Source organism: Aegilops tauschii, chromosome 1 (genome assembly GCF_002575655.3).
Source record: "Aegilops tauschii subsp. strangulata cultivar AL8/78 chromosome 1, Aet v6.0, whole genome shotgun sequence".
Lineage (NCBI taxonomy): Eukaryota > Viridiplantae > Streptophyta > Magnoliopsida > Poales > Poaceae > Aegilops > Aegilops tauschii.
The window spans coordinates 404,558,937-404,626,632 of record NC_053035.3 but is presented as its reverse complement, the minus strand read 5'-3'; the positions used below and the strand labels follow the sequence as shown (position 1 = coordinate 404,626,632).

At 46.5% G+C, this 67,696-nt stretch overlaps 1 long non-coding RNA gene, 1 other non-coding gene and 4 pseudogenes across 10 annotated transcripts; all 6 read left to right on the top strand.

Moving 5' to 3' along the window:
• The first annotated feature begins 7,125 nt into the window (after window positions 1-7,125).
• Window positions 7,126-8,738, top strand: LOC109766723 (uncharacterized). Its single transcript, XR_005755329.3, has one exon. It is a non-coding gene; the product is annotated as an uncharacterized protein (transcript).
• Window positions 8,739-24,761: 16,023 nt separating this feature from the next.
• LOC141022977 (uncharacterized) lies at window positions 24,762-25,844 on the top strand (annotated as a pseudogene).
• A 5,212-nt stretch (window positions 25,845-31,056) lies between these two features.
• On the top strand, window positions 31,057-32,140 carry LOC120963437 (uncharacterized; annotated as a pseudogene).
• Window positions 32,141-37,232: 5,092 nt separating this feature from the next.
• LOC141022972 (uncharacterized) lies at window positions 37,233-38,316 on the top strand (annotated as a pseudogene).
• A 2,047-nt stretch (window positions 38,317-40,363) lies between these two features.
• Window positions 40,364-41,447, top strand: LOC141022966 (uncharacterized; annotated as a pseudogene).
• Window positions 41,448-44,292: 2,845 nt separating this feature from the next.
• LOC109745632 (uncharacterized) lies at window positions 44,293-66,442 on the top strand. 9 transcript variants are annotated; one of them, XR_012183845.1, is made up of 16 exons: window positions 44,821-45,350; window positions 45,442-45,708; window positions 45,814-45,902; window positions 47,149-47,256; window positions 48,204-48,319; window positions 48,876-49,087; window positions 53,660-53,905; window positions 54,815-54,933; window positions 55,642-55,761; window positions 56,821-56,958; window positions 58,872-59,074; window positions 59,926-60,065; window positions 61,273-61,398; window positions 61,669-61,773; window positions 64,034-64,358; window positions 66,080-66,442. It is a non-coding gene; the product is annotated as an uncharacterized lncRNA (long non-coding RNA). The 9 variants fall into 9 exon arrangements; XR_012183844.1 differs by having other exon boundaries at window positions 44,293-45,350; window positions 54,815-55,761; window positions 61,634-61,773; XR_012183843.1 differs by having other exon boundaries at window positions 44,294-45,350; window positions 54,815-55,761.
• Window positions 66,443-67,696: the final 1,254 nt, after the last annotated feature.

Sequence of the window (67,696 nt, the reverse complement as noted above, 5' to 3'; positions counted from 1 at the left end):
ACTATCAATCTTATTTTTGTGATATTGCCTCTTGTATTCAACTATTTTTGCTCAGTTTGATTGCTAAATTGACTCATTTATTTATGAATTCGACAGACTATGTTTGTACCCCTAGGGATATTACAGTCATCGAATCAATCAAGTCTGCCCCAAGAATACCCAGTTCATGGACATTTGAGATGCCTTGTTATCAACCGACGATTTGGAATGCCTTATGAAAGATGATATGTTCTTACATGACGGTGTAAGACCAATTGCACAAACTTTGTAATTAATAATATGAACAATATTTAATATTATAAAATGTACACAAAATCTAAATGTTGATTACAGGTGATAAATGCTTACGTATATTGCATGCTTGGTCACGACCATCTACAAGACAGAGCGGGTGAAAAGGTACACGTTGTTAGCACGTTTGTATCTGGCCAGATAAAAGAAGACGGGGAAAGAGACATAGACCCATCAAAATATCACCGCATCGTGCATCATGTTAATACTTATCTACAACAAGACATGGTTAGTTTTTGTCTCGTTATTCATGCATATAATTATGTATTGTTTTTATTAATTCATATGTATAATGATTTATTAATATTTATATCTAATTGCGACCGTGACTTGTATGATAGTTACACCAGTTATTCATTCCGATTAACATGCCGAGCTACCATTGGTATCTAGCAGTCGTCAACGCCAAAAAACGTGAGATTCAAGTATTGGACTCACTTGGTTCTCGGGTCAAACGCAATGACCTTGCTACTACGGTAACTATCTATTATTTTTATTCATCTTAACATATGTTTCTGTTTGCCTTGATCCCTACTATTTCTTATATATAAAATAGTTACTAGGACTCGAGAAGTGTCTGAAACTTGTAGAGCGTAGACCGGATTTTATCAGAGGTCATAAGTGGCCCGATCTGAATGTTACAAAATGGACGGTTGTAGAGCAGTTTCATGAGGCAATACAAACCGATGGGTAAGCACTTGTTACAATGGTTTGTTTATTTGATTCATCTGTGTGGTATTCTAAAGCATTATTTTATAATATTATAGCGTATCATGTGGACTGTTTATGCTAAATTATATGGAATACTGGACATCACATGCACTGTCAGACCAATTCACCCAGGTATTTTGTTTTTATACATTATCTCGTTATTTTATCTCAAAATAATATATAAATTGTTTTTATATATATCTTGTAGGAGGATATGAAACATTTTCGACAAAAATTAGCTGTCATTTTGCTCGATTCGGAGCTGAATAAGCTAAAAGGAGGTCCCATATACCATCAACCTGACGATCAAGAAAATTTAGCTAATTCTGATCTCGAGATACTGGACAATCCATCTGACGTAGTCAAAGACAAACGTCCTGCACCAATCACTATCATACCCACGGACCAACGTGAATTACTTGCCGGCCTCTGCAACTACATCATGTCGATCGATGATGCCGGTTGTTTGGAGTAAGTATCAAGTATCAATATTTAATGTGAGGTTGTATATTATTGTTCTTCTTACCATCCAATTTATAGGAAGGTATGGGTCCGGAGCTCGACACCCGATCCAATGGGCTTAAGTCTTAAGAAACTTCAGTGCATACTTAACATAGAGCAGCCCATGGACAATGATTGCTTCAACACAGCCGTGCGTATGCTGGCATGTGACGAGGGAGTATTGTTCACAGACCCTCCTGTGCACTACATGGATCTACGATTTTGTGTAAGTTATCGTAACTCTTCATTCTATGTGTCATTAGCATCAACATGTTGAAGCAATATTTCTTTTCTTTTTACTTAGTCCATGATGCTAGAGTCAACACGAGCTCAGATGTTTTGCGAGAAGAAAAGTATCCAGACGTTGGCAACATTATTTGATAGCTGGCCTGGGATGGACAATGACATCTCATTGTGCAACAAGGTAAGTAAAGTATTTTGTCCATTGTTATCATGGTTTATTGTTGTTTCTAATAGCTCCACTTGTAGATTTATCTTCCCTATGCATCCATCGGCCGATACATCTTGTACGTCATCGAGAAAGAGGCACGTCGTCTATATATTCTGGATCCTATTCAAACATCACAATCGTTAGAGGAAAAAAATTGAGGCATGCACTGAAATTAAAAAGTTTTGCAAGGGATTTCAAAGAAGCACTCGAAATAAAGCTGCCTGGTTGGAATTATGATATATCTAAATGGCAACGTTTATTTCCGTTCGGTGTTCCAACGAGTATAGACGGGTAATGGATTCAAAACAAAAACATTTACTTTTGTTATCACTATATTCTATATATTATTAATCTAAAGTTTTGCAGGAATGTGTCTGGCTATTTTGTTTTTCATTTTATGCTCTGGTGGAACGGTAAAGAATTGGTCAAGCCGATTTGCACGGTGAGTATTGTCAGTTACATGTTTTAAGACCTTCGGCGTGAAATTTTCATAATAACTACATGTATTGTTTGTGCAGGATGGGTATGAATTGAGGAAGCAGTTTTTATTACACTTGCTAAAACATCGTGGGAATGAAGCTAAAGGAAACTTTCCTGATATTGTGAAAGAATTACTTAAGCGCATCATCTAGATATTAATAGTTTTGTAATAGATGTTTAGTTGGAACATCGCTGGTTTGTTACATGGACATGTCGTTAATTTTTCTTCATGTTATCAATTTACGTTGCAAAAATGAACTTCAGTTATTAAATAATTGTATTTGTGTTTTATTGTTTGTACATGTGGAATTTAACATGTAACTCTTGTAAACTATTTCAAGAGCCCGTGGCAACGCACGGGCACGCTACTAGTGCATACAAGTTTTGTCCGAAGTTGAAGTATCTCTGCTTTGACCAAACTTCTAGAAAAAGATTCAATATTCACAATGCCAAATCAATATTGGAAATGTACCTTTATATTATATATATATATATATATTTTTCGTATTGTAGATGCTGATATTTTTTAACATAAATTTGGTCAAACTTTGCAATGTTTGACTCAACACAAATCTAATACGCGTAGCGAAAAGGACCGGAGGGAGTACCAGTGACACACGCACATGCGTCACTAGCTAGCTACGCACATGCGAATCAACTTATTATATCCCCAGCTCACATAGTTCAACTCCTAGACTTAGCATTCACTAGTACAAAACAGGGCTTTCGTCACAAGGCAATATTCACATTAGTCCCGGTTCAGTCACGAACCGGGACTAATGTGAGCATTGGTCCCGGTTCGTGCGGCTAAGGCATTAGTCCCGGTTCACCTGGGCCCTTTAGTCCCGGATGGCGCCACGAACCGGGACTAAAGGGTGCGATACCCATTAGTACCGGTTGGTGGCACCAACCGGGACTAAAGGTTAGTCCTTTAGTCCTGGTTGGTGCCACCAACCGGTACTAATGGGCTTTGAGGCATTAGTACCGGTTCATGGCACGGACCGGTACTAAAGGGCCCATCAAACTCTACCCCCCCCCCTGCACCGCCTGTTCAGTTTTAGAAAAAACAAAAGAAAATGATGGAAATGTCAAAAAAATAAAATAAAATAAGTTTCCCATGTGATATGTGGTCTAGTTGTTGGGAAAATTAACAAATATGAATTTCGACTTTATTTGCAAAATCTCTCTGGAATTTCTTGAAATGGGCATAACTTTTGCATACGAACTCGGATGAAAAAGTTTTTTATATGAAAAATCATCTACTCGAAAAGTTACATACGAATTTAACCCACGATAGAAGGCGTTAGGGTAGGAATCGCACCGGATCTACTCCCTCTTCAGTCTTCCTTGCGCCGCCACCAGTATAAAACAGCGCTCCTCCCCAAGCATACCCAATTCTTCGCCAACAAAATATAGATCTTGTTCTTGGCTGCGTGGTTGAGAGTTGATAGTCTCCATTCAAGAAATTGTCGGGTTCAATTGGATCCCAACCCCACTCCTCAGGTACTCCGCGAATCTCTGACGATAATCTCCGTGTCTGTACTGTACATGGTTCTTTGATATTACCAAGAAAAGAAACGAGAATCATCATCACAAACATTCAACGAGTTCCCTGTTCTTTCTTATGATTATCAGGAGGTCCGCCCGCCATCGCCATGGGCAGCCGGTTTGTGAATCGGTTGGCCATGAGCTGCAACGGCGGCCCCAGACACTTCAGCCTTCACTGCTTGAACCCAGCAAACTTATTTCGCCTAGCCCGGTCACGGCCAGCGGTTCGAGCAGTTCATCGACGGCCAGCGGACGCCCGGCTATCTCCGCCGTCCCTGTCATTCGACTGGCCCTGCAGGAAGGGCGAACAGGCGTGGATGAATTTCATGGCTTTCGGCCCCGGCCGGGAAAACCTCCTCGCCGTGGACCAAATCGGCAGGAGCTTCTTGTACAACCACGGCTCGCGCTTGCTCCGCACTGGGATGCCCAAGATGCGCAAGCCCATTAACGACCCCATCTCCATTGCCGTGGGCGACAGCCTATACATCATGAGCGGCAACCCTGGCCGGCTGCCCGATCGGGACTGCTTCCAGGCTCTCCTCCACACCCGCCTGCCTGCTAGCTACGCCCAAGACTGGTGCTGGTATTCCCTCCAGCCACCGCCTTTCTTTGCCGACGACGACGACGGGGTGGATCGATCCAGCTGCCGCGATGCCCCAATGCCCTTTGAAATCAGTGCCTACGCCGTGGTTGACAATTCACAGATCTGGATATCCACATCTAGCGCCGGCACATACTCGTATGACATCGCGAGTGGCGCGTGGAGCAAACTACGCAACTGGGCACTGCCGTTCAAAGGTCGCGTCGAGTACATCCCTGAGCACAACCTCTGGTTTGGCTTCACACCCGACGATTTGCAGCTCTGCACATCGGACCTCACTGCCTCGTGTGAGTTGAGGCTGCCCGTGCTGCAGGATGTGTGGACAGACGTGAACAGGCCAGAAGATTGGACCCAGACAGACGCCAGCATTGTGCCGCTCGCCTCCGGTCAAGTCTGCGTTGCCAGGTTCTTTCTTACCTGCCCAGAGGAGAGCATTGAGGATGTGTATGGCTATGCCCTTGAGAAAACAGAGAATTTTGCTGTTCTCGAGGGTGTCAAATTGTTAAAGGCTGAGTGGGCTCAGCTCCGGATGGTTAAGCACAAGTTGGAGCGTTACGTCTTCGGCCGTGACCTTGTCATACCGCTTTGATATTTTGTAGTACTTCATCTATGCCAAGTGAGCTCTCTTAGATCAACCGGTGTAGTTTAGTCCCGCGCGGTTGGCTTTATGGCGTCGATGGAATCAATGCATGGAAAACGAAACAACGAAACGAGGGCAGTCTGCACGTACTACCAGCGCCTCAAATCCAATCCAACCGAAACAATCAAAAGAAGCGATCGAAAGAAACCCTCTCCAACTACGGGCGTGTCCAAGCCAGGCGAATCAAAACAAGTCCGGCCGGGTCTTCCCTCTTCCGCCCAGCCGCAGGTGCACCTTTTTCTTTTTCATCAATTGATTTGATTTGAGGGAGTGCACGTACACCTCATACGTACGTACGTGCGTGCTTACCCTCTTTTATTATTCCTGTTTTTTTATAACGCATCGTAGCTGCTTCAAACCTTCAACCGCATCACATCGAAAAAAACCTTCAACTGCATCACGTCAAAAAAAACCTTCAACCGCATGCACATGCATGCATGCATGCCGGACTAGGCACGTACACGCACACACAACTTTTACACGTGCACATTCGCAAAAATAAAAGACAAGACTTTTACACGTACACGTATGTACGTGCTTTTTTCTTTTGCAATTCACCTAGCTAGACGCGACTGCGCGCACAACACTTTTGCACATCGTTCCTGTTAAAAAAACTGTTGCACGTCCTTCCAGTTAAAAGAAAAGAACTTTTGCATGTCGTTCGTGCTCCTATCCGTCTATCTCCCTCGTACTACCTCCGGTCCTTTTTAGTATGCATACAAGTTTTGTCCGAAGTTGAAGTATCTCTGCTTTGACCAAACTTATAGAAAAAAAATTCAATATTCAAAATGCCAAATCAATATTGGAAATGTACCTTTATATTATATTTTTTTTTGTATTGTAGATGCTGATATTTTTTAACATAAATTTGGTCAAACCTTGCAATGTTTGACTCAACACAAATCTAATACGCGTAGCAAAAAGGACCAGAGGGAATACCAGTGACACACGCACATGCGTCGCTAGCTAGCTACGCACATGCGAATCAACTTATTGTATCCCCAGCTCACATAGTTCAACTCTTGGACTTAACATTCACTAGTACAAAACAGGGCTTTCGTCACAGGGCAATATTCACATTAGTCCCGGTTCTGTCACGAACCGGGACTAATGTGAGCATTGGTCCCGGTACGTGCGGCTAAGGCATTAGTCCCGGTTCACCTGGGCCCTTTAGTCCCGGTTGGTGCCACCAACCGGTACTAATGGGCTTTGAGGCATTAGTACCGGTTCATGGCACGAACCGGTACTAAATGGCCCATGAAACTCTACCCCCCCCCCCCCCCCGTGGACCACCTTTTCAGTTTTAGAAAAAAACAAAAGAAAAATGACGGAAATGTCAAAAACATAAAATAAAATAAGTTTCCCATGTGATATGTGGTCTAGTTGTTGGGAAATTAACAAATATGAATTTCGACATTATTTGCAAAATCTCTCTGGAATTTCTTAAAATGGGCATAACTTTTGCATACGAACTCGGATGAAAAAGTTTTTTATATGAAAAATCATCTACTCGAAAAGTTACATACGAATTTAACCCACGGTAGAAGGCGTTAGGGTAGGAATCGCACCGGATCTCCTCCCTCTTCAGTCTTCCTTGCGCCGCCACCAGTATAAAACAGCGCTCCTCCCCAAGCATCCCCAATTCTTCGCCAACAAAATATCGATCTTGTTCTTGGCTGCGTGGTTGAGAGCTGATAGTCTCCATTCCAGAAATTGTCGGGTTCAATTGGATCCCAACCCCACTCCTCAGGTACTCGGCGAATCTCTAATTTTAATCTCCGTGTCTGTACTGTACATGGTTCTTTGATATTACCAAGAGAAGAAACGAGAATCATCATCACAAACATTCAACGAGTTCCTTGTTCTTTCTTATGATTATCAGGAGGTCCGCCCGCCATCGCCATGGGCAGCCGGTTTGTGAATCTGTTGGCCATGAGCTGCAACGGCGGCCCCAGACACTTCAGCCTTCACTGCTTGAACCCGGCAAACTTATTTCGCCCAGCCCGGTCACGGCCAGCCGTTCGAGCAGTTCATCGACGGCCAGCGGACGCCCCGCTGCCTCCGCCGTCCCTGTCATTCGACTGGCCCTGCAGGAAGGGCGAACAGGCGTGGATGAATTTCATGGCTTTCGGCCCCGGCCGGGAAAACCTCCTCGCCGTGGACCAAATCGGCAGGAGCTTCTTGTACAACCACGACTCGCGCTTGCTCCGCACTGGGATGCCCAAGATGCGCAAGCCCATTATCGACCCCATCTCCGTTGTCGTGGGCGACAGCCTATACGTCATGAGCGGCAACCCTGGCCGGCTGCCCGATCGGGACTGCTTCCAGGCTCTCCTCCACACCCGCCTGTCTGCTAGCTACGCCCAAGACTGGTGCTGGTATTCCCTCCAGCCACCGCCTTTCTTTGCCGCCGACGACGACGGGGTGGATCGATCCAGCTGCCGCGATGCCCCAATGCCCTTTGAAATCAGTGCCTATGCCGTGGTTGACGATTCACAGATCTGGATATCCACATCTGGTGCCGGCACATACTCGTATGACGTCGCGAGTGGCGCGTGGAGAAAACTAGGCAACTGGGCACTGCCGTTCAGAGGTCGCGCCGAGTACATCCCTGAGCACAACCTCTGGTTTGGCTTCACACCCGACGATTTGCAGCTCTGCACATCAGACCTCACTGCCTCGTGTGAGTTGAGGCCGCCCGTGCTGCAGGATGTGTGGTCAGACGTGAACAGGCCAGAAGATTGGACCCTGACAGACGCCAGCATTGTGCCGCTCGGCTCCGGTCAAGTCTGCGTTGCCAGGTTCTTTCTTACCTGCCCAGAGGAGAGCATTGAGGATGTGTATGGCTATGCCCTTGAGAAAACAGAGAATTTTGCTGTTCTCGAGGGTGTCAAATTGTTAAAGGCTGGGTGGGCTCAGCTCTGGATGGTTAAGCACAAGTCGGACCGTTACGTCTTCGGCCGTGACCTTGTCATACCGCTTTGATATTTTGTAGTACTTCATCTATGCCAAGTGAGCTCTCTTAGATCAACCGGTGTAGTCTAGTCCCGTGCGGCTGGCTTTATGGCGTCGATGGAATCAATGCATGGAAAACGAAACAACGAAACGAGGGCAGTCTGGACGTACTACCAGCGCCTCAAATCCAATCCAACCGAAACAATCAGAAGAAGCGATCGAAAGAAACCCTCTCCAACTACAGGCGCGTCCAAGCCAAGCGAATCAAAATAAGTCCGGCCGGGTCTTCCCTCTTCCGCCCAGCCGCACGTGCACCTTTTTCTTTTTCTTTGATTGATTTCATTTGAGGAAGTGCACGTACACCTCATACGTACGTACGTTCGTGCTTACCCTCTTTTATTCTTCCTGTTTTTCTTTTTTATAACGCATCGTAGCTGCTTCAAACCTTCAACCGCATCACGTCAAAAAAAACCTTGAACCGCATCATGTCAAAAAAAAACCTTCAACCGCATGCACATGCATGCATGCATGCCCGACTAAGCACGTACACGCACACACAACTTTTACACGTGCACATTCGCAAAAATAAAAGACAGGACTTTTACACGTACACGTATGTACGTGCTTTTTTCTTTTGCAATTCACCTAGCTAGACGCGACTGCGCGCACAACACTTTTGCACATCGTTCCTGTTAAAAAAAACTTTTGCACGTCCTTCCAGTTAAAAAAAAAGAAATTTTGCACGTCGTTCGTGCTCCTATCCGTCTATCTCCCTCGTACTACCTCCGGTCCTTTTTAGTATGCATACAAGTTTTGTCCGTAGTTGAAGTATCTCTGCTTTGACCAAACTTATAGAAAAAAATTCAATATTCACAATGCCAAATCAATTTTGGAAATGTACCTTTATATTATATGTATATATTTTTTGTATTGTAGATGCTGATATTTTTTAACATAAATTTGGTCAAACTTTGCAATGTTTGACTCAACACAAATCTAATACGCGTAGAAAAAAGGACCGGAGGGAGTACCAGTGACACACGCACATGCGTCACTAGCTAGCTACGCACATGCGAATCAACTTATTGTATCCCCAGCTCACATAGTTCAACTCCTAGACTTAACATTCACTAGTACAAAACAGGGCCTTCGTCACAGGGCAATATTCACATTAGTCCCGGTTCAGTCACAAACCGGGACTAATGTGAGCATTGGTCCCGGTTCGTGCGGCTAAGGCATTAGTCCCGGTTCACCTGGGCCCTTTAGTCCCGGTTGGTGCCACGAACCGGGACTAAAGGGTGCGATGCCCATTAGTACTGGTTGGTGGCACCAATCGGGACTAAAGGTTAGTCCTTTAGTCCCGGTTGGTGCCACCAACCGGTACTAATGGGCTTTGAGGCATTAGTACCGGTTCATGGCACGAACCGGTACTAAAGGCCCAATCAAACTCTACCCCCCTCCCCCCCGCCCCGTGGACCGCGTTTTCAGTTTTAGAAAAAACAAAAGAAAATGATGGAAATGTCAAAAAAATAAAATAAAATAAGTTTCCCATGTGATATGTGGTCTAGTTGTTGGGAAAATTAACAAATATGAATTTCGCCTTTATTTGCAAAATCTCTCTGGAATTTCTTAAAATGGGCATAACTTTTGCATACGAACTCGGGTGAAAAACTTTTTTATATGAAAAATCATCTACTCAAAAATTTACATACGAATTTAACCCACGGTAGAAGGCGTTAGGGTAGGAATCGCACCGGATCTCCTCCCTCTTCAGTCTTCCTTGCGCCGCCACCAGTATAAAACAGCGCTCCTCCCCAAGCATCCCCAATTCTTCGCCAACAAAATATCGATCTTGTTCTTGGCTGCGTGGTTGAGAGCTGATAGTCTCCATTCCAGAAATTGTCAGGTTCAATTGGATCCCAACCCCACTCCTCAGGTACTCGGCGAATCTCTGATGATAATCTCCGTGTCTGTACTGTACATGGTTCTTTGATGTTACCAAGAGAAGAAACGAGAATCATCATCACAAACATTCAACGAGTTCCTTGTTCTTTCTTCTGATTATAAGGAGGTCCGCCCGCCATCGCCATGGGCAGCCGGTTTGTGAATCTGTTGGCCATGAGCTGCAACGGCGGCCCTGGACACTTCAGCCTTCACTGCTTGAACCCGGCAAACTTATTTCGCCCAGCCTGGTCACGGCCAGCGGTTCGAGCAGTTCATCGACGGCCAGCGGATGCCCCGCTGCCTCCGCCGTCCCGGTCATTCGACTGGCCCTGCAGGAAGGGCGAACAGGTGTGGATGAATTTCATGGCTTTCGGCCCCGGGCGGGAAAACCTCCTCGCCGTGGACCAAATCGGCAGGAGCTTCTTGTACAACCACGACTCGCGCTTGCTCTGCACTGGGATGCCCAAGATGCGCAAGCCCATTATCGACCCCATCTCCGTTGCCCTGGGCGACAGCCTATACGTCATGAGCGGCAACCCTGGCCGGCTGCCCGATCGGGGCTGCTTCCAGGCTCTCCTCCACACCCGCCTGCCTGCTAGCTACGCCCAAGACTGGTGCTGGTATTCCCTCCAGCCACCGCCTTTCTTTGCCGCCGACGACGACGGGGTGGATCGATCTAGCTGCCGCAATGCCCCAATGCCCTTTGAAATCAGTGCCTACGCCGTGGTTGACGATTCACAGATCTGGATATCCACATCTGGCGCCGGCACATACTCGTATGACATCGCGAGTGGCACATCCCTAGCCTTACCTTGCACTAGGCTAGCACATGTCCGTTGCAGCATGTTTAAATTTTATTTAAAACTGAATTGGGGATTGATAAACCCTAGCACCAAATGAATTCAAATAGGCTCCAATAAAATCACTTCCAATAAACCCAAAGTGACTTCAGGAAAAGTCCATCATTTTTTAAATTGGTGAAAACCCCTGACAAAAATTGGTGCTTATTTTCCCTAGGTCATTTCAGGTTTTTGGATTAAATCATAAGTATTTGAATTGGAGCATTTAATGGCTATAAATATTTTAAATGCTTCAATAATTCTGAAAACATTTGAGGGCTGTTAGTAAACATTTTAAAAGTGCCCACAAATTTTCTCAGGAGTTTTAAAAATGGTTTAGTACTATTACTAAATCAAAAACAGAAAAACAAAATAGAAAACATAAAGTAAAGAGAGAGAGAGAGAGAGTTACCTGGCCTTTCAGGCGGCCCAGCTGGCGGCCCAGCAGGCTGGCCCAGCCCAACTTCCCGCCTGTCGTCTTCCTCCTCGTGCCAGTGGGCACGAGGGCGTGTGGCCGCCGCGCGCGCCCACGCGCTTGGCCACTCCTGCTTGGTTGGCCTCCCCGACCCCTCTGGACGATGCCACGCGCCACCCCGGGCCCTCTCACTCCTCCCTCCATGCTCATCCCCTCCCTTGTCTCTCTCCCGCGACAACCGAGCAGAGCTCGTCAACGCCGCTCGCCGTTGCCATGGCCACCGAGCCCCCCCTCGCCTAGCTAGGATGCCCAGCAGCTCCGCCACCTCGCGCTACGCCTCTCCACCGAAAGAAGCCACTCCGGACGCCCTGCAACGACTGCATCGTCATCGTCTTCGAGCTTCGGCCGCCGGCAACCCCACCGTCGATTCGACGCCGTCCGTGCCTCCCCGAGCTCGCCGAGAAGCTCTTCGTGACCGCGGTGAGCCCCCGGTCATTTCCCCCTAACCCTGCCCCCGTTTGGTTGCCGTAGCACCGTTCCCCACGAGCACCGAAGCCGCCGTCCGCCATTGCCGCTGCACGCATAGCCTCCGTACTCCCCTGGCCTCACCGTGCTGCTCTTAGTGCTCCCCGTGCCTAGCAGGTGCTGCCCATCCCCTCCATTTGCTCACTGATACACCGTAGCGACGCGCCCGTGCACCACCGAACACCGCCGCCGCCAAAGCTCGTCGCCGGCATGAATTCCGGTGACCCCGCGACCTCTCACTTGGTCCCTTGGATGCGCAAGAGCAAGGGCTATGCCCTGGTGCCCTCAGCGCGCTGACCCGACTCCTCTAGCGCAAATCCGGCGCGCCCCGCCGTGTTCTGTGGTCGCCGCCGGCTGAACTCCGGCGAGGTCGACGTGGTCCCATCATTAGCAGCTATTGACATCGCTAATTAACCCTAGAGCCACTTACAGACAGGCCCCACTTCCTAATTAACCACGGCTTAGTTTTGTTTAGACTAAACTAACCCCGCAGGGCCCACAGGTCAGTTTGACCTGGCCACGTCACCTGTTGACCTGACCCCACCTGTCAGTGACCCAGACAACACTGTGTGACTGACCAGTGGACCCCACTGGTCAGGTTTGACCTGGTCAGCCGCAGTTGACCTGCTGACGTCACAGTGATGCAATGATGACGCAGTTAATAATTTTCTGTATTTAAAACAATTCAGAAAATCTAGAAAAAGGCTTAAACTTCTAAAAATCATATAAATTCAACCGTAGCTCAGAATGAAATAATTTATATATGAAAAATTATCAGAAAAATGCAATCTATCCATTTGTATCATTTTCATGCATGTCAAACTAAGTTATACCTTCTGTATAGGTGAAAACATGATAATGCACTATTTGAATTCATAGTTTGAATTTGAATTTGAATCTTTGGTTCAAATCAACTCAAACCATTCTGTTCTAGATGGCATTAGCCCAAAACACATTCATATTGCCATGTCATAGCATGCATCATATTGTGCATTGCATTGATTGTGTTCTTCCTTGTTGCCGGTATTTGTCCCCTCTCGGTAGACGATGTTCCGGCGTTGTGATCGTTGACACTAATGAAGACTCAATGCTATCTTCAGAAGTGCCAGGCAAGCAAAACCCCCTTGTTCATTCTGATACAATCCCACTCTCTCGCTCCTGCTCTCTTTTACTGCATTAGGACAACAACGATTCATCTGTTACTTGCTGCGGTAATTGAACCCCTTATCCTCTGCATGACCTGTCATTGCCACAGTAAATAGATGAAACCCACTAGCATGAGTAGGAGTTGTTTGAGCCCTGATGTGCCTACTCATTCATGCTTGTTTGTCATGCCTGCTATTGCTTAGAGTTGTGTCAGGTCTGATTCATCGGGGATGAATTGGAAAGTGGTGAACATGTCCTACTGTGTGAGAGCTAAGGGTGTGAACACGATTTGGTAAAGGTAGCGGTGAGAGGCCATGTAGGAGTACATGGTGGGTTGTCTCATTGAAACCGTCCTCAGGAACTGAGTTCTGTGTTTGTGATCCATGAACAGTTACTACCACACATTGGGTTCCGGTAACTCGACCCCTCTCGGCTTATTAACCGCCTCGATCTCTGTCCAGGAGTTGCGACTAGTCTTTGGTGTTTGTAGGTTGTGTTAGTAGTCTACCAAGTGGTACCCGGTACAGGTGGGCTTGGGACAGACTAGGCACCATGGCACGGTGTACCAAGCGTAGATCCATCCGTCGAGGTGGGCTTGGGAACCCTGTTCACATCGTTTGGGGCCGTGAGCGACACCCCGGCCGGATCTCCTTGCGGATGGAACCCGAATAGGCGATAAACCTGGACTAGAGACTTGTGTGGTTAGTCAGGTCGTGGCCGACTCCCTCGCCAGGCTTCCGCTTGAAGGTTGCCGAGGTACACGACGTGTACATGGTGGTAAGTGGCGAGAGCGTGTGTGACGAAGTACACCCCTGCAGGGTTAATATGATCTATTCGAATAGCCGTGTCCGCGGTAAAGGACTTCTGGGTTGCCTATAACAGTTCATAGACAAGTGAAAGTGGATACTCTAAAATGCGCAAGATAAGCGTGAGTGCTATGGATGGTGTTCTCGTAGGGAGACGGGAGCAGATCCATAGTGGTGTATTGATATGGTGAATATGTGGACTCGTGTGCGCCACCTCAAAAGAGTTACTTGCAGTCATAGTTTAGGATAGCCACCGAGTCAAAGCTGGCTTGCTGCAGTTAAACTCCACCACCCCTTTTGTTGATACCGATGCATATGTAGATAGTTCTGATGTAAGTCTTGCTGGGTACATTTGTACTCACGTTTGCCTATTCTATGTTTTGCAGAGAGACGTCAGTCTCACTAGTAGTTCCGTGTGGACTTCGACGTTTAGCTTGTTACCTCAGCTACGATCTTGTGCCCTCGGCAGGATCTGGTAGATAGTCAGGCTTCGCAGCCTTTTTCTTTTGTAGATGTCTGTACTCAGACATGTTAAGCTTCCGCATGTGCTTTGACTTGTATGCTCTGAATGTTGGGTCATGAGACCCATGTTTGTAATATCTGGCTCTTCGGAGCCTAATGAATAAATACTCTGAGTCGTAGAGTCTTGTTGTGATGCCTTGTTGTATTTGCACATATCGAGCATATTGTGTGTATGATTGAAATGCTTGGTATGTGTGGGATCCGACAATCTAGTTGTCTATCCTTAGCAGCCTCTCTTATGGGGAAATGTAGTCTAGTGCCTCCTTGAGCCATAGTAGTCCGCTACAGCCCGGTTCATCGGAGTCCTGCTAGCCCAGCACTACTGCTCTGGACACTTGACTGGCCGGCATGTGTTTCATATCGTTCCTGTGTCTGTCCCTTCGGGGAAATGTCACACGGTGACATCCGGAGTCCTGCCTAGCCTGCTACAGCCCGGGTTCCCGGAGTCCTGTTAGCCTAGTGCTACAGCCCGGATTCGCACGCTGCTGACCGACACGTTCGATGTTGATTCATGTATGCCTGTCCCCATACGTTAGTGCCGCTTTGGGTTCACGACTAGCCATGTCGGCCCGGGTTCTCTGTCATATGGATGCTAGCGACATTGTCATATACGTGAGCCAAAAGGCGCAAACGGTCCCGGGCCATGGTAAGGCGACACCCGTGGGAGTACCGTGCGTGAGGCCGCAAAGTGATATGAGGTGTTACAGGCTAGATCGGTGTGACTCGGAATCGGGGTCCCGACAGCTTTGGTATCAGAGCCTGACTGCCTGTAGGTTTACGAAGCCAAACTGGTCGAAGTTGAGTCTAGAAATGCTTTAGTTATATAAGGGAATTGATTGTGGAAGGGAACGTAAGGCTCTTTTTACTCCCTTACCTTATGTCCTCTGATCTGAGTCACCCTCTTCTCTTCTACGGGGATTAAGAACTAGGCTTCTCATCTTTCTATCAGGATCACGTGTTACTAATCCGTAGACTCGTAGGATTGTTGGTTTCAAGCCTCAGTTCAGTTTCTACTACTTCCGTGTGTTGATAGCTGATCTCGGAACCTTGATATTATGATGTTGAGTGGTTATGCCACCTTTTTGCAGGATATCTCAAATCCTTTTGAGCCTTTACAGCCGTTATGTTGCCCGAGTCATCCCAGGTTTCTAAACAATCTGATGCATTTGCAAAATCCTTTCCCTCTGTTTTTGCGTCCCTTTGGGCCAGATTAAGCACACTACCGGTGCGTTGAGGCACTCTATTGCCTCGGTATATGTGTTGGAGCTATTATGATGACCCTAGGTGTCTTAGAGGATCACCTAGTAATCTAGCCATGTTTTGTGTTTCCAGTGTGATGATTCTGGCCATCATTCCCGAAAGCATCCCGTGATGCAATTTAGTTAGTAGGCATTCTATTTCTTGGGTTCTTGAACCCAAGATTCACTCTACTTAACTCGTGTAGCTAGTGTTTGCTAGTTCCCTTAGGATATTAGTAACCTTTGCGATAGTCCTCGAGGTCCGTGGTATATCCTTCTTCCAAATACCATGAACTGCTTACGGCAGAAGTTCTTGAACCAAAAGATCACAATAAGAGTGCTCTTGATGAGTACTCCATTCATATTATGACTCTGCCAGTCCTTCCTCCTCTGCATGGATTATCCGGAAGAAATATGGTGAACTTGTTCGACATACTAATCCATGCATCCGCAACTCAGAAAATCATATGTTCTTTTGGGTTGTCCCTCTTTAGCTGTATTCCGACCTTCATCTATCAATTGATAGTCAAGGGTATGTGTGCGATCGTGTTCATCGATGCGTACTATCCTTGTGGCCTGTCAAGCCGTTCTATTTCAGAATGACTAGGAGAAACAAACTCCAAAACCTCGTCCATATCTAGGATTGGGTCAAAGCAATTGTATTCCGCAGACCAAAATGCCAATCCAGCTTTTGCTCTGCTCTACCTTGGAGTGTTACCATCTTTATGCCAAGAGTGTCATGAGAATTGCACCATATCTTACGAATTCTTGACGCAGTGATACTTCTCGCCATCATTATTCATTCCTCGGTTCCGTGTTGTCACAACCGGAATACCGACAAGTGAACTGTGATGTGTGAAATCAATACTCCTAGCAACCCCGTTGTTTGGTAGTTAATGGACAACAATCTCATTCTTAGCGTGTTGGATATTCAATCATCATCCTGAGATTGATCGTGTTACCTAGTCCATTTTTCCTGGTGCACTCTTTGGTCAACGAGTTAGGGTTGTATCAATTCCTCACTCTTTTTGATCACATCGTCTTGCCCTGAAAAGCAAGTTTGTCCTCGAGCTTAGTAACATATCGGTGGTTCGTGATTTTCCGAATATCTTCTCGGAAGTGTTACCAGGTTGACACCTGACCGCTATGTTGAGTTCGTGATCAAATGGTTTTCCAATAAACCACTCTTTCTCCAAGAATATGTGTTGGATACCTTGAGCTAGTTGGTTAAGCTAAACAACAACTTGGAGAGTTGGAAGATAAAAGCTTGCCTGACTTAGTTCTTTCCAAAGGATATCTCTTGTGTGTGTGTTTGTTGTAGAAAGATGATTTCTTCAACGATTGGTCCTCGTGATCAATTAATGGACCTATCCTCTTAACCAAACTTTGATTTGAGTATGGGCTATTACCAAATCAAACCAGAACCAACGATGTTCGTAATGTTGTCTTACTCGTGGTTGATTCCTCGAGCATACACCATTACATCTTTGGTCTGACCAATGCTATCACCGTGTTCACATGATGGTGGAAGTCCAGTGATATGGAAACTCTGATGAGTGGCTATTGAGCTCATCAACAACATCTTGTCCCCTCCTTAATTCATGTTGAACATCAACCTAGTGTTGAAAACTTTGTAACCATTGCCTTCATGTTGTTCATGAGGTATATGTTTGGTGCAAGAAGTGGCTTTCTCCAAGTTCATGTGCATTAGGTGCAAGTTGCCGTCGTGAATTCGAGAAAGTTAGTTTTGCTTCCTCAGGAATCATCCCAAGTCAGTCATGCACATGCGAAGTATACCATGGCTTGAGAGATTAGCTACCTCCATCCCATCGGTATTTCCTAGCACACCAAGCCACTGATTGATTTGTTCAAAGAAAAGAAGTTCTTAAGTGCTATTCCTTAAGGACCCAAAGGTACATGCGCATGACTTCGCTCTCCGCAATGATGGTTCCTAATCAGTACTCGGTAGTGTTTTATTCTAAGACTACTATGTGGTCATGCTTGTCTGGGACAGCGTGTTCACATGTTGTAGCAGAACCAGCTCATGTTTTGGAGCTTGCTATCGTAGTTCATCCCCTGAGAATCTCGCAACGTCATCTCGTCAGTTGGTGTTGCAAACCTTCATTTTTCTTCCTAGACTCGATGAGTCTGGAATATCCTACCACCAACCAGATCTGAATCTCGGGCAGATGTGATGGTTGGAACGTTTCCCAAGAGCTATAATATTGGTCTCTCTGTTACCGGTAAGTGGATGTCGTGGCCAACACACCCAGCCGGAAGACCTATTATTGTAGTATCTTGATTGAGAAAGTTGGCCACCCCCCCATAAGGATTTCGTAGGATTTGCTCCCTAGTTATTCCTTATGGATTTTTATATTTCCGAAGTCCGACCTTTTACCTGATGTTCTAGATATCAAACCATATCTATGAATGGGATATGCTAGTGCATCAAGGAGAACATTAGAAGCTGAGTGCTAGATGTCTCTCGGTTGATCATCCAGATTTGCTTCTTTGGCATTGCCAAGGAAAATTCTGAGAAAGTGATGTCCTCCTTTGCACCTGCAACCTCCATCACCGTTCATCATGGTAGTATGATGTGTTGCCCGGATCCTCGGCATGGATGTTGGTAAAACCTTGATGAATATGGAAATGCTCAAGTTCTTGAAAGCACGCTCAGTCACTAGGTTATGTCCTTGGTATCAACTGGAATGTGCCTTCCATTTGCCGAGTTGTTCTATAACCATAGTTTCCTTTCCAAATTGAGTGTGCCATTCTTTTGAATTCTTCAAACGATCATTTGTAAATTGCCTTACGCTGGTATAAAGAGTTTCAATGATCTTTGTATCAAAAGTAATTCTTTTTGCCACTTAAGGGAAGAATTCTACGAGTCACCTTTCCTAAGGTGCCCCGTTATGGAATCGTGGCAATTATTTCATCGCTATCTTGAAACCATTCACCATCTCCTCAAGCGTGGAATTGTTGCCCACCCAATCAAACCTCATCATTTGTTCTTCCATCCCTCTCGGTGTGTTTTGTGTCTCAACTCAAGATGTTTCAATATCTCATTCCGCGAGTTGATCTTGTATAGCTCGATCTTCGAGAAGATCAATCCTGTAGAGTTTCCCTCTCTTCCGTCATCATAGTTGGACGAAGCTCTCGAAAGAAAAGATGTCAAGATCAAAATGATGCAATGAATCAACATCTTCGAGAAGAACAATTGGATCGTGAAGATGATGTTAGTTTGCGTTCCCCTTTCACCTTACCCTACGCTTGAATCTCAGGACGAGATTCTTGTTTTAGTGGGGGTGAGTTGTCACATCCCTAGCCTTACCTTGCACTAGGCTAGCACATGTCCGTTGCAGCATGTTTAAATTTTATTTAAAACTGAATTGGGGATTGATAAACCCTAGCACCAAATGAATTCAAATAGGCTCCAATAAAATCACTTCCAATAAACCCAAAGTGACTTTAGGAAAAGTCCATCATTTTTGAAATTGGTGAAAACCCCTGACAAAAATTGGTGCTTATTTTCCCTAGGTCATTTCAGGTTTTTGGATTAAATCATAAGTATTTGAATTGGAGCATTTAATGGCTATAAATATTTTAAATGCTTCAATAATTTTGAAAACATTTGAGGGCTGTTAGTAAACATTTTAAAAGTGCCCACAAATTTTCTCAGGAGTTTTAAAAATGGTTTAGTACTATTACTAAATCAAAAACAGAAAAACAAAATAGAAAACATAAAGTAAAGAGAGAGAGAGAGAGAGTTACCTGGCCTTTCAGGCGGCCTAGCTGGCGGCCCAGCAGGCTGGCCCAGCCCAACTTCCCGCCTGTCGTCTTCCTCCTCGTGCCAGTGGGCACGAGGGCGTGTGGCCGCCGCGCGCGCCCACGCGCTTGGCCACCTCCTGCTTGGTTGGCCTCCCCGACCCCTCTGGACGATGCCACGCGCCACCCCGGGCCCTCTCACTCCTCCTCCATGCTCATCCCCTCCCTTGTCTCTCTCCCGCGACAACCGAGCAGAGCTCGTCGACGCCACTCGCCGTTGCCATGGCCACCGAGCCCCCCCCCTCGCCTAGCTAGGATGCCCAGCAGCTCCGCCACCTCGCGCTACGCCTCTCCACCGAAAGAAGCCACTCTGGACGCCCTGCAACGACTGCATCATCATCGTCTTCGAGCTTCGGCTGCCGGCAACCTCACCGTCGATTCGACGCCGTCCGTGCCTCCCCGAGCTCGCCGAGAAGCTCTTCGTGACCGCGGTGAGCCCCCGGTCATTTCCCCCTAACCCTGCCCCCGTTTGGTTGCCGTAGCACCGTTCCCCACGAGCACCGACGCCGCCGTCCGCCATTGCCGCTGCACGCATAGCCTCCGTACTCCCCTGGCCTCACCGTGCTGCTCTTAGTGCTCCCCGTGCCTAGCAGGTGCTGCCCATCCCCTCCATTTGCTCACTGATACACCATAGCGACGCGCCCGTGCACCACCGAACACCGCCGCCGCCAAAGCTCGTCGCCGGCATGAATTCCGGTGACCCCGCGACCTCTCACTTGGTCCCTTGGATGCGCAAGAGCAAGGGCTATGCCCTGGTGCCCTCAGCGCGCTGACCCGACGCCTCTAGCGCAAATCCGGCGCGCCCCGCCGTGTTCTGTGGTCGCCGCCGGCTAAACTCCGGTGAGGTCGACGTGGTCCCATCATTAGCAGCTAATGACATCGCTAATTAACCCTAGAGCCACTTACAGACGGGCCCCACTTCCTAATTAACCACGGCTTAGTTTTGTTTAGACTAAACTAACCCCGCAGGGCCCACAGGTCAGTTTGACCTGGCCACGTCACCTGTTGACCTGACCCCACCTGTCAGTGACCCAGACAACACTGTGTGACTGACCAGTGGACCCCACTGGTCAGGTTTGACCTGGTCAGCCGCAGTTGACCTGCTGACGTCACAGTGATGCAATGATGACGCAGTTAATAATTTTCTGTATTTAAAACAATTCAGAAAATCTAGAAAAAGGCTTAAACTTCTAAAAATCATATAAATTCAACCGTAGCTCAGAATGAAATAATTTATATATGAAAAATTATCAGAAAAATGCAATCTATCCATTTGTATCATTTTCAAGAATGTCAAACTAAGTTATACCTTCTGTATAGGTGAAAACATGATAATGCACTATTTGAATTCATAGTTTGAATTTGAATTTGAATCTTTGGTTCAAATCAACTCAAACCATTCTGTTCTAGATGGCATTAGCCCAAAACACATTCATATTGCCATGTCATAGCATGCATCATATTGTGCATTGCATTGATTGTGTTCTTCCTTGTTGTCGGTATTTGTCCCCTCTCGGTAGACGATGTTCCGGCGTTGTGATCGTTGACACTAATGAAGACTCAATGCTATCTTCAGAAGTGCCAGGCAAGCAAAACCCCCTTGTTCATTCTGATACAATCCCACTCTCTCGCTCCTGCTCTCTTTTACTGCATTAGGACAACAACGATTCATCTGTTACTTGCTGCGGTAATTGAACCCCTTATCCTCTGCATGACCTGTCATTGCCACAGTAAATAGATGAAACCCACTAGCATGAGTAGGAGTTGTTTGAGCCCTGATGTGCCTACTCATTCATGCTTGTTTGTCATGCCTGCTATTGCTTAGAGTTGTGTCAGGTCTGATTCATCGGGGATGAATTGGAAAGTGGTGAACATGTCCTACTGTGTGAGAGCTAAGGGTGTGAACACGATTTGGTAAAGGTAGCGGTGAGAGGCCATGTAGGAGTACATGGTGGGTTGTCTCATTGAAACCGTCCTCAGGAACTGAGTTCTGTGTTTGTGATCCATGAACAGTTACTACCACACATTGGGTTCCGGTAACTCGACCCCTCTCGGCTTATTAACCGCCTCGATCTCTGTCCAGGAGTTGCGACTAGTCTTTGGTGTTTGTAGGTTGTGTTAGTAGTCTACCAAGTGGTACCCGGTACAGGTGGGCTTGGGACAGACTAGGCACCGTGGCACGGTGTACCAAGCGTAGATCCATCCGTCGAGGTGGGCTTGGGAACCCTGTTCACATCGTTTGGGGCCGTGAGCGACACCCCGGCCGGATCTCCTTGCGGATGGAACCCGAATAGGCGATAAACCTGGACTAGAGACTTGTGTGGTTAGTCAGGTCGTGGCCGACTCCCTCGCCAGGCTTCCGCTTGAAGGTTGCCGAGGTACACGACGTGTACATGGTGGTAAGTGGCGAGAGCGTGTGTGACGAAGTACACCCCTGCAGGGTTAATATGATCTATTCGAATAGCCGTGTCCGCGGTAAAGGACTTCTGGGTTGCCTATAACAGTTCATAGACAAGTGAAAGTGGATACTCTAAAATGCGCAAGATAAGCGTGAGTGCTATGGATGGTGTTCTCGTAGGGAGACGGGAGCAGATCCATAGTGGTGTATTGATATGGTGAATATGTGGACTCGTGTGCGCCACCTCAAAAGAGTTACTTGCAGTCATAGTTTAGGATAGCCACCGAGTCAAAGCTGGCTTGCTGCAGTTAAACTCCACCACCCCTTTTGTTGATACCGATGCATATGTAGATAGTTCTTATGTAAGTCTTGCTGGGTACATTTGTACTCACGTTTGCCTATTCTATGTTTTGCAGAGAGACGTCAGTCTCACTAGTAGTTCCGTGTGGACTTCGACGTTTAGCTTGTTACCTCAGCTACGATCTTGTGCCCTCGGCAGGATCTGGTAGATAGTCAGGCTTCGCAGCCTTTTTCTTTTGTAGATGTCTGTACTCAGACATGTTAAGCTTCCGCATGTGCTTTGACTTGTATGCTCTGAATGTTGGGTCATGAGACCCATGTTTGTAATATCTGGCTCTTCGGAGCCTAATGAATAAATACTCTGAGTCGTAGAGTCTTGTTGTGATGCCTTGTTGTATTTGCACATATCGAGCATATTGTGTGTATGATTGAAATGCTTGGTATGTGTGTGATCCGACAATCTAGTTGTCTATCCTTAGCAGCCTCTCTTATGGGGAAATGTAGTCTAGTGCCTCCTTGAGCCATAGTAGTCCGCTACAGCCCGGTTCACCGGAGTCCTGCTAGCCCAGCACTACTGCTCTGGACACTTGACTGGCCGGCATGTGTTTCATATCGTTCCTGTGTCTGTCCCTTCGGGGAAATGTCACACGGTGACATCCGGAGTCCTGCCTAGCCTGCTACAGCCCGGGTTCCCGGAGTCCTGTTAGCCTAGTGCTACAGCCCGGATTCGCACGCTGCTGACCGACACGTTCGATGTTGATTCATGTATGCCTGTCCCCATACGTTAGTGCCGCTTTGGGTTCACGACTAGCCATGTCGGCCCGGGTTCTCTGTCATATGGATGCCAGCGACATTGTCATATACGTGAGCCAAAAGGCGCAAACGGTCCCGGGCCATGGTAAGGCGACACCCGTGGGAGTACCGTGCGTGAGGCCGCAAAGTGATATGAGGTGTTACAGGCTAGATCGGTGTGACTCGGAATCGGGGTCCCGACAGCATCGTAGCTGCTTCAAACCTTCAACCGCATCAAGTCAAAAAAAAACCTTCAACCGCTTGCACATGCATGCATGCATGCCGGACTAGGCACGTACACGCACACACAACTTTTACGCGTGCACATTCGCAAAAATAAAAGACAGGACTTTTACACGTACACGTATGTACGTGCTTTTTTCTTTTGCAATTCACCTAGCTAGACGCGACTGCGCGCACAACACTTTTGCACATCGTTCCGGTTAAAAAAAAACTTTTGCACGTCCTTCCTGTTAAAAAAAAGAACTTTTGCATGTCGTTCCTGCTCCTATCCGTCTATCTCCCTCGTAATACCTCCGGTCCTTTTTAGTATGCATACAAGTTTTGTCCGAAGTTGAAGTATCTCTGCTTTGACCAAACTTATAGAAAAAAATTCAATATTCACAATGCCAAATCAATATTGGAAATGTACCTTTATATTATATATATATATATTCCGTATTGTAGATGCTGATATTTTTTAACATGAATTTGGTCAAACTTTGCAATGTTTGACTCAACACAAATCTAATACGCGTAGCAAAAAGGACCGGAGGGAGTACCAGTGACACACGCACATGTGTCACTAGCTAGCTACGCACATGCGAATCAACTTATTGTATCCCCGGCTCACATAGTTCAACTCCTAGACTTAACATTCACTAGTACAAAACAGGGCTTTCGTCACAGGGCAATATTCACATTAGTCCCGGTTCAGTCACGAACCGGGACTAATTTGAGCATTGGTCCCGGTTCGTGCGGCTAAGGCATTAGTCCCGGTTCACCTGGGCCCTTTAGTCCCGGTTGGTGCCACGAACCGGGACTAAAGGGTGCGCTGCCCATTAGTACCGGTTGGTGGCACCAACCGGGACTAAAGGTTAGTCCTTTAGTCCCGGTTGGTCCCACCAACCAGTACTAATGGACTTTGAGGCATTAGTACCGGTTCATGGCACGAACCGGTACTAAAGAGCCCATCAAACTCTACCCCCCCCCCCTGGTGGACCGCCTTTTCACTTTTAGAAAAAACAAAAGAAAATGATGGAAATGTCAAAAAAATAAAATAAAATAAGTTTCCCATGTGATATGTGGTCTACTTGTTGGGAAAATTAACAAATATGAATTTCGACTTTATTTGCAAAATCTCTCTGGAATTTCTTAAAATGGGCATAACTTTTGCATACGAACTCGGATGAAAAAGTTTTTTATATGAAAAATCATCTACTCGAAAAGTTACATACGAATTTAACCCACAGTAGAAGGCGTTAGGGTAGGAATCGCACCGGATCTCCTCCCTCTTCAGTCTTCCTTGCGCCGCCACTAGTATAAAACAGCGCTCCTCCCCAAGCATTCCCAATTCTTCGCCAACAAAATATCGATCTTGTTCTTGGCTGCGTGGTTGAGAGCTGATAGTCTCCATTCCAGAAATTGTCGGGTTCAATTGGATCCCAACCCCACTCCTCAGGTACTCGGCGAATCTCTGATGATAATATTCGTGTCTGTACTGTACATGGTTCTTTGATATTACGAAGAGAAGAAACGAGAATCATCATCACAAACATTCAACGAGTTCCTTGTTCTTTCTTCTGATTATCAAGAGGTCCGCCCGCCATCGCCATGGGCAGCCGGTTTGTGAATCTGTTGGCCATGAGCTGCAACGGCGGCCCCAGACACTTCAGCCTTCACTGCTTGAACCCGGCAAACTTATTTCGCCCAGCCCGGTCACGGCCAGCGGTTCGAGCAGTTCATTAACGGCCAGCGGACGCCCCGCTGCCTCTGCCGTCCCTGTCATTCGACTGGCCCTGCATGAAGGGCGAACAGGCGTGGATGAATTTCATGGCTTTCGGCCCCGGTCGGGAAAACCTCCTCGCCGTGGACCAAATCGGCAGGAGCTTCTTGTACAACCACGACTCACGCTTGCTCCGCACTGGGATGCCCAAGATGCGCAAGCCTATTATCGACCCCATCTCCGTTGCCGTGGGCGACAGCCTATACGTCATGAGCGGCAACCCTGGTCGGCTGCCCAATCGGGACTGCTTCCAGGCTCTCCTCCACACCCGCCTGCCTGCTAGCTACGCCCAAGACTGGTGCTGGTATTCCCTCCAGCCACCGCCTTTCTTTGCCGACGACGACGACGGGGTGGATCGATCCAGCTGCCGCGATGCCCCAATGCCCTTTGAAATCAGTGCCTACACCGTGGTTGACGATTCACAGATCTGGATATCCACATCTGGCGCCGGCACATACTCGTATGACATCGCGAGTGGCGCGTGGAGCAAACTAGGCAACTGGGCACTGCCGTTCAGAGGTCGCGCCGAGTACATCCCTGAGCACAACCTCTGGTTTGGCTTCACACCCGATGATTTGCAGCTCTGCACATCGGACCTCACTGCCTCGTGTGAGTTGAGGTCGCCCGTGCTGCAGGATGTGTGGACAGAAGTGAACAGGCCAGAAGATTGGACCCTGACAAACGCCAGCATTGTGCCGCTCGGCTCCGGTCAAGTCTGCGTTGCCAGGTTCTTTCTTACCTGCCCAGAGGAGAGCATTGAGGATGTGTATGGCTATGCCCTTGAGAAAACAGAGAATTTTGCTGTTCTCGAGGGCGTCAAATTGTTAAAGGCTGGGTGGGCTCAGCTCCGGATGGTTAAGCACAAGTCGGAGCGTTACGTCTTTGGCCGTGACCTTGTCATACCGCTTTGATATTTTGTAGTACTTCATCTATGCCAAGTGAGCTCTCTTAGATCAACCGGTGTAGTCTAGTCCCGCGCGGCTGGCTTTATGGCGTCGATGGAATCAATGCATGGAAAACGAAACAACGAAACGAGGGCAGTCTGCACGTACTAGCAGCGCCTCAAATCCAATCCAACCGAAACAATCAAAAGAAGCGATCGAAAGAAACCCTCTCCAACTACAGGCGCGTCCAAGCCAAGCGAATCAAAACAAGTCCGGTCGGGTCTTCCCTCTTCCGCCCAGCCGCACGTGCACCTTTTTCTTTTTCTTCGATTTATTTGATTTGAGGGAGTGCACGTACACCTCATACGTACGTACGTACGTGCATGCTTACCCTCTTTTATTCTTCCTGTTTTTCTTTTTTATAACGCATCGTAGCTGCTTCAAACCTTCTCCCGCATCACGTCAAAAAAAAACCTTCAACCGCATCACGTCAAAAAAAAAACTTCAACCGCATGCACATGCATGCATGCATGTCGGACTAGGCACGTACACGCACACACAACTTTTACACGTGCACATTCGCAAAAATAAAAGACAGGACTTTTACACGTACACGTTTGTACGTGCTTTTTTCTTTTGCAATTCACCTAGCTAGACGCGACTGCGCGCACAACACTTTTGCACATCGTTCCTGTTAAAAAAAATTGCACGTCCTTCCTGTTCAAAAAAAAGAACTTTTGCACGTCGTTCGTGCTCCTATCCGTCTATCTCCCTCGTACTACCTCCGGTCCTTTTTAGTATGCATACAAGTTTTGTCCGAAGTTGAAATATCTCTGCTTTGACGGAACTTATAGAAAAATTTCAATATTCACAATGCCAAATCTATATTGGAAATGTACCTTTATATTTTATATATATATATATTTTTCGTATTGTAGATGCTGATATTTTTTAACATTAGTTTGGTCAAACTATGCAATGTTTGACTCAACACAAATCTAATACGCGTAGCAAAAAGGACCGGAGGGAGTACCAGTGACACACGCACATGCGTCACTAGCTAGCTACGCACATGCGAATCAACTTATTGTATCCCCAGCTCACATAGTTCAACTCCTAGACTTAACATTCACTAGTACAAAACAGGGCTTTCGTCACAGGGCAATATTCACATTAGTCCCGGTTCAGTCACGAACCGGGACTAATGTGAGCATTGGTCCCGGTTCGTGCGGCTAAGGCATTAGTCCCGGTTCACCTGGGCCCTTTAGTCCCGGTTGGTGCCACGAACCGGGACTAAAGGGTGCGATGCCCATTAGTACCGGTTGGTGGCACCAACCGGGACTAAAGGTTAGTCCTTTAGTCCCGGTTGGTGCCACCAACCGGTACTATTGGGCTTTGAGGCATTAGTACCGGTTCATGGCACGAACCGGTACTAAAGGGCCCATTAAACTCTACCCCCCACCCCCCGGTGGACCGCCTTTTCAGTTTTAGAAAAAACAAAAGAAAAATGATGGAAATGTCAAAAAAATAAAATAAAATAAGTTTCCCATGTGATATGTGGTCTAGTTGTTGGGAAAATTAACAAATATGAATTTCGACTTTATTTGCAAAATCTCTGTGGAATTTCTTAATATGGGCATAACTTTTGCATACGAACTCGGATGAAAAAGTTTTTTATATGAAAAATCATCTACTCGAAAAGTTACATACGAATTTAACCCACGGTAGAAGGCGTTAGGGTAGGAATCGCACCGGATCTCCTCCCTCTTCAGTCTTCCTTGCGCCGCCACCAGTATAAAACAGCGCTCCTCCCCAAGCATCCCCAATTCTTCACCAACAAAATATCGATCTTGTTCTTGGCTGCGTGGTTGAGAGCTGATAGTCTCCATTCCAGAAATTGTCGGGTTCAATTGGATCCCAACCCCACTCCTCAGGTACTCGGCGAATCTCTGATGATAATCTCCGTGTCTGTACTATACATGGTTCTTTGATATTACCAAGAGAAGAAACGAGAATCATCATCACAAACATTCAACGAGTTCCTTGTTCTTTCTTCTGATTATCAGGAGGTCCGCCCGCCATCACCATGGGCAGCCGGTTTGTGAATCTGTTGGCCATGAGCTGCAACGGCGGCCCCAGACACTTCAGCCTTCACTGCTTGAACCCGGCAAACTTATTTCGCCCAGCCCGGTCACGGCCAGCGGTTCCAGCAGTTCATCGACGGCCAGCGGACGCCCCGCTGCCTCAGCCGTCCCTGTCATTCGACTGGCCCTGCATGAAGGGCGAACAGGCGTGGATGAATTTCATGGCTTTCGGCCCCGGCCGGGAAAACCTCCTCGCCGTGGACCAAATCGGCAGGAGCTTCTTGTACAACCACGACTCGCGCTTGCTCCGCACTGGGATGCCCAAGATGCGCAAGCCCATTATCGACCCTATCTCCGTTGCCGTGGGCGACAGCCTATACGTCATGAGCGGCAACCCTGGCCGGCTGCCCGATCGGGACTGCTTCCAGGCTCTCCTCCACACCCGCCTGCCTGCTAGCTACGCCCAAGACTGGTGCTGGTATTCCCTCCAGCCACCGCCTTTCTTTGCCGACGACGACGACGGGGTGGATCGATCCAGCTGCCGCGATGCCCCCAATGCCCTTTGAAATCAGTGTCCACGCCGTGGTTGACGATTCACAGATCTGGATATCCACATCTGGCGCCGACACATACTCGTATGACATCGCGAGTGGCGCGTGGAGCAAACTAGGCAACTGGGCACTGCCGTTCAAAGGTCGCGCCGAGTACATCCCTGAGCACAACCTCTGGTTTGGCTTCACACCCGACGATTTGCAGCTCTGCACATCGGACCTCACTGCCTCGTGTGAGTTGAGGCCGCCCGTGCTGCAGGATGTGTAGACAGACGTGAACAGGCCGGAAGATTGGACCCTGACAGACGCCAGCATTGTGCCGCTCGGCTCCGGTCAAGTCTGCGTTGCCAGGTTCTTTCTTACCTGCCCAGAGGAGAGCATTGAGGATGTGTATGGCTATGCCCTTGAGAAAACAGAGAATTTTGCTGTTCTCGAGGGCGTCAAATTGTTAAAGGCTGGGTGGGCTCAGCTCCGGATGGTTAAGCACAAGTCAGAGCGTTACGTCTTTGGCTGTGACCTTGTCATACCGCTTTGATATTTTGTAGTACTTCATCTATGCCAAGTGAGCTCTCTTAGATCAACCGGTGTAGTCTAGTCCCGTGCGGCTAGCTTTATGGCGTCGATGGAATCAATGCATGGAAAACGAAACAACGAAACGAGGGCAGTCTGCACGTACTACTAGCGCCTCAAATCCAATCCAACCGAAACAATCAAAAGAAGCGATCGAAAGAAACCCTCTCCAACTACAGGCGCGTCAAAGCCAAGCGAATCAAAACAAGTCCGGCCGGGTCTTCGCTCTTCCGCCCAGCCGCACGTGCACCTTTTTCTTTTTCTTCGATTGATTTGATTTGAGGGAGTGCACGTACACCTGATACGTACGTACGTACGTGCGTGCTTACCCTCTTTTATTCTTCCTGTTTTTCTTTTTTATAACGCATCGTAGCTGCTTCAAACCTTCTCCCGCATCACGTCAAAAAAAAACCTTCAACCGCATCACGTCAAAAAAAAAACTTCAACCGCATGCACATGCATCCATGCATGCCGGACTAGGCACGTACACGCACACACAACTTTTACACGTGCACATTCGCAAAAATAAAAGACAGGACTTTTACACGTACACGTTTGTACGTGCTTTTTTCTTTTGCAATTCACCTAGCTAGATGCGACTGCGCGCACAACACTTTTGCACATCGTTCCTGTTAAAAAAAATTGCACGTCCTTCCTGTTCAAAAAAAAGAACTTTTGCACGTCGTTCGTGCTCCTATCCGTCTATCTCCCTCGTACTACCTCCGGTCCTTTTTAGTATGCATACAAGTTTTGTCCGAAGTTGAAATATCTCTGCTTTGACCAAACTTATAGAAAAAAATTCAATATTCACAATGCCAAATCTATATTGGAAATGTACCTTTATATTATATATATATATATATATATATTTTTCGTATTGTAGATGCTGATATTTTTTAACATTAGTTTGGTCAAACTTTGCAATGTTTGACTCAACACAAAGCTAATACGCGTAGCAAAAAGGACCGGAGGGAGTACCAGTGACACACGCACATGCGTCACTAGCTAGCTACGCACATGCGAATCAACTTATTGTATCCCCAGCTCACATAGTTCAACTCCTAGACTTAACATTCACTAGTACAAAACAGGGCTTTCGTCACAGGGCAATATTCACATTAGTCCCGGTTCAGTCACGAACCGGGACTAATGTGAGCATTGGTCCCGGTTCGTGCGGCTAAGGCATTAGTCCCGGTTGGTACCACGAACCGGGACTAAAGGGTGCGATGCCCATTAGTACCGGTTGGTGGCACCAACCGGGACTAAAGGGGTGGGTGGCACCAACCGTGACTAAAGGTTAGTCCTTTAGTCCCGGTTGGTGCCACCAACCGGTACTAATGGACTTTGAGGCATTAGTACCGGTTCATGGCACAAACCGGTACTAAAGGGCCCATCAAACTCTAGCCCCCCCCCCTCCGTGGACCGCCTTTTCAGTTTTAGAAAAAACAAAAGAAAATGATGGAAATGTCAAAAAAATAAAATAAAATAAGTTTCCCATGTGATATGTGGTCTAGTTGTTGGGAAAATTAACAAATATGAATTTCGACTTTATTTGCAAAATCTCTCTGGAATTTCTTAAAATGGGCATAACTTTTGCATACGAACTCGGATGAAAAAGTTTTTTATATGAAAAATCATCTACTCGAAAAGTTACATACGAATTTAACCCACGGTAGAAGGCGTTAGGGTAGGAATCGCACCGGATCTCCTCCCTCTTCAGTCTTCCTTGCGCCGCCACCAGTATAAAACAGCGCTCCTCCCCAAGCATCCCCAATTCTTCGCCAACAAAATATCGATCTTGTTCTTGGCTGCGTGGTTGAGAGCTGATAGTCTCCATTCCAGAAATTGTCGGGTTCAATTGGATCCCAACCCCACTCCTCAGGTACTCGGCGAATCTCTGATGATAATCTCCGTGTCTGTACTATACATGGTTCTTTGATATTACCAAGAGAAGAAACGAGAATCATCATCACAAACATTCAACGAGTTCCTTGTTCTTTCTTCTGATTATCAGGAGGTCCGCCCGCCATCACCATGGGCAGCCGGTTTGTGAATCTGTTGGCCATGAGCTGCAACGGCGGCCCCAGACACTTCAGCCTTCACTGCTTGAACCCGGCAAACTTATTTCGCCCAGCCCGGTCACGGCCAGCGGTTCCAGCAGTTCATCGACGGCCAGCGGACGCCCCGCTGCCTCAGCCGTCCCTGTCATTCGACTGGCCCTGCATGAAGGGCGAACAGGCGTGGATGAATTTCATGGCTTTCGGCCCCGGCCGGGAAAACCTCCTCGCCGTGGACCAAATCGGCAGGAGCTTCTTGTACAACCACGACTCGCGCTTGCTCCGCACTGGGATGCCCAAGATGCGCAAGCCCATTATCGACCCTATCTCCGTTGCCGTGGGCGACAGCCTATACGTCATGAGCGGCAACCCTGGCCGGCTGCCCGATCGGGACTGCTTCCAGGCTCTCCTCCACACCCGCCTGCCTGCTAGCTACGCCCAAGACTGGTGCTGGTATTCCCTCCAGCCACCGCCTTTCTTTGCCGACGACGACGACGGGGTGGATCGATCCAGCTGCCGCGATGCCCCCAATGCCCTTTGAAATCAGTGCCCACGCCGTGGTTGACGATTCACAGATCTGGATATCCACATCTGGCGCCGGCACATACTCGTATGACATCGCGAGTGGCGCGTGGAGCAAACTAGGCAACTGGGCACTGCCGTTCAAAGGTCGCGCCGAGTACATCCCTGAGCACAACCTCTGGTTTGGCTTCACACCCGACGATTTGCAGCTCTGCACATCGGACCTCACTGCCTCGTGTGAGTTGAGGCCGCCCGTGCTGCAGGATGTGTAGACAGACGTGAACAGGCCGGAAGATTGGACCCTGACAGACGCCAGCATTGTGCCGCTCGGCTCCGGTCAAGTCTGCGTTGCCAGGTTCTTTCTTACCTGCCCAGAGGAGAGCATTGAGGATGTGTATGGCTATGCCCTTGAGAAAACAGAGAATTTTGCTGTTCTCGAGGGCGTCAAATTGTTAAAGGCTGGGTGGGCTCAGCTCCGGATGGTTAAGCACAAGTCAGAGCGTTACGTCTTTGGCCGTGACCTTGTCATACCGCTTTGATATTTTGTAGTACTTCATCTATGCCAAGTGAGCTCTCTTAGATCAACCGGTGTAGTCTAGACCCGTGCGGCTAGCTTTATGGCGTCGATGGAATCAATGCATGGAAAACGAAACAACGAAACGAGGGCAGTCTGCACGTACTACCAGCGCCTCAAATCCAATCCAACCGAAACAATCAAAAGCAGCGATCGAAAGAAACCCTCTCCAACTACAGGCGCGTCAAAGCCAAGCGAATCAAAACAAGTCCGGCCGGGTCTTCCCTCTTCCGCCCAGCCGCACGTGCACCTTTTTCTTTTTCTTCGATTGATTTGATTTGAGGGAGTGCACGTACACCTCATACGTACGTACGTACGTGCGTGCTTACCCTCTTTTATTCTTCCTGTTTTCTTTTTTTATAACGCATCGTAGCTGCTTCAATCCTTCAACCGCATCACGTCAAAAAAAAAACCTTCAACCGCATCACGTCAAAAATAAACTTCAACCGCATGCACATGCATGCATGCATGCCGGCCTAGGCACGTACACGCACACACAACTTTTACATGTGCACATTCGAAAAATAAAAGACAGGACTTTTACACGTACACGCATGTACGTGCTTTTTTATTTTGCAATTCACCTAGCTAGACGCGACTGCGCGCACAACACTTTTGCACATCGTTCCTGTTAAAAAAAAATTTGCACGTCCTTCCTGTTAAAAAAAAAGAACTTTTGCACGTCGTTCGTGCTCCTATCCATCTATCTCCCTCGCACTACCTCCGGTCCTTTTTAGTATGCATACAAATTTTGTCCGAAGTTGAAATATCTCTGCTTTGACCAAACTTATAGAAAAAATTCAATATTCGCAATGCCAAATCTATATTGGAAATGTACCTTTATATTTTATATATATATATATTTTTCGTATTGTAGATGCTGATATTTTTTAACACAAATCTAATACGCGTAGAAAAAAGGACCGGAGGGAGTACCAGTGACACACGCACATGCGTCACTAGCTAGCTACGCACATGCGAATCAACTTATTGTATCCCCAGCTCACATAGTTCAACTCCTAGACTTAACATTCACTAGTACAAAACAGGGCTTTCGTCACAGGGCAATATTCACATTAGTCCCGGTTCAGTCACGAACCGGGACTAATGTGAGCATTGGTCCCGGTTCGTGCGGCTAAGGCATTAGTCCCGGTTGGTGCCACGAACCGGGACTAAAGGGTGCGATGCCCATTAGTACCGGTTGGTGGCACCAACCGTGACTAAAGGTTAGTCCTTTAGTCCCGGTTGGTGCCACCAACCGGTACTAAAGGGCCCATCAAACTCTACCCCCCACCCCCCGGTGGACCGCCTTTTCAGTTTTAGAAAAAACAAAAGAAAAATGATGGAAATGTCAAAAAAAAAAAAAATAAGTTTCCCATGTGATATGTGGTCTAGTTGTTGGGAAAATTAACAAATATGAATTTCGACTTTATTTGCAAAATCTCTCTGGAATTTCTTAAAATGGGCATAACTTTTGCATACGAACTCGGATGAAAAAGTTTTTTATATGAAAAATCATCTACTCGAAAAGTTACATACGAATTTAACCCACGGTAGAAGGCGTTAGGGTAGGAATCGCACCGGACCTCCTCCCTCTTCAGTCTTCCTTGCGCCGCCACCAGTATAAAAAAGCGCTCCTCCCCAAGCATCCCCAATTCTTTGCCAACAAAATATCGATCTTGTTCTTGGTTGCGTGGTTGACAGCTGATAGTCTCCATTCCAGAAATTATCGGGTTCAATTGGATCCCAACCCCACTCCTTAGGTACTCGGCGAATCTCTGATGATAATCTCCGTGTCTGTACTGTACATGGTTCTTTGATATTACCAAGAGAAGAAACGAGAATCATCATCACAAACATTCAACGAGTTCGTTGTTCTTTCTTCTGATTATCAGGAGGTCCACCCGCCATCCCCATGGGCAGCCGGTTTGTGAATCTATTGGCCATGAGCTGCAACGGCGGCCCCAGACACTTCAGCCTTCACTGCTTGAACCCGGCAAACTTATTTCGCCTAGCCCGCTCACGGCCAGCGGTTCGAGCAGTTCATCGACGGCCAGCGGACGCCCCGCTGCCTCCGTCGTCCCTGTCATTCGACTAGCCCTGCAGGAAGGGCGAACAGGCGTGGATGAATTTCATAGGTTTCGGCCCCGGCCGGGAAAACCTCCTCGCCGTGGACCAAATCGGCAGGAGCTTCTTGTACAACCACGACTCGCGCTTGCTCCGCACTGGGATGCCCAAGATGCGCAAGCCCATTATCGACCCCATCTCCGTTGCCGTGGGTGACAGCCTATACGTCATGAGCGGCAACCCTGGCCGGCTGCCCGATCGGGACTGCTTCCAGGCTCTCTTCCACACCCGCCTGCCTGCTAGCTACGCCCAAGACTGGTGCTGGTATTCCCTCCAGCCACCGCCTTTCTTTGCCGACGACGACGACGGGGTGGATCGATCCAGCTGCCGCGATGCCCCCAATGCCCTTTGAAATCAGTGCCTACGCCGTGGTTGACGATTCACAGATCTGGATATCCACATCTGGCGCCGGCACATACTCGTATGACATCGCGAGTGGCGCGTGGAGCAAACTAGGCAACTGGGCACTGCCGTTCAGAGGTCGCGCCGAGTACATCCCTGAGCACAACCTCTGGTTTGGCTTCACACCCGACGATTTGCTGCTCTGCACATCAGAACTCACTGCCTCGTGTGAGTTGAGGCCGCCCGTGCTGCAGGATGTGTGGACAGACGTGAACAGGCCAGAAGATTGGACCCTGACAGACGCCAGCATTGTGCCGCTCGGCTCCGGTCAAGTCTGTGTTGCCAAGTTCTTTCTTACCTGCCCAGAGGAGAGCATTGAGGATGTGTATGGCTATGCCCTTGAGAAAACAGAGAATTTTGCTGTTCTCCAGGGCGTCAAATTGTTAAAGGCTGGGTGGGCTCAGCTCCGGATAGTTAAGCACAAGTCGGAGCGTTACGTCTTCGGCCGTGACCTTGTCATACCGCTTTGATATTTTGTAATACTTCATCTATGCCAAGTGAGCTCTCTTAGATCAACCGGTGTAGTCTAGTACCACGCGGCTGGCTTTATGGCGTCGATGGAATCAATGCATGGAAAACGAAACAACGAAGCGAGGGCAGTCTGCACGTACTAGCAGCGCCTCAAATCCAATCCAACCGAAACAATCAAAAGAAGCGATCGAAAGAACCCTCTCCAACTACAGGCGCATCCAAGGCAAGCGAATCAAAAAAAGTCCGGCCGGGTCTTCCCTCTTCCGCCCAGCCGCACGTGCACCTTTTTCTTTTTCTTCGATTGATTTGATTTGAGGGAGTGCACGTACACCTCATACGTACGTACGTGCATGCTTACCCTCTTTTATTCTTCCTGTTTTTCTTATTTATAACGCATGGTAGCTGCTTCAAACCTTCAACCGCATCACGTCAAAAAAAAAACCTTCAACCGCATCACGTCAAAAAAAAACTTCAACCGCATGCACATGCATCCATGCATGCCGGACTAGGCACGTACACGCACACACAACTTTTACACGTGCACATTCGCAAAAATAAAAGACAGGACTTTTACACGTACACGTATGTACGTGCTTTTTTCTTTTGCAATTCACCTAGCTAGACGCGACTGCGCGCACAACACTTTTGCACATCGTTCCTGTTAAAAAAAAATTGCACGTCCTTCCTGTTCAAAAAAAAAGAACTTTTGCACGTCGTTCGTGCTCCTATCCGTCTATCTCCCTCGTACTACCTCCGGTCCTTTTTAGTATGCATACAAATTTTGTCCGAAGTTGAAATATCTCTGCTTTGACCAAACTTATAGAAAAAAAATTCAATATTCACAATGCCAAATCAATATTGGAAATGTACCTTTATATTATATATATATATATATATTTCATATTGTAGATGCTGATATTTTTTAACATAAATTTGGTCAAACTTTGCAATGTTTGACTCAACACAAATCTAATACGCGTAGCAAAAAGGACCGGAGGGACTACCAGTGACACACGCACATGCGTCACTAGCTAGCTACGCACATGCGAATCAACTTATTGTATCCCCAGCTCACATAGTTCAACTCCTAGACTTAACATTCACTAGTACAAAACAGGGCTTTCGTCACAGGGCAATATTCACATTAGTCCCGGTTCAGTCACGAACCGGGACTAATGTGAGCATTGGTCCCGGTTCGTGCGGCTAAGGCATTAGTCCCGGTTCACCTGGGCCCTTTAGTCCCGGTTGGTGCCACGAACCGGGACTAAAGGGTGCGATGCCCATTAGTACCGGTTGGTGGCACCAACCGGGACTAAAGGTTAGTCCTTTAGTCCCGGTTGGTGCCACCAACCGGTACTAATGGGCTTTGAGGCATTAGTACCGGTTCATGGCACGAACCGGTACTAAAGGGCCCATTAAACTCTACCCCCCACCCCCCGGTGGACCGCCTTTTCAGTTTTAGAAAAAACAAAAGAAAAATGATGGAAATGTCAAAAAAATAAAATAAAATAAGTTTCCCATGTGATATGTGGTCTAGTTGTTGGGAAAATTAACAAATATGAATTTCGACTTTATTTGCAAAATCTCTCTGGAATTTCTTAAAATGGGCATAACTTTTGCATACGAACTCGGATGAAAAAGTTTTTTATATGAAAAATCATATACTCGAAAAGTTACATCCGAATTTAACCCACGGTAGAAGGCGTTAGGGTAGGCATCGCACCGGATCTCCTCCCTATTCAGTCTTCCTTGCGCCACCACCAGTATAAAACAACGCTCCTCCCCAAGCATCCCCAATTCTTTGCCAACAAAATATCGATCTTGTTCTTGGCTGCGTGGTTGACATCTGATAGTCTCCATTCCAGAAATTGTCGGGTTCAATTGGATCCCAACCCCACTCCTCAGGTACTCGGCGAATCTCTGATGATAATCTCCTTGTCTGTACTGTGCATGGTTCTTTGATATTACCAAGAGAAGAAACGAGAATCATCATCACAAACATTCAACGAGTTCCTTGTTCTTTCTTCTGATTATCAGGAGGTCCGCCCGCCATCCCCATGGGCAGCCGGTTTGTGAATCTGTTGGCCATGAGCTGCAACGGCGGCCCCAGACACTTCAGCCTTCACTGCTTGAACCCGGCAAACTTATTTCGCCCAGCCCGGTCACGGCCAGCGGTTCGAGCAGTTCATCGATGGCCAGCGGACGCCCCGCTGCCTCCGCCGTCCCTGTCATTCGACTGGCCCTGCAGGAAGGGTGAACAGGCGCGGATGAATTTCATGGCTTTTGGCCCCGGCCGGGAAAACCTCCTCGCCGTGGACCAAATCGGCAGGAGCTTCTTGTACAACCACGACTCGCGCTTGCTCCGCACTGGGATGCCCAAGATGCGCAAGCCCATTATCGACCCCATCTTTGTTGCCGTGGGTGACAGCCTATACGTCATGAGCGGCAACCCTGGCCGGCTGCCCGATCGGGACTGCTTCCAGGCTCTCTTCCACACCCGCCTGCCTGCTAGCTACGCCCAAGACTGGTGCTGGTATTCCCTCCAGCCACCGCCTTTCTTTGCTGACGACGACGACGGGGTGGATCGATCCAGCTGCCGCGATGCCCCCAATGCCCTTTGAAATCAGTGCCTACGCCGTGGTTGACGATTCACAGATCTGGATATCCACATCTGGCGCCGGCACATACTCGTATGACATCGCGAGTGGCGCGTGGAGCAAACTAGGCAACTGGGCACTGCCGTTCAGAGGTCGCGCCGAGTACATCCCTGAGCACAACCTCTGGTTTGGCTTCACACCCGACGATTTGCAGCTCTGCACATCGGACCTCACTGCCTCGTGTGAGTTGAGGCCGCCCGTGCTGCAGGATGTGTGGACAGACGTGAACAGGCCGGGAGATTGGACCCTGACAGACGCCAGCATTGTGCCGCTCGGCTCCGGTCCAGTCTGCGTTGCCAGGTTCTTTCTTACCTGCCCAGAGGAGAGCATTGAGGATGTGTATGGCTATGCCCTTGAGAAAACAGAGAATTTTGCTGTTCTCGAGGGCGTCAAATTGTTAAAGGCTGGGTGGGCTCAGCTCCGGATGGTTAAGCACAAGTCGGAGCGTTACGTCTTTGGCCGTGACCTTGTCATACCGCTTTGATATTTTGTAATACTTCATCTATGCCAAGTGAGCTCTCTTAGATCAACCGGTGTAGTCTAGTCCCGTGCGGCTGGCTTTATGGCGTCGATGGAATCAATGCATGGAAAACGAAACAACGAAACGAGGGCAGTCTGCACGTACTACCAGCGCCTCAAATCCAATCCAACCGAAACAATCAAAAGAAGCGATCGAAAGAAACCCTCTCCAACTACAGGCGCGTCCAAGCCAAGCGAATCAAAACAAGTCCGGCCGGGTCTTCCCTCTTCCGCCCAGCCGCACTTGCACCTTTTTCTTTTTCTTCGATTGATTTGATTTGAGGGAGTGCACGTACACCTCATACGTACGTACGTGCGTACTTACCCTCTTTTATTCTTCCTGTTTTTCTTATTTATAACGCATGGTAGCTGCTTCAAACCTTCAACCGCATCACGTCAAAAAAAAAACCTTCAACCGCATCACGTCAAAAAAAAAACTTCAACCGCATGCACATGCATGCATGCATGCCGGACTAGGCACACACAACTTTTACACGTGCACATTCGCAAAAATAAAAGACAGGACTTTTACACGTACACGTATGTACGTGCTTTTTTATTTTGCAATTCACCTAGCTAGATGCGACTGCGCGCACAACACTTTTGCACATCGTTCCTGTTAAAAAAAATTGCACGTCCTTCCTGTTCAAAAAAAAGAACTTTTGCACGTCGTTCGTGCTCCTATCCGTCTATCTCCCTCGTACTACCTCCGGTCCTTTTTAGTCTGCATACAAGTTTTGTCCGAAGTTGAAGTATCTCTGCTTTGACCAAACTTATAGAAAAAAATTCAATATTCACAATGCCAAATCAATATTGGAAATGTACCTTTATATTATATATATATATATATTTCATATTGTAGATGCTGATATTTTTTAACATAAATTTGGTCAAACTTTGCAATGTTTGACTCAACACAAATCTAATACGCGTAGCAAAAAGGACCGGAGGGACTACCAGTGACACACGCACATGCGTCACTAGCTAGCTACGCACATGCGAATCACCTTATTGTATCCCCAGCTCACATAGTTCAACTCCTAGACTTAACATTCACTAGTACAAAACAGGGCTTTCGTCACAGGGCAATATTCACATTAGTCCCGGTTCAGTCACGAACCGGGACTAATGTGAGCATTGGTCCCGGTTCGTGCGGCTAAGGCATTAGTCCCGGTTCACCTGGGCCCTTTAGTCCCGGTTGGTGCCACGAACCGGGACTAAAGGGTGCGATGCCCATTAGTACCGGTTGGTGGCACCAACCGGGACTAAAGGTTAGTCCTTTAGTCCTGGTTGGTGCCACCAACCGGTACTAATGGGCTTTGAGGCATTAGTACCGGTTCATGGCACGAACCAGTACTAAAGGGCCCATCAAACTCTACCCCCCACCCCCCGGTGGACCGCCTTTTCAGTTTTAGAAAAAACAAAAGAAAAATGATGGAAATGTCAAAAAAAAATAAAAAAAAATAAGTTTCCCATGTGATATGTGGTCTAGTTGTTGGGAAAATTAACAAATATGAATTTCGACTTTATTTGCAAAATCTCTCTGGAATTTCTTAAAATGGGCATAACTTTTGCATACGAACTCGGATGAAAAAGTTTTTTATATGAAAAATCATATACTCGAAAAGTTACATCCGAATTTAACCCACGGTAGAAGAAGTTAGGGTAGGCATCGCACCGGATCTCCTCCCTCTTCAGTCTTCCTTGCGCCACCACCAGTATAAAACAGCGCTCCTCCCCAAGCATCCCCAATTCTTTGCCAACAAAATATCGATCTTGTTCTTGGCTGCGTGGTTGACATCTGATAGTCTCCATTCCAGAAATTGTCGGGTTCAATTGGATCCCAACCCCACTCCTCAGGTACTCGGCGAATCTCTGATGATAATCTCCGTGTCTGTACTGTGCATGGTTCTTTGATATTACCAAGAGAAGAAACGAGAATCATCATCACAAACATTCAACGAGTTCCTTGTTCTTTCTTCTGATTATCAGGAGGTCCGCCCGCCATCCCCATGGGCAGCCGGTTTGTGAATCTGTTGGCCATGAGCTGCAACGGCGGCCCCAGACACTTCAGCCTTCACTGCTTGAACCCGGCAAACTTATTTCGCCCAGCCCGGTCACGGCCAGCGGTTCGAGCAGTTCATCGATGGCCAGCGGACGCCCCGCTGCCTCCGCCGTCCCTGTCATTCGACTGGCCCTGCAGGAAGGGCGAACAGGCGTGGATGAATTTCATGGATTTTGGCCCCGGCCGGGAAAACCTCCTCGCCGTGGACCAAATCGGCAGGAGCTTCTTGTACAGCCACGACTCGTGCTTGCTCCGCACTGGGATGCCCAAGATGCGCAAGCCCATTATCGACCCCATCTCCGTTGCCGTGGGTGACAGCCTATACGTCATGAGCGGCAACCCTGGCCGGCTGCCCGATCGGGACTGCTTCCAGGCTCTCCTCCACACCCGCCTGCCTGCTAGCTACGCCCAAGACTGGTGCTGGTATTCCCTCCAGCCACCGCCTTTCTTTGCCGACGACGACGACGGGGTGGATCGATCCAGCTGCCGCGATGCCCCCAATGCCCTTTGAAATCAGTGCCTACGCCGTGGTTGACGATTCACAGATCTGGATATCCACATCTGGCGCCGGCACATACTCGTATGACATCGCGAGTGGCGCGTGGAGCAAACTAGGCAACTGGGCACTGCCGTTCAGAGGTCGCGCCGAGTACATCCCTGAGCACAACCTCTGGTTTGGCTTCACACCCGACGATTTGCAGCTCTGCACATCGGACCTCACTGCCTCGTGTGAGTTGAGGCCGCCCGTGCTGCAGGATGTGTGGACAGACGTGAACAGGCCGGAAGATTGGACCCTGACAGACGCCAGCATTGTGCCGCTCGGCTCCGGTCCAGTCTGCGTTGCCAGGTTCTTTCTTACCTGCCCAGAGGAGAGCATTGAGGATGTGTATGGCTATGCCCTTGAGAAAACAGAGAATTTTGCTGTTCTCGAGGGCGTCAAATTGTTAAAGGCTGGGTGGGCTCAGCTCCGGATGGTTAAGCACAAGTCGGAGCGTTATGTCTTTGGCCGTGACCTTGTCATACCGCTTTGATATTTTGTAGTACTTCATCTATGCCAAGTGAGCTCTCTTAGATCAACCGGTGTAGTCTAGTCCCGCGCGGCTGGCTTTATGGCGTCGATGGAATCAATGCATGGAAAACAAAACAACGAAACGAGGGCAGTCTGCACGTACTACCAGCGCCTCAAATCCAATCCAACCGAAACAATCAAAAGAAGCGATCGAAAGAAACCCTCTCCAACTACAGGCGCGTCCAAGCCAAGCGAATCAAAACAAGTCTGGCCGGGTCTTCCCTCTTCCGCCCAGCCGCACGTGCACCTTTTTCTTTTTCTTCGATTGATTTGATTTGAGGGAGTGCACGTACACCTCATACGTACGTACGTGCGTGCTTACCCTCTTTTACTCTTCCTGTTTTTCTTTTTTATAACGCATCGTAGCTGCTTCAAACCTTCAACCGCATCACTTAAAAAAAACCTTCAACCGCATCACATAAAAAAAAACTTCAACCGCATGCCCATGCATGCATGCATGCCGGACTAGGCACGTACACGTGCACATTCGCAAAAATAAAAGACAGGACTTTTACATGTACACGTATGTACGTGCTTTTTTCTTTTGCAATTCACCTAGCTAGACGCGACTGCGCGCACAACACTTTTGCACATCGTTCCTGTTAAAAAAAAATTGCACGTCCTTCTTGTTAAAAAAAAGAACTTTTGCACGTCGTTCGTGCTCCTGTCCGTCTATCTCCCTCGTACTACCTCCGGTCCTTTTTAGTATGCATACAAGTTTTGTTCGAAGTTGAAGTATCTCTGCTTTGACCAAACTTATAGAAAAAAAATTCAATATTCACAATGCCAAATCAATATTGGAAATGTACCTTTATATTATATATATATATATATATATATATATATATTTCGTATTGTAGATGCTGATATTTTTTAACATAAATTTGGTCAAACTTTGCAATGTTTGACTCAACACAAATCTAATACGCGTAGCAAAAAGGACCGGAGGGAGTACCGGTGACACACGCACATGCGTCACTAGCTAGCTACGCACATGTGAATCAACTTATTGTATCCCCAGCTCACATAGTTCAACTCCTGGACTTAACATTCACTAGTACAAAACAGGGCTTTCGTCACAGGGCAATATTCACATTAGTCCCGGTTCAGTCACGAACCGGGACTAATGTGAGCATTGGTCCCGGTTCGTGCGGCTAAGGCATTAGTCCCGGTTCACCTGGGCCCTTTAGTCCCGGTTGGTGCCACGAACCGGGACTAAAGGTTAGTCCTTTAGTCCCGGTTGGTGCCACCAACCGGTTCTAATGGGCTTTGAGGCATTAGTACCGGTTCATGGCACGAACCGGTACTAAAGGGCCCATCAAACTCTACCCCCCCTGACCGCCTTTTTAGTTTTAGAAAAAACAAAATAAAATGATGGAAATGTCAAAAAAAATAAAATAAAATAAGTTTCCCATGTGATATGTGGTCTAGTTGTTGGGAAAATTAACAAATATGAATTTCGACTTTATTTGCAAAATCTCTCTGGAATTTCTTAAAATGAGCATAACTTTTGCATACGAACTCGGATGAAAAAGTTTTTTATATGAAAAATCATCTACTCGAAAAGTTACATACGAATTTAGCCGGGGGAACCCCGTTAAACATTTTCAAAATCCTCAAAACCTAACAGAAAAAAATATACGGGGCTTTTAAGATCTGGAGAGGAAAAAAATTCAAAAAATTTCAAATTGTGGTCAAACTGTGGTCAAACAATGGTCAAACTAATTATTCTAGAATATTAGTGTTACTAAATAATTATTTCAGTTTTTTTGAATTTTGGTCAAATCTGGTCAAACAGTGGTCAAACAATGGTCAAACTAATTATTCCAGAAATATTAGTGTTACTAAATAATTATTGTTTTTTAAAACAATAGTTTCAAACTCAAACAGTGAAATGTGTCACTTCATGCTCAAGCTAAAGTCCTGAGGGTTAATAGAATTGACATCTTACTATTGTCAGGAAAACAACAAGTGCAGACTTGGAAACGAGGGAGAATAGACCCGGAAGTTAAGCGTGCTCAGGCTGGAGTAGTGAGAGGATGGGTGACCGTCCGGAAAGTTAGATGATTTGGAATGATGAGGGGTGATTAGAGATTAGGTGATGAGGGGTGGTGATTAGAGATTAGAGGTTAAAATAATTCAAAATTTTGAAAAAAAAATTAAAAAAAATCACAAAAAAAAATTCAAAAAAACCATAAAATTTCCTTTAGTCCCGGTTGGTAACACCAACTGGGACTAAAGGTGGAGCTCCAGGCTGCGTCCACGTGGACGGCCTTTAGTCCCGGTTCGTGTAAGAACCGGGACTAAAGGGGGGAGGCATTAGTAACGACCCTTTAGTCCCGGTTCAAAAACCGGGACTAAAGGCCCTTACCAACCGGGACAAAAGCCCCCTTTTCTACTACTAGTGATTGGTGGTCACGTCATTCATGAATCTATTTCAGGCCTTCCGGTGATGCGTGTTTAGTGATAGGAACTGTTCACCACTGAGACGAGAAAACGGTCGATTAGGGGCAGCGAGTCAATGCCCCTAACATGTGTAGCTAATATAGTATTTTTCTCCCCCCTCTCTCTATCTCTCTCTCTCTTGTATAGATAGATAGTGACACCGGCGCTCAACAAGATATGAGTTCGAACCCAACAAGACGCCACATGGAGTACAACTCTCTGGTTAAAAAACAATCATGTTCTCAGTAGGACTCGGATTACTCGTGAAGCATTTTATAAATCGGTGATCTCCTTACAAACTAAAACACCAAACGAAACGAAAAACGAAAGGAAACTACCCCGCAAACCCTAATTTCCAATCCCGAATTTTTATCCCGCCGAAGTTACCCGAGCCATCCGAGACCAGAACTTTCAAATGAAATGAAGAAGGAAGGGAAACTAACCCCACAAGCCAAAATATTCCTGTCCCCACATTTTTCTCCCGGCGGAGTTACCCGCCCCACCAGAACCCAAATCTTTGAAACAAAATGAAACAGGACAAGAGAGACTACCCCTACAAGCCAAAAGATTTCAATCCCGAAAATTTATCCCGCCGGAGTTACCCGCGCCGCCCAAACCGAAAACTTTCAAACAAAATGAAACATGAAAAGAAACTACCACTGCAAGTCAAAATTTCCCAATCCTGGAATTTTCTCCCGCCGGAGTTACCCGCGCCACCCGAACCTAAAACTTTTCAAAACAAAATGAAACACCAAAGGAGACTACCCCGCAAGCCAAAAAGAATTTGCAATCCCGAAACTTTCTCCCGCCGGAATTAGCCGCGCCACCCAAACCCAAAAGTTTTCATTTCAAAGTGATGAAATGGAAAAGAAAATGAGACTACCCCGAAGAAGCCCAAGAGGCAGCCCAACCCCACGCAGCCCTCTTTCTCTTTCTTTCTTCCATTCCCCTCCCGACCCCTCGTCTCCTCCTCCTCCCATCCCACCGCGCTGCCGCCTCCACCCACCGGCGACCCCCGCCGTCTCCGTCTCCCCTACCTCCGCCGCCCCCCACGGACGCACCGGTGCTTCCGGATCCGGGCGCACCCGTGTGAAGCGCGGACTGCAAAACCCGCTCCCGGGAACCCTAGCAGCCCACACTTCGCCGGCGCGCAGCAACGGGAGGAACGCGAGCGGCGCGACGACTTCTTCCACGACGTTACGCTGCGCCTCGCCGACGTCGCCCTCTCGGCCGTCAACGTCAGCACCGGCCCCTCTCTCCTCCTCTCGGCTCGCCGCGGCCTTGTTCTGCTTCGACGCTGATGCGGCTGACATCGGGCGCCGTGCTCGACCTCGGGTGCGCCCCCGGCTCGGGGCTCCAGCCAGAACCTTGGCCTGCTCGACAAGGGCGGCATGGTCGTAGGCGTCCTGTCCATGTCAAGGTCAGTCGCCGGCGCCCAGACCACGGTAGGTAGCTGTGATTCGTGGACGGCATTGTGGTCTTAACTCACTGATGATCGTTTGTTGTTGCAGGGCAGAAGGTGAATGACCCCTCAGATGGAGGTCTAGTTTGTTAGTTACCAAAGAGAGATAGAGAAGATGAGGTCTAGTTTGAGTTTTGCTGCTAGCTCATCTTCACAACCTTGCAGTTGCAGGGGTCTACAAAACTGGCGACTTCCCCCACAATGCCAAGGAGGGATTCATCTGTCTGCGCTGCGCTGAATGTTTCTTTCTGCAACGAAACCGATGGATCTTCAGACCTACCCATCTGGATGGTTAATATTCATTCTTTGGCGTCGGGTACGCCGGTCAATTATTCTCTTCATTCATTCTGTTTTATGATATACACTCTTGAAACCAGCGAGCTACTCATGTATATGAGCACCATCATGCTGTGAATTTCAGGCTGGATTGTGGTGAGTCGACGCCAAACACCACGGGGGCGCTGCTGCACACACAAGTGGGATCACATCTCCCTTACTGATACTACTCAGGTAAACACCTGTTCAAAATCATCTCACCATGTGTCAAAGCCATTCACTTCTCAACACAGATGCATGATTGTTTGATTCCTGGTCCTCACCTGCATGTGGATCTCCTGTAAAAGATCAATGCACAGCCCTGTGCTAGATTCCCTGTATGAATGAACTTTAGCTAGCTATTTCATGGTCATGTTTGTTCAGACAGCAGCGCCGCCGAGCATGCGACATGGGTGGCCCTATCTCACTTCTAACACTGTTTTGATGGCTTCAAAATATGCGTTTCTTTTTTCTGTCCTTATTATGAGTTGCCACTCATTTTTTTCTATGTTTAGCCACTTTCAGAGATAGGGCGTACATTATATTTGAGAGCGAATTACCATTAGTCTGGAAAATGAGTCTGTTTCAAAAGGAATTGCAGTTTGCAGCAGAGCTAGCGTGATTTATTTAGCCCACTAATACAGTACATTGCATGGGCTGCTGATGTTGGTGCTGGTGGTTGGGGTGACTTGACAGTCTGAACTAGATAATCAAGTTGGCTTACTGAACATTTTTTGACGATAGTGTTTGGGGTTCAGAAGTATGGAAAGAACAATTTTGTTTGCAGCAGGTTTCTGACACTACTTTTGTGTTTCTTTTGCCCTGTGATTCTTTCAACCTGCTGCAAAAAACATTGCACTGAAGCGACTATAATAAAAATTACATTTGGATGCATGACTGTTTGATTCCTAGTCCTCTTGTGCATGTGGATCTCCTGTATGAATGAACCTTAGGTAGCTGTTTCTTGGTTGTGTTTGTTCCGACATTAGCGCCGCCGAGCATGCTGACGTGGATAGCTTTATCTCCCTTCTAACACTGTTTTGATGGCTTCAAAAGATGCATCTTTTTCTCTCCTTATAAGTGCCGCCTGCAAATGCCACTCATTTTGGACAACAAAGAGCTTAGTTGGATTACATCAAAACTTAAAAGCAAATGTTGCTTTTCTCGAAACGCAAAGGTCTTTTGCGTTTTCTCGAAAAAAAATGTTGCTTTTCTCAACTATATAGAGAACAAACTATATGATATGATTTGTTTTGTTTTTCTTATCTTGTTGCCTTGCTGGACGAAATAGAAATGCACTGCTTTTGTTGTATGCAAGCAGGCGTTACAGTGCCAGTGGCATTTTCTACTGCATATATGGATAGCTAGTTGTCATTTTGCAGTTACATGGCTGTTAGTTACTCAAACACTTATATATGATGAATCTTACTTTTGGGTACAGGCACCAAGTTCCGCAAGCATGCTGGTCGAGGATACTTCGCTACATGACTCTAGAGCAGCTCACCATAGGTGATAGGCGGCGATCTCCAGTAGGACCGGACCGGTGTAGGTACAGCCCTCCGTTCCTCTATGCTCTGCTTTTTTTCATGCGATTGTGTGCCCGCGACCATCAAGCCGTGGTGAATATTATGCTGGCCATTGCGCCCTGGCAAGTTCTAGGATTTGGGGTTTTCTCGATGGGCTGTGCTGCCAATGTTTGTGCTTCTCGTTCTTCTGGTATAATAATTAGTTCTACTGTTTTACATAAGTGTAAGTGCTCTTATTCTTCATGTTGTGTTCCTAGTTTCCTACCATGTCACCCGCTATCTCTCCGTTGTTTGTACTCCAAGGAATGGTCTTAAGCATCTACGGTTAATTCCGTCTGTTCTCTGGTGCAGATTTGTTGCTTTGCACAATGAACGATTCGGTGTAAGTATAGTGCATATAAGTTGTAGTTATCGGAATGGTGCTTAAGCACTTGATTGATGTGCAGAATTTCTGCTACTAGATAGAATGGTTATGGCAAATTCTGTTCAATTTTGCTCTTTAGCTTAAAAGGTTTGGCTTAGTCTCGTGTTACAAGATAAATCTTCTGTCAAATTCTGTTCGTGGAAGTTCTTTATGTTGGCAAGGCACGACCTCAGTGGGGAAAAATGAAACCACCTTCTATTTTACAGAAAGGATGCTACTTGTGTTGCTTATTAAAATGTTGGTATGCTATTTCAATTAGCTGGACATATATCTTTCTACCTTGCTGGATGAATTGGGAATGCACTGGTTTTGTTGATTAGCCTCTTACAAAAATGTAGCGAAGGTTGTGCACAATAGACCCGAAGTGGTCGGACCCTTCCCCGGACCCTGCGCAAGCGGGAGCTTCATGCACCGGGCTGCCCTTTTTTTAGGCATTACAGTGCCAGTGGCATTTTGTACTGCATATTTGGATTGCTCTCGTTTTGTAGTTACATGGCGGTTAGTTACTCACACACATATATGTATGACACTTACTTTTGGGTACAGGCACCAAGTTCTGCTGATCTGGCAAGCATGCAGGTCGAGGATACTTTGCCACATGACTCCAGAGCAGCTCGCTATATAGAAGATAGATGATATCCAGTAGAACCTGACCGGTGTAGGTAAGCCCCTCCGTTCCTCTCTGCTCTGCTTTCTCTCATGTGCGTGTGTGCCCACGGCCATCGAGCCGTGGTGAATATTATGCTGGCCATCGTTCCACGGCAAGTTCTAGTGTTTTGGGCTGTAGTGATGGCCTTTGATGCCGATGCTTGTGCTTTTTCTGGTGTAATAATTACTGTCACTGTCTATTATCTACTTGTGATATGATTATTTGGTTCCTAGTATTGCCATGTTCAGTTGACTGCCAGTTTTTAATTCACAAGCAAAGTATGTGCAGTCAGTTCTTCACAGTCATGACTGTCCATTTTTGAGTTGTGTCATCTCAAATAACTGCACCTTTGGTGCAGACATATCAAGTATGGTGTTAATATGTTGTCTATTCTACCAGTTCCTTGATTTTCAGATAGCACCTAAACCGGCTGATCTTATATCTTATTGTCTTCTTTCTATTATAACTGGCTCCCATGATTCTGTGTGTACCCATTCATTGTGTTTGCTATGTTGCAATTTCATTGCATATTCTTCTCTGGCGTTATTGCTTGATGTATCTGCCTGCAGGTAGACTGGGATGACTCTGCGCCAAGGCGATCTTGTTGGGTACCCTCCTGTTCTGAGGAAGCTTAAGATTTCTAACACAATTGCACCTCTGTGCTCTGGAGATGTTGGTATGGCTGACTCGTTGCTAGGACCAGATTGTTTCCGCTTCAGCCGGTGCAGGAGCGGCTCCCCCTCTGCCTCCGGTGGCCGCTTCTTCTCCGACTCTGGCGTAGGTAAGTTAATCTCTTCCTCTCCTGTGCTTACTCTTCTGCTCCGTGGGTCCACGCCATTGGGCCGTGGTTTGTTGTACACTGGGCATCGGTTTGGTGTATTCAGCCATGAAGATCTAATTTGGATCTGTTTTCGTCAATTACTGCTAACGTCATTTGATTCCTATAGTTCATGTGCTTGCAATCTTAAATTAACTGAGCCGTCGCCTCGTTCTGAAATACACAAGTAGAAGAGAATGGCAAGCAATCTTAAACTAAGTAACTAGCCATCGCCTATTGTACTTCACTAGCAAAAGAGCCCGTGCGTTGCAACGGGAGAGAAAACATAACACACGCTCTTAACTCAACAACATCACTCAAGACCACAATAGGTCCATCTCCTTTATTTTTGCGAGGCATCATATTTGTGTTGTCGCTTATCCTCCTTCTCACCATCGCCGGCGGTGGCCTCCGTGTTCACACAAAACAACAAAAAACGTGTGTTGAATATGGTTAATCCTAAGGCGTCTCTCTCTCCCTCTCTCTCCTCCCTCTCTCTCTCTCTCTCACTTTCTCTCACTCTCGCGATGAGAAATCTGTTGTTTTCCCTTGCGACATTTTTCAGAGGTATGCATGTGTAGTTCTTGATGTTTTCTTTTCCCTATATGGTTATAGTGGGGTGTTTATTTGCAATCTGGATCGCCGCCGGTATGTAAAAAAAGATCTTGTGCTATAAATTATAAGTTTGCTTCCATAACAATATTTAAAAAATATTTAACAGGTAAAATTAACATCATATTTAGATTCCACACATTTTTCTAATAAAATTTCATATATAATATGTTAAAATTGAAGTTACGGTTTAAAAGATACAGATAATTTAGAAAATCATTTGGTTTGACTCAAATATATTCCAAAATCATATTTAAAATACTTAACAGGTAAAAATAATCTTATATTCATATTCTACATATTTTTCTAATCAAATTTCATATATAACATGTTCAAATCGGAGTTACGGTATAAAAGATATGGATGATTTTAAAAAGCATTTGTTTGACTTAAATATGATCCGCGAACGAATTACCTAAAACATCAGGGGGGGTTTTGAAAAATGTAAAATAACGGTTCGGGTGTGACTTAAATCCGGACGGCGGGTTGAATTCTCTGAAATAGAGGGACTTTTCTAAAAAATGCCATGACGGATGAAAGAAACCCAATTTGCTTTATTATTAGGTAAAGATTAGCTTTTCAGTCATGATTAGTGTTGTGTCATTTCAAATGACTCCACCTTTGGTCCACACATACGAGGAAAGGTGTACTATGTTGTCTATTCCATCCGCTTCTTGAATTTCAAATAATACCTAAATCAGCTCATCTTGTATATTATTGTGTTATATACAATTAAAAAAATAGCGTGCTACAACAAAATAGCGCCGATCTCAAAACATGCTATTAGCGTGCTATATCGCGCTATAGCGTGCTATTAGCGAGACGTTGTACACTCATATATTTAGCGAGACAATTCTCAATACGCTATAGCGTGCTATTAGTGATGCTATAGCGCGATATTTTTTTCAGTGGGTGGGGCATGCGAGTACCATTTCCTTGATTTGCCGGCGAGAGGGCGCGGGTGGAAGCAGTGAGCGGAGACGTCGCTGTGGAGATCTGGAAGGCGGAACAGCTGGCCGCTGAGAGGTTTGTAGATGAAGATCCTGACGCCCGGTTCGACGGCAGCGGCACGCGGGGCCAAGCCGGGACTGTCGCAGCAGTTGCGGATGGCCGCATGCCGGGTGTCGGCACTCAGGAGGAGGCCGTCGTGGCTCATGGGGGCACCTGCGGCCGATCCGGGACTGCAGCGGAAGTTGCAGATAGCCGCAAGGCAGCGGCGGGAGTTGGCAAAGTCCCCGTCGCGGCTCACGGCGTGGATGCATGTGCTGGCGTAGTCAATGCCGTCGGCGAAGTGGGGGCCCTCGGTGTGGGCGAGCAGGCCGAAGGGCGTGGCGGCGGCATCCGGGACCGGGAGGCGGAACAGCTGGCCGCTGAGGGGGTTGCAGACGAAGCGCCTGACACCCGGTTCGACGGCGGCGGCACACGCGGCCAAGCCGGGACTGTCGCAGTAGTTGCCGATGGCCGCATGCTGGGTCTCCGCGCCGAGGTGGAGCCTGTCGTGGCTCGTGGCGCGAGACGTGGCCAATCCAGGACTGCCGCGGCAGTTGCAGATGCCCGCAGGGCAGCGGCGGTTGTCGGAGAAGCCCTGGATGCTTGCGTTGGTGAAGGCAACGCCGTCGGGGAAGGTGGAGCCGCCGGATTGGGTGAGCAGGCCGAAGAGCGCGGTAGTCAACGCGGCATCCATGCTGGGGACGGGGAGGCGGAAGCGGAACAGCTGGCCGCTGAGAGGGTTGTAGACGAAGAGCGTCGCGCCCAAGGATCGGCCGCGGGTGTCGACGAAGTAGAGGAAGAGGACGCCGTCGCGGCTCGCGGCGTGGATGCTCGCGGCGCCTAGGTCCATGCGGATGCCGTTGGGGAAGTCGGCGACGAGCGAGAGGTAGGAGACGCAGGCGGCCTCGTCGAGGTCGAAGGACGCGCGCGCGCCCGTCGACGGTGCCCAGCTAGCGCCCAGCGCCGCCATCCTGTAGGCCAGGGCCCAGCGAGGGCGCGAGGCCGCCGTGCGGAGGGGGCGTCGGAGGGGCGCCGCGGCGGCGCCGGCGAGGCGTCGGAGCATTTTGCTATGGAGGGGAGTGTTTTGCGCGGCTTGTCCTTGCAGAGGTGACGTGCGCGATCTGCGGTGTGGTGCCGTCTGGCGTGGTGGGGAGATGATAGTGGAGGGGGATGAAGGGGTTCGGTGCACATGAACTCGATCCAGCCGTCCCTGCTCCAGATCCGTCATTGAGCAGTCGAGGGTGGACCCTGGCGGGAGCTCGAGCTCTGCGTCGTACCCGGTGGCCCATCGTGCTCCGCTCCAGATCCGTCATCGGGTGCCCCTCTTCTCTGTGGTAGGTGGGACCAACTCCCTGTGCCAGGGACAGCTGGATCGAGTTCATGTGCACCGAACCCCTTCATCCCCCTCCACTATCATCTCCCCACCACGCCAGACGGCACCACACCGCAGATCGCGCACGTCACCTCTGCAAGGACAAGCCGCGCAAAACCCTCCCCCTCCATAGCAAAATGCTCCGACGCCTCGCCGGCGCCGCCGCGGCGCCCCTCCAACGCCCCCTCCGCACGGCGGCCTCGCGCCCTCGCTGGGCCCTGGCCTACAGGATGGCGGCGCTGGGCGCTAGCTGGGCACCGTCGACGGGCGCGCGCGCGTCCTTCGACCTCGACGAGGCCGCCTGCGTCTCCTACCTCTCGCTCGTCGCCGACTTCCCCAACGGCATCCGCATGGACCTAGGCGCCGCGAGCATCCACGCCGCGAGCCGCGACGGCGTCCTCTTCCTCTACTTCGTCGACACCCGCGGCCGATCCTTGGGCGCGACGCTCTTCGTCTACAACCCTCTCAGCGGCCAGCTGTTCCGCTTCCGCCTCCCCGTCCCCAGCATGGATGCCGCGTTGACTACCGCGCTCTTCGGCCTGCTCACCCAATCCGGCGGCTCCACCTTCCCCGACGGCGTTGCCTTCACCAACGCAAGCATCCAGGGCTTCTCCGACAACCGCCGCTGCCCTGCGGGCATCTGCAACTGCCGCGGCAGTCCCGGATTGGCCCCGTCTCGCGCCACGAGCCACGACAGGCTCCACCTCGGCGCGGAGACCCGGCATGCGGCCATCGGCAACTACTGCGACAGTCCCGGCTTGGCCGCGTGTGCCGCCGCCGTCGAACCGGGTGTCAGGTGCTTCGTCTGCAACCCCCTCCCGGTCCTGGATGCCGCCGCCACGCCCTTCGGCCTGCTCGCCCACACCGAGGGCCCCCACTTCGCCGACGGCATTGACTACGCCAGCACATGCATCCACGCCGTGAGCCGCGACGGGGACTTTGCCAACTCCCGCCGCTGCCTTGCGGCTATCTGCAACTTCCGCTGCAGTCCCGGATCGGCCGCAGGTGCCCCCATGAGCCACGACGGCCTCCCCCTGAGTGCCGACACCCGGCATGCGGCCATCCGCAACTGCTGCGACAGTCCCGGCTTGGCCCCGCGTGCCGCTGCCGTCGAACCGGGCGTCAGGATCTTCATCTACAAGCCTCTCAGCGGCCAGTTGTTTCGCCTCCCGGATCTCCATAGCTACGTCTCCGCTCACTGCTTCCACCCGCGCCCTCTCGCCGGCAAATCAAGGAAATGGTACTCGGATGCCCCACCCACTGAAAAAATAGCGCGCTATAGCGTCGCTAATAGCACGCTATAGCGTATTGAGAATTGCCTCGCTAAATATATTAGTGTACAACGTCTCGCTAATAGCACGCTATAGCGCGATATAGCATGCTAATAGCATGTTTTGAGGTCGTCGCTATTTTGTTGTAGCACACTATTTTTTTCATTGGTTATATATGCTATAACTGACACCCAAGATTCTGTGTGCCCATTATTTGTGTTTGCTCTGTTTGGTTTGCAATTTCATTGCATACTCTTTCCTGAATTTACTGCTTGATGAATCTTACTGCAGATAGACTGGGATGAATCTGCGCCCCTGTCGTTAAGAAATAGACATTTCAATGATTGGCAACTCGATCTTGTTGGGTACCCTCCTATTCTGAAGCAGCTTTAGATTACTGGCACATTTGCACATCTGTGCTCTGGAGATGTTGGCATGGCTGCCCGTTGCTCGGAGCAGATTGTTTCCGCTACTGCCGGCGCAGGAGCGGCTCTCCCTGCGCCTCCAGTGGCTGCTTCTTCTCGCACTACAGCATAGGTAAGCCGCTCGCTTCCTCTCTTGTGCTTTCTCTTTTGCTTTGTGTGTCCACGGCCATTGAGTCGTGCTAAGTTGTATGCTGGCCATTGGCACCATGGAAATTTTTAGGTTCTTTGGGTTGTGGTGATGCCGTGATGGTCACCGTTTGAGTGGATTTAGCTCTCGAGATCTAATTTAGCTCTGTTACCAATTAGTGGAAACTGGACTTGGAACTCTTATTTACAGTTTTATCTGCTGGTTTTTCTTTTATGGCATAGGCTTGGTTTGAACATATTTAACCTGTCTCCTATTTGTTTTGCTCTATTTGCATGTGAAAATATCACGGTACATATATTTTCTATTTCACCAAGATCAATACTCCAGGCTGACTGTTTTTACTTGTATGGTTGTTAAATTATTCTATCCACACCACAGTAAAATAATTTCATTGTAGTTGGATTGAACATAATCAACTGCCTCTGTTTTTTATTGGTATATTAACATGACGAAATAGCACACTATACATATTCTCTATTTTAACAAGCTCGATACTCCGCGATGACTGTTTTTACTTGAACGGTTGTTAAAATGTCCTGTCCACAGTCCACAGCAAAATGATTTTATTACACTGGGGTGGACTCGAAAGTGCGATCCTGTTATCCTCTCAAGTGGATGAAGTTCGGTTCCTAGTTTCAAGCTTTAAGTGTTACATGTAACAAATGATCCCAAGCAATTGATTCAGATTGCATCTTGCTTTCATAGAATTATTAAGTTCCCAATGCCGCGTTTTTCCTTATCTGCCAACTGAATTTCTCCATCATTTCCTAGTAGATTAATTAGATTTGTAGTGTAATTGAGAGTTTTCTTAGCATGCTTCAGTTCTGCCTTTTGAGTTCTGATTTAGCTGACAAATGCATGCCTGTTCTGCAGCTGGACATGTAAGCTTTTGGACTTTGACCAGCTCATACTATAGAGGGGCGCAAGTGGTCGTTATGGGTAATTATGTTCATCCACCATTCTTCAGATGCTCCTTTGTTTGGTACAGATAAGTAAGTGATGTTTTATCGAATCACCATAGTCGAACCAACCTTTTTATGGCTGGACGGCCCCTTCATTGATGCTCTTAACTGCAACTCAAGTGGTTGTGATGCTACTCTGTAAGTGCTTGTGTGTAGAGTAAAGCAATCTTGCTTTAATCCTTTTGTCACGTGCTCGTGCTTGTGTTTGTGGTACCATTCAGTTTCAGCCAGTCAATGTGTTAGCTGCTGGAATTCTACTGCTCCATGTTTTCCTTCCCTTCCCTGCGTGCCTTTTGTTGCTAGTTTCTCGACTAGTATTTCACACTACATCTTCTTGCTGTAATTGTAACTGCATTCTTCCTCCTGTTGACCGAAGTGATCCTTAAAAATATGAGATTTTATGGTTTCAAAAGGGCTACATCATTGTTCATCATCCTTATGTGCACCATCTCATGCTATCACAATGGTCAACCATTCATCTCGTATGTATCAATGTATGTATGTGTGCAAAAAAAAACATTCATGCTGCTTATTTCTTTTACAGTTTTGACATTATGTTGTACCTTGGTTCATTATAACTGAATCTCAATACCTTTTTGATGTTGTGCACCCGTCCCGTGTTATCTCTTCAGAATTTGATGGCTAATTTGATGACGTTGTTCTGCTTATGTGACAATCTCTTATCATGGATGCTTCTACTTGACAATTTGCATTTAACTAAAAAACATTTTATTTCAGACAAAAGAACAGAAGTTTTCTAGTCTGGGTCTGTCTTAACTTCGTGAATGAAGGACGCTCTGCTATTTACTGTTGCTGATAATTATTCTTCTCTGAATGAAAGGAATCCCTTTTGCACCGGTAGACACATCCTATCTATTCATGGTTTTCCTTGCTGATGCAACACAAGTCATGAATTGACCAATTTAAAAGATATGTGTTATTATGCTCTTGTCATGATAAAGGACAGATTTTTGATTTAATCTCGCCTGAAAACACATCAATTGTTCTCACTATAAGTAGTGTAGTTGTTATCTTTTCAGAATTTGATGGCGTTGTTCTGCTTATGTGACAATCTCTATTGTGGATGCTTCTACTTGTCAATTTGCATTTAACTGAAAAAATGTATTAGTTCAGACAAAAGAATTGAAATTTTCTAGTCTGGGTCTGTCTTAACTTCATGAATGATGGACGCCCTGATATTTACTGTATAACCGTGGCTGATAATTATTCTTCTCTGAATGAATGGAATCCCTTTTGCACTGCTGGACACATCCATACCTATTCATGGTTTTACTTGCTGATGCAACTCAAGTCATGAGTTGACTGATTTGCGACATGTGTTATTATGCTCCTGTCATGATAAAGAATGGATTTTTGATTTAATCTCACCTGGAAACACATAAATTATTCTCACTTTTGTCCTCGCATGTGACTTTTGATTGTACTGGCTTTAAACACTTTGATCATGTATTTCTCTAATGAATCAAGAGAATTTGCCAATTTCCAGTGTAAAAAAGGTCGATGCGCTGCCCTTGATAATTATTACTGTCTGATAATCGAAAAATATTGCTTCTTCAATTTATCAAACCTTGCTGCCTTGCTCTAGCACACGATTATTGCACATTGCTAGCTTATCCCACACTGTGCATTGACGCTGCAAAATATGCATGAGCAGACTAGACTGATATTTCCCACACCGTTCGAATAATAGTCGATGTCTCCTGGTATAGGAAGAGAGGATGACTCACTAAAGCACACAAGTAGGTTAGAAAGCGTCCAAATACAAAGAAAATAGGCAGAGCTATGAAGCTTTTCTTTTTCGCCATTACCTTCAGCTAGTGTATTTGTTCTCTTATACACCTACATTCTTGTCACGATTGGTAATTAAAAGTGTGACATTTTTGTTTAACTGAATAGTTTGCAAAGGAGTTGGATATGCGGGGGCATGGGGTCCCGGTCAAAGTGGCCAACACCACCTACATGGGCATGAACGCCGTCTACTGCGCCGGCGGCGTTTACAACCTGCCGATCTTCCAGTAGCTCATGGCGGAGGAGGTAAGATGGACGCTGACACCGCTCAGGGTAATTAATTCAGTCACACCTTTCAGATCCTAAAGCATACATAGTTTTATGACTTGATCATCAACCAATTCACTAGGTTGTCTGGTTCTTTATCCTAGAATTTACACTCGTGGCGCATGACATCACCAATGGCCACCTCCCCGTCGTCATGTACCTTCTTGATCATGGCGATGGATTTCGAGTCGCTCGACTAGTCGACGACTAGTCTATGAGTGTTAAAAATATGGTGGACTCAGCTTAGTGTCGAGGACTCTGAGTCGCGACTAGTCACGACGCAGGCTCGACTTCTTCCGAGTCACTGCCCCAGAGCGACTCGCATGAGTCGCGACTCGCATGAGTCGCGACTCGAAAACCTGGCATGGCGGTGATCTTCACTACTTCACTAGATCTATTTTTTCCCCTTGATGGCAGCTCTAGTCCTGAGTACAGCATATGGATGATTCTTTCCAAAGGCTTTCTTTAGTCTGGTCATAATAGTCGAGTTATGGAAGATGCATGTGGATTAGTCTGACTAGTTGTTCAAAACACGCAAACTTGCTATCTTGATGAATTCTGAAATTTGGTGCTTAATGAAGATCATTTCTAATCTGATCACTGGAAGCAACTATAAATACGCGATAGGTTTGATGCTATCCGCCTACTAGATTAGTAGCTAGATATTCTAATTATTAAGAGCTTGGTTAAAATATTCCTTTGGCGTCAAGTTAGGGGCCCAAGTATTGGATGGTTGAATAATTTACACAGAGCTACCCTCGTTACAGTCTGAAAGACACTTACTATATGTGTGTGTGTGTGCTGACTGGTTCTGACTTCCTTGCTTTGTATTCTTTGTCCTTGTTTTTGATTTCCTTGCTGTCAAATTCATCCTTGAGTACTAATAATAGTACCGCAGATTGATCGAGGAAAACCCTCGCCTCTTCTTAAAATAAAATCTAGTTAAATTCCTGAAGCAATGGTCAACAACATATTTGTTTTGTGCAACAGCAATACATTGAATCATCTGACCTATATACATGTTGAGGAAGATAGAGGATATATACTTGCTTTTGTTGTTCTATATTATATACATGTATGTTTAGTTATTCAACATGCTTCAAACCTGAAATGGACTTGCTGGTTTTAGACAAATGCTATGCTGGTTCCGAGTGCCCAACTGCCCATGTCGTGTGATATACAATTTTGCTTCGCTGTGCGTCCCTTCTCTTGTGTGCTGCATCATTGCAGATAGATACTGTACTATAGCTGTTTTCTTATTCGGAGGAATCAAATCTACCATACCAGGATAAATAGATAGTAAACCCATCATCAAGTTGTTGGTCTGTTGAAACTAAACCATATGAAAATGGATGGTTTTACTAATACTAAAAGGGTCTTGTTTGGAACCTGCATTTTTCTCTTTGGAATACTGCTAACTAATCATTTGCATGCTTATGTATTAGCCTTATTGGATCAAGGCTTGTTATTTAATTAGAGGTATATTCAGAGATCTATCCTGTCAGGGGTCAGATATCATCAAACCAAGATGACATGATACTTGAGAAGTTTAGTCAAGTATATAACCTTGTGTGTTGCATCATTGTGTGCGGATAGGTAGGGCTCTCTTATGTTCTAGCTAGGTGAACATAAACCATGTGTATTGATGAAGTAAATTACTAGGCGCGTTCTCATCTTGCATTTTTCCTCCCACTTTGTTCCCCTCCTTGCCGTAACAAGTATTAGTGCCTTGTTATCTTCGATCCAACCTGTTGCACAAGCATCGATTTTATCTTGGCATGGAACTTCTTTTTTCTATTACCCAGTTGATTGTATGGCTGGCCTTGGAATATGTTAATATCTTATTGTCATTTGGCGTGGCATTTATTCTAACCTGGCTTCTTCTTTTGCAGCCATAGCTGCCGGTTGGGTTGGTTCCAGTCCTAGCAAGCGAACACAGCGCCGGATCCACCTTGGCCACAACCACACACCTTATTGAATATATATGTATCTACACAATGATGATACACGCACAGGTGCACGGCTGATGGTAAGCCGGCTCCACTTCAGCCCCTCCGGTTGCCCCTATTCCTCTTCCACTCCGGCACGGCTGATGGTAAGCAACTGACTGGTCACCTCCTCTGCTCTCTCCCATGGTGTTCTTGCTTGCTTGCTTGTCCACGGCCATCCGGCCATGGTAAACTCTGCTCTCTTTTAGTAATTAGAGGCTTACTTAGAGCAAGGGGCACTTTACCTGTAGAGGCAGTGGAAACTCACTTGTAAAAGTGGATCCCAAATGGATGACCAAGTTGAATCAAGTTATTGCAGATGGATGAAGTTGAAGCATTTTGTGCTATCTTGAATCATTTCCTTGACACCATCTTGTAGGAAAATGCAGTAAACGACCAAATAATCAATTGTGCATGTACATCTGCAGCGGCTTGTGAAAAGCTAATGAAACTGGGTTACTCTGAATCTCTGCTACTGAATATCATTAGCAACTATGCAAGGTCTTCGTGAAAGTAGGAAATGTACCATATTATTCAAGTCACATTGATGCTTTATATGGGTGACTGTTAGAACATATTCCTGGGGTAGGTGTCCATTGTTGAATTTAATAGTGGAAGAGCAAGTGGTACTTACCTTAAGCAGGGTTTATTTTCCTGTACAACTCGAAACTGGCCATGGTGTGATATGTCCTCCACTGCAAAATTACTTGGTATAGCAAGATCCGACGGTCCAAATGATTTGAGCTTGTTTAAGGTCGAACCTGAGTGACTTTACTTTATTTATTACCATGAAAAGCCTGTAGGAAATCACCTCTTCACATTGTTTAGTGGATACGGGATACTGCATTGGCTGCAGTTAGTCCTTGATCAACAGCGACAGCGCAAAACTGTGGAGTTCTTTTGATTAAAAAAAAGCTTTCTCCTTGCTCTTTTCCCCTGATGTAGTCTTCTCACTCAGGTGGAGAAGAGATAGTGTGCGTGGGGAGAAGGCGGCCAACAGCACCAGCGAGTCCGTCAGCCTATCCGCGTGAGATCTACTTGTTGGGCGCACTAGCTGATTTCTTTGTTTGATAAGAAGTCAGGAGGTTTGAGTTTAAGGTACTGAAACTGCACGCCCTTTGGTTGGTTTGAGTTGACGCCGACTGTTTGTTAACTTTCAGTTTGTAGTATGACCATGACTGACTGAACTGCGTGACATCTTGTTGTTGTTCACCTTCTGATTTATTTGGTAACTACATACATTCATGTCACAAGAAGAGAACTATACCTGCAATTGTTGAGTGTCAACACTCAACACTAGCTAGTAGCTACTGTATATTGTAGCTACATTATGCGTGCCATAGATAGATAGATAGATAGACAACTCATTGTATTTTAGCTGCTGCACTGTCGATAGTATGTATATATACTTAAAGGACAGACCCAGTGCATAGAAGCTCCCACACAAGGTGGGGCCTGGGGAGGGATTATAGGAACCTAGTCTTACCCCTGCGAAGTGCAATGCAGAGAGGCTGGTTGGCACAAGTGGGGAGGACTTCACCACTACGCCAGGCCTGCCCTCTAGTATGTATATATACTTGGGCTATTTCTTTTATAACTGAGGTGAAACCATTTTTTCCTGAGCTGGAGAATAACTTAAAACTACTTTAGTAATAGAGAAAACGACTCCCTACTATCCTTATTTGGTCATTTTGCACAACCTGAAGCAGCTATAGTTGAGTTGCCGAATTATGAAATACTCCCTCCGTTCCTAAATATAAGTCTTTTTAGACATTTCAAATGGACTACAACATACGGATGTATGTAGACATATTTTAGAGTGTAGATTCACTCATTTTGCTCCGTATATAGTCATTTGTTGAAATCTCTAGAAAGACTTATATTTGGAACGGAGGGAGTATAATTGATAGAAAAGTATTCACACTGGACATACATATTGTTGAGTTACCGAATTTATCAAGGCCTTCACATATGTGCAAGATACCCAATCTGTTTTACTTTACTAATCAGCAACATTGTGTTCCTTTGCAAGCCCTTTCTTTTCTTAAATTTTAGAGATGAGGAATAGCATTGAGATCGTGTCCTCCTTAGATTCAGGAATTATAATGTTGCGATTTCTAATTGGTCTGTCCATCTTGTTATCTCACACCATGTATTTGATTTTAGTACAACAATCTGCCCTGTTGTGGATTTCTTTGTTGCATGGTGGAGTACCAACAGTAGCTTATCCACAATAAAATTGAGGCCGTGAGAACGACGCGGTTTGATATTATTTGATTCCGTTCGCTCTTCTTTCTTGATGCAGTTTCCTCACCCAGGTGCACAAACGGGTGGTGTGCGTGGGGGAGAAGGCGCCTGACATTACCAGTGAGTCCATCGGCCTGTGTTGGTGCTCACTCGACGCCTTCGGTGGCCTCATCTTGTTTGATTGGTCGGTTCCTCTCTCCTGCTTTGTCTTTTGTTTCACCAATATTGGTTTAGTTCTCCGACCATACAAGTAATTTCACTGATTTGTGCACCACTTGGTACTGAACTCTGTGTTAATGCTGAGTATTTTACAGTTACCCTACAAAAAAAAAGAGTATTTTACACTTACACTAGGAACTGGGCAGCAGGATTTATGAGAAAGAAAAATATTGATATGCTAATTAAATGAATACTTTCAGAACCTCAACCCATGCGTCAAGTTATTTTTTGCTAGGCCGCACCGGAGTTGAGAGCCAGCGCAAAATCATGCCTGCTCTCCCTCGAGCCCCTGCCTCCCGTGACGCCTCCGGTGGATGATTCTTCTCTGACTACGGCCTAGGTGAGCCACTCGATTCCTTTCCTATGCATGCTTACTCTCCTGCTGTGTGTCCACAACCATCGAGCTGTGGTAATTGTATGCTAGCCATCGTGCCATGGAAATATCTTGTGTTCGGTTCGGGGCTGTGGTGATGGTGTCTGCTGTAATCTCCATTTTTGTTACTGTGGATGATTTTGGTCTCTTGTAACTTTGTGTTGGTCCCTTTTTTATCCATGCATGCTACAGGGTTTGGTAACGGTACATGTTATATAGCTTTGGATGGATCCTTGATACTTTGCTGGGAGGAATTTTGACTTGTTAATAATGGCCATCCCTCTCGACTGTGAGGAGTTTTTCAAGTTATTGCCCATCTATTGTAGCCTAGTTTCTAAACTGTTTGATGCAGAAAATTATCACCTTTGGCAAAGCAAGTGTCACCTTTGACAATTATATTCTATCGAAGAACCAATTCTGCTTTCTAAATTGGGTCTATGGTGTTTGGGGGTGTCTATTTGTTGCTTCCGTTGTCGACGTTATCTGTTCGTGCAGTTTTTTGTCTCCTCTTGCTCAGAGGAATCAAATCAACCAAGATGAATACTAAATCATCATCAAGCTGTTGGTCTGGGAATGAAACTGAATTAATTCCCACTTAATTTTTGCCTATGTTACATTCCTAACCTTCCTGACCAGTAGATCAAATGGAGGGTTTTATTAATACTAGCAAAAGGTCTCGTTTGGAACGTTTTTCTTTTTGTAATACGATGAACCTTCCATCGATGCTAACTAATCATTTGCATGATTGCATATCAGCCCTACACTAGGCTTGCTATTTCGATGTCTGTGTGTGTGTGTATATATATATATGTATGTGTGTGTGTATCTATATATATTCAAAGATCTTACTTGTATGTCAGTGATCAGATATCATCAAATAATGATGGCATGATTTTTGAGAAGTTTATTGAAGTATAAAATATGTAAACTCTCTTGTGTGCTGCAACAGTGTGGATATGGCACTAGCTGTTTTCCTATCGAGAGGAATCAAATCTGCCAGAGGAAATCATAAATCGTGTTGTTGGTCTGGGATTGAAACTAAATGAATTTTGACCAAGTTTTTGCCTGTGTTAAGTCCTGATTAACCTTGTTGGGCAGTCGATGAGATGGAGGGTCATATTAATAAAAAAGTCTTGTTTGGAACCTGTGTTTTTCTCTTTAGATTAAGATTGAAAAGAAACAAGTATGTGCAAGCAACACTAAGTAGGTTCTTGGCTATGTTTCACTGTTACAGATTTTGCTTCTTTCTTCCTTATTACAGATTTTGTTTCTTCATGTAATTAACAACCAACACATAGCTTGATGCTCCATGGATAAACATAGGAGAGTAAGAGATCTCTATTTGTTGAATTCAGATCATTCATCATGAGGATCTTTCGGCCAATTTTGATAATTACAACTCACTAATATTTCAGCTATGTCAGTCATGCATGGGTGTGAGTAGTTTCTCTTTGGCTATGTGGCATTTTTATTTTCTTATCATTCACCGTACAAGGATGATCACTGGTGCAAGTACCGGGTATATTATGTGGTATTGATTTTTGCATCAAATTCATTGATCTGTATGGAGTATTGTTGCCTCAGTCCCTAGCTCTCAACATATAGAATCTTTTTGCATATATAATTAAATTTGTTTGGGTAAGACTACGACCTGTATCAACCGTTTATCAGTTAATTGAAGTTATGGATCTTTATCGGAATTTGGAAGTAGACTGAAAGTCCACACTAGTATCGACTTTTGATATTTTGTATGAATGGGCTTGATGTTCATCTTTCTTCTATTGGTTTTGCTTGCTTTTTTGGAAATGGTTGTAAGAAAGTGTTTTTTCTTGTTATGCACCACTATCACTCCATGTGGAATATCAGTCAAAAATCATCATTGTGCTTTTATGTTTACTGAGACCCAGTGATGGAAATTCCTGGATGTGTCATTAAAAGTCCTTTTTGTACAAACGTTTTCTCTGTGTAGGTCTAGGTGTTATTCATGGCTAGCCATGTTTCTATTTCTATGTAGATCCCCTACAGTTTTCACTCGATGACATATTGGGAAAGTGGATTTGTCGTGTAATAAAACATAACTTGTTGATTAATACTCCCTCCGTCTCATAATATAAGAATGTTTTTCAAGCTATGTTAGTTGCTGCTGCTGTTGTACTGTCGACATTATATTTATCATATATGGAGGATGCACTGGTACTGATGTTTACCGGACTGGACTGGTGTGCAGGTGTTTGTGCTATGGAATTGGTGAGTTGAAGGAAGAAGCTCAAGATGTAGAAGAATGACAGGTCGTCTGGGACTCTCGATTGTTTTGCTTGGCTGTTTAAGCTTAGCATTGGAGGAGAAACTGATGTTTGTAGTATTCAAGAATGTGCTGCTTGTTACCTTGTGGCGTGACTGAAGGACAGACGGCGGAGGGCGTGGTGGAAAAACCTGGGAAGTCACAGGCTTGAGAGGGAGAGATGTTGATACACGCCACATGTACCAATCTTATCCAGCAGCCCTACATATGTGTAACAATGGCAGTGGTGTCCGCCTCGTCCATTGTTCAGGTGAGTTTTTGGTTTGCTCTCTCTCTCTCTCTCTCTCTCTCTCTCTCTTGATTTGAGATGGTCTGGCCATTGAGCTGAGGGCGACTTTGGTGCCGCCGTTGAGCCGATTATTTAGTGTTTAGTTTCCTGAATTGCCATGGTGTAGTAGCTACATGTTCATGGTTATGATATTGTTTTGAGTTCGAATGCTTCTTGGCCATGCTAGGATTATCCTTTAGAGTTTATATTTCCTGCCTAGGAGAGGTGATTCTTGGTATTTTTTGATAGGACTGGATAAGGAGAGAGAGATATTCTTACTCGGCCACCTCTCTAGCTTCCTTTTGGACCTAGCTGGCAATGCTAGTTTCTTGGCTTGATTACTTTAATGCTCATGTACTTTGTCGACATCCACAATGGCGTTTGAGTTGTGATAGTGCTATCTTATTACTTGTGAGTTGTGATAGTCCACAAGATAGCTTTTGCTTTTAAAATTTGGTTTCGTCAATATTGTGATAGCTCAAATTATATGTACTATTTTGGGTACCTCCAGATTAGTGTACAACTAATTCTTTGAGGTTTTATAACCTTGTACAAGGTTCTGGCTTGTGTTACCGCGGCAGTGGTGTCTGCCTCTTCCACGGCAGTAGTTCAGTTTTCTTTGTGTTTCCTTGTTGCAAGCTTTGAGATGGGCCCTCCTGCTGCCCCCTTTGATGCCTTGTTTCACAGCATACTATCTTGTGCAAGGTATGCTTGATGAACTATGAGAGCTTCGGCTTCGTCGCATGGTAAATCTCGACATTTTAAAGAAGGCACATCCTTATTTCTTCAATTTATAGTTGATCACACTTAGAATGCCAAGATTGTTGAGACGAGACGTAAGTTGCACTACAACTACTGAGTTTGACTAGTCGGGTGTCTTCTCCAGTCTGAAGTTTTAGTGCTCTCGCATCACATTTTTGATAGATTTGTTGTGACTGTTTTGCTCTGGTTAAGCAAAATATATGGGAAGCAATATTCCCTTGAAAGAAAGCTGATTTTTCTCCTCCTGGTCTGCTTTTGTAAATTATTAGGACTTGAAGTTAGAGAAATTTGCAGTTGAGGGGGAATTTCTTGCTGTTCCAATATGAAAAGAAGTTGTTCATAAATAAATATGTAACAATCTGGTTCAGGCATATGACCATGTGAAATAAGATATTGTAGTTGTACATGGATAATAAACCTGGTGAATAGTATAAATGTCTCAGCTGGTGGCCCTTTTGGCAGTCTTCTAGAGGACGTATATTGACCTTTTTCGTATCAGTTGCCAGCAGACGCAAGCTTCTGGAAATTGATCGTCTTGACCTGAGTTGTGTCTGCTTGAGGTTTTTGCAGGAGCGAATGCAGAATAGCTGCTAGCTTTATTAGCTCGGTTTGTTGCAGCCAGCCAATTACTCTGTTGTACTCTTATATATGTGTCGTCCGTCCTTCTGACCACAACTAGCTCTTTCCTTTTTTTTCTAGGTAAGTTGGTTTCCATCCAAACCGAAAAAGAATGCATGATCTTGTCCTGTGCATGCGTATGACTTGAGGCATGTCCTGCTTGATGTGATTCTCTGCTGCTTTGCTTTGTGCTCCTTATGAAGTGAGCTAGGTGTTTAGATAGATAGATCTAGCACATCTGGTTGATGATTCTATGCTACTTTGCTTTGTGCTCCTTGTAAATACACACACCAGGCTCATCTGTATGCATGCATTTTTCTTAGGTTTGAGAAGGATGGTGACACAAAGGCGGCGGAGAGGAACACGATAGTGGGTGATGAGCTGAGGCGGTTTTGTGAGAGTTGGATGGCAAGCAATTGGAGTTGTGCAGTTGCTGAAAATAAAGTTTGGTCTTGGCTGGAGAGGCGTCATTCATGCATGATGATGGCTTTGCAAGATTGTCCACCTCCTCCTATCGTATGAATCATTCATTTATGTTGTATAAATCTGAAATTCTTCAATGGGATTGTCCAGGATATAGATGAGCAATACAATAGTGTCATGTGAAATAGGAATTGTACAAATCCTCTTTCTGGAGAAGTGGATTGTGATGTTAATAGCAAAATCATTACATCTTGTTTTCTTTCTGGAGAGCGTCTTGAAAATCATTACTAACTACTCCTACATGACATGGGTGTTGTTTCTTTTTGTTCCTGGCTGGTGCTCACAAAAACACTGAATAACAAGTTGAAGTACATTTGTCTTGTAAGTTTTTTGAAGCATTGAATATGCCATTTTATGTCTCTGTTTGTGGCTGGTGCCCTGGTACTGTGACACAACACGCCGAAGCGGCCGGCCGGACTTAACTGGTGGCCGCTGGCAAGCACCAATACCAGAATACCGGAAAAGAGAAAAAAAATTAATGAATGATGCTTCATTTAATAATACTATAAAGAATGTTGACAGACCGAGAAGAAAGATAAGAGAATAAGTAGAAACGAAGCCGTGAAATGACAACATACTCAAAGAAAGATAAATTATAAACTCTGGAACTATTGACGTTTGACATCCTCAACGAAAAAACAATGGAATGTTTCGACTGGCTAAAAAGTAAACTAAGAGACACCGTCAATGAATGTAAAAAGAACCAACCTTCTTCCCATGTCATTGAAAAAAACGTGAAGCCTTTGTGACTTGATTCCCTTTCTTGAATGTTAAAGGACTTGATTCCCTTTGTTGAATGTTAAAGGATTCGTGCCTACATGCCATCATCATCATCAAGCGGACTGGCTTGTTCCAGCTCACTGATCTGCGACACACCCACCCGCCTATTTCTTACTCCCAAGTCCAGACCAAAAGACCATCTCCATCTCTATATATACTAAAAGAGAGATCCATCCGCGTGCGACGTGGACTTGGGGCTTGGGCGACCGGCGACGGCGAGAGGACGGAAGGCCGTTGGCTCCAGCGACACCATGTCCGTCTCCTTGGGTACGGTACCAGGAAGATTTGTATTCCCATGCATGGAGGAGACGGGCTCGGGTTAAGGGGAAGGAGAGATGGGTGACTATTGATGGTCGGCGAGGTCAAAGTTCAAGGCACGGCGAAGGCCGTAGGAGTTGGCGAGCTCCCCCAAACAGGCGGCGCTGCTGCCCCTGCACGCGTGCGAAGGCCGTTGTCGCCCCTCGCCGGTGTGGTGTGGATGAGAGTCAGTAGCGATTGAAGCAAGCGAACTGAAGCGACAAAAGATATATAATCCATCTCTGGCCAAACAGAAGAACAAAAACATACCGCGGCGCCATCCCCATCATAGGACGCCGCTAGTCATGTAGACGAAATAAAGACAAAGTGAGTCTCAAGATCTGACTCTAAGTGAAGCTCCAGAGACGCCGTATACCAAT